At 43.6% G+C, this 72,089-nt stretch overlaps 1 protein-coding gene across 1 annotated transcript in view; it reads right to left on the bottom strand.

Annotated features, from left to right (window-relative positions):
* Positions 1-70,802: 70,802 nt before the first annotated feature.
* The window catches only part of MIS18A (MIS18 kinetochore protein A), an 8,643-nt gene continuing 7,356 nt past the window's right edge, over positions 70,803-72,089 (bottom strand). Inside the window, exon 5 of the mRNA XM_026855661.1 lies at positions 70,803-72,089. This exon is cut by the window's right edge and continues 4,459 nt beyond it. The gene's annotated coding sequence lies outside the window, so the exon portion shown is untranslated.

The raw sequence follows: 72,089 nt of genomic DNA, 5'->3' as shown, positions 1-72,089 counted from the left end.
TTCTTCTGGATACTCTGACCAGGAAAAATCCAAGGGGCTCTCCTCTGAGAGCAGCTGTGTGACTTCAGGGTGAAGGGCTTCTAGGCTGCCCCCCGTGACCTCCTGTTAGAGGCTCAGCTGCACAACAGCCGTGAAACGCCAAGAGGCTGTGTGAAGACATGTAAATGATCCTCGACCCACCGTATAACAGCTCTCCCTGACTATCTGCACAGCTCTTCCCAGTACTGGGGTTCCTCAGGTATGAATCAGTAAAGGCATGAGTCAGGCATAATTTTTTTCTGTCATTGTTTCCCATTAGAGATCGTGATGGAAACACAAGCGAACCTAAATTCTAGCACTTGTAGGAAAATAGCATTTGTGATTTCCTCTTGAAGAACAGAGTTTCCATGATGATGAGGAGCAGCCTGCAATTTCTTGATGAGCTGATGTAGTCTAGCGAGGACAGCAGGGTGGGAACACAGCAGGGATGCCTACATGGGAGGTTTTACTCTGAGTCATTATTCCCTCAGGCATATGGGCTGGATGTATATCCCACCAGGTGTTTCCTACAGTGCTTCCAAAGGCACAAACCCACTTACTAAGAGGAATACTGGGCCCCTCGCAGGCATGAAAACTGGGCTTTTACAATTTTTATTTCCTTTTCTTTATGTGTAAAACGGGGATACATTCTCATTTGTATCTGACTGTCACTGAGAAAATTTAGCTAGTCTTTCTACAATGCAACAGATATGCAAATTGCATTCGAGGTAGGTGCTAAGCATTTTAATGACTAGTCTCTCCTGTTTTTCCTACTTCTGAGAGCCTTGGCAATTTTCCTCAGTCTCACGTATTTCAGTGCAGGAGGACACAGCCCCAAAATAACAAGTACAGGAGCCATACAGCAGCTTTTTGGGTTTTATTCAAATTATGTAAAAGACCAAGACAGTTTAAAACCCCGGGGCATGTCTGTAAAATAGATCCTACTGGACTGCTGCATCCTCTGAATTGACGTAAGGCTGCCACTGACTAGCTAAGAAAAAGTCTGTGTTAGCCCCAGTCCAGAAAAACATGTGTTATAGACATGAATTTAAGGTTAGCATGTGCTTTACTGGATTGGGACTGTTTTCCCTTTCCATGGGAAAAAACAAAACAAAACAAAACAAAAACCCCAAAATGTGAACTCGTACTTTTTTAGGTATGCACACCCTGGGCAAGCAGCAATATTAGGTGCTGTGGAGCAGGGTAAAGCCAGCTAAGGAAAACCCTGCTGGCATCCTCACAGCAGTTACAGTGTAAGCCTTGCTGCTCTTAGACTTCATGTTATGCTTGAGCCTGGCTTGCAGGGGAGCCTGGAAGTTCTGCACATGATTAACTACTTCCAAAAAGTGGAGATACTAGATGGATGGGTAAAGGTAGCACTCTGAAACATCCCCTGTGCTACCCCTCTACAGGTGATTGTTCTGCAGAGAGCAGCTGCAAACAGATGTGGTGTCTTTGGTGATCCACACCCTCTCTTTCTCCCCTAAATTTCAGGGACTTGTCCCCATGAAGAGGGTGCTGGCAGCGAGGCTTAGGTAGGTAGTATTTTAACCAACGAATTTGATGAGATACAGGAGTCACTTCTCCCAGCAGTCCTCCTGACTCTTGAGCTTCCAGTTTCGTTGCACACCAGTGCACCCCACACTCCTCACGGCCCAGGGAGTGTGATGGGGAAGAGGCCATCTCTCAATCTGCAGCCAGGAAAATACCTTCTTGCAAGGTACTTTCTCCAGAAAGGCTTCTCCCCAGCAGCAGTGCTATGCTAGGACCCTTTGACCATGTCCCACAAGCCAGGCCCAGCCCCCGAGTTATCCTGTGAGCTGTCAGAGGGGACAGGAACAAATAGCCCTGAAAAGGGGCTAGATGCAGGGATGGGGTGTAGCAGAAGGGAGGTGGAATCAGCTGCTCTTAGACAGAATTGTTTAAAACCTGGCAGTTAAGCCAATCTGTGATAATAAAACTCCCACAGCTTCACTCCCAAATCATGACTGAGACAAACAATGTTTATTTTCAAACCATCATGGCAATCCAGATAAGGGCTTCATGCAACACACAGGGACAAATCTATATTTGGGACACTAGGAGGAGGTTAAACAGAAAATACAACTTCAAGCTTACACTACCATTTTCTGTTATTTTCTGCATATGGACAAAAAATGGTAGACCCAAACTGGTTCAGAATTGCTCAAGATTTGCACCAGTTGCTCAGTGTGGGGTCTGGACTATGCTGCAGACAAGTAGGAAGCACCTGAATGAGAGGACCTGAACTATTTGTCTTTGACTTGCAGCCAAGATTTTCCACAGGTGGCCCCTTTCCAAAAGCAGCACTAGGCTTTCTCTCTCAGCTACAGCCCTGGTGGAAGGCAGACTGCTAGACAAGGTCTCGCAGATATATCCCAGATAAATCTGTTTCACAGCCAAACTCTCTTCACAGGCCACCCTTCCCTTTGGCAGTTGTCTTCAAGCCCCTCCCCAACAGCAACCCTGGGCTCACTCTGAACCCTAAACCTAATCCTAACCTAACCTAAACAGTAATGGATGGCCGACCTTTGTAAAGGGTAACCAGACAAAATATATCTCACTGCCAAGCTCTCTCAGCCACCCACACTTCCCTTTCCACCCTAATGTCAAGTGCAGCTCCATGATTTCTCCCTCTCTCAGCCCTAAACCTAACACTGACAATTGATTTATGGGCAAGGAGCCCCAGGCATTGCCCAAATAAAAAATACCCTGCATCCAAGCTCCCTTGGCAGCCCACACTTCCCTTTCACAGATGCCTTCTCCATCCCAAGACAATAGCAACTGCAGCCATTTCCCTTTCTCAACCCAAACTCCAAATCTAACACTAATTGATGATCAACGTTTGGACAAAGTGCCCTAGACATTGCCCAAGTTGAAAAATAACTCACAGCCAAGTTCTCTTGGCACCACACTTCCTCTAGGCAGCCCCTTTCCATCCCCAAGTCAACTGCAACTCCAGGCTACCTTCCTTTCTCAAGCCTACCCCTACACCTACCTTTACTTGAGGAACAACCTTTGAACATGGCCCTCGAGATATCCCATGCAAAAACTATATCTCATAGCCAAGCTCTCTTACAGATAACTTTCTTGTAGCACGCAATAACTGTACTTCCATGCTACCTCCATCCCTCAACCTTAAGCCTAACTGTAACCATCCATGAAGGCTGACATTTGGACAGGTCACCCAGACATAGCCCAGACAAAAAATCTTGCAGCCAAGCTCTCTTTGCAGCCATCAGTTCCCTCAGGCAGCTCTTTTATATCCACATGAAAACTGAATGTCCAGGCCTTCTCCCTCTTTTGACCACAATGTTAATGGCCAACCTAATGGTAAAATGAACATTTACGCTCAGACAAGCTCATCTAGGTATTGCCCAAAGGAGAAATATCTCACAGTCAAACTCTATGAACAACCCATAACACCAATGGCCAGCCTCTTTCCATCCCAATTCCAGCTACAAGTCATTGATTTCTTCCTCTCTCAAATATAGTCCTAACTGGTGATCAAACTCTAGTCAAGGGCTTTGCTCAAGCTGAAAACTGTCTCACAGTCAGCCTTTTCTGTCAACCCAAATTTCCCTTACTGTCTGTGTGCTAATTGCACCTACAGTCTTTTTCTGTCAGCCTCTCTAATCCCAAAATGTTACCCTAACTCTAACACTAATTGATGGACAAGCTTTGTCCAAGGCCCTCCAGACAGAGCCTAGATGCCACACAGCCAAGCTCTCTTTGCAGTCCACAACCCACTTCGTTTCTCACCAACTGTACCTTCAGACTTTCTTTGTCTCTCCAGCTTTACTAAATAGTTTTTTCCCTGACCCCTCTTGTTTTCTCCTTGTGGCACACTGCAGTGATGGCTTTGGAAACTTTTACTCTTGATATTCATTTTTTTTCATAGATGCTGAGCACAGTCTCACATGAAGGTTGGACTCTCTGCTTGCCTTTCTGAACTCACAGGTAGGGTTTGACTGTCCATAACACTGAGGGTCTAGGCCCAGCCAATTCCTTCCTATCCTGCATTTCCAGTATTTTGACTGAAATGGTGTCAGTCACCAGCTGGCTACGCAGTCTCATGCTGCTGATTTTTCAAGGCAAAGCTATAGGTTCTATTTTAAGGTGAAACCACCGAACTGAAAGGATAGGACTAGTTTTTCCTCTATACAACTCTACGTGTGTAAAGCAACTCTGAAGCTGGTGTAGTCCACAAGTGTTGATTACCTTCCAAGCTTGTTGCTTATGTCTGCTATAAAAACAGAGACAGTGGATAAATATCTGCTGGGAAAACAGTATCAGAGGTAGGATTTTATAGAGCTCCTGAGGCACAGATGAAGCTCTTGGTGTGTGTCCTCCACATGCACATATCCGCTAACCAGGAGCACCAGGATTTGAGGATCCCAGCACTTTTCTTTGGGAAGATCCTACAAGGTGTGGTAAAGAGTTAAAAAGCCTGAAATGAAAATACTATTTGTTTAAATATTTGGAAGGAAACAAAGAGAACAGGATTTGAGGGGAAGGAAGAAGGCAAACCTGTCCCAGCTAAAGCCCTGTGAGAGAGCTACTTGTTGCTTTAATATATTATGTGGGTAGCTGGAATGCCTGGAAGACTTGTCAAGGACCAGTGAGGAATTTATGCTGTGCTGTGCAAATACTGATGATGAAGATGGTTTCTCTCCCAAAGATACTGCAGCCCCTAGTAAACAAATGCAAGACAGGGTAAAAATGAGTTAATTTTGGTTAGTGTGATAAACTGTCTTCTCCACATCCAGAAGCTGTGTCTATTTTTTTGCAGGCCCTGCAAAAAAGGAGCATTTATGTGGGGGTTAGGAGGAAAAGTCTAAATTAGTTTTACAGATGCTTAGAGGGAATTTCCCCTCAGGTACCATGGGGAAATCAGGCAGGGCTTGTTTGTTAATGCAATGCATGTAGCTCTCCTCACGGGCCCCTCAGAGGTGGGAGATGACCCACCAGAACTGAAGCAAGGCAGGAGGCTGGGTGAGGACCTCCGGGCACCTTGTGTGTGATGTGGTGAAGATGGGCAGCCAGAGGGTGGGCTAGATTGTTCCCTCATCTCCTCAGATCCCCACAGGGACTGTATAATATATGTCTGCTTTGCATCAAACAGCTGTCTGACAACAGCCTTCCTGAAAGCAAGGGGAAAAAAAGCAGAAAGCCCTTAAAATTCAGGCACTGGCTCTTGCTTTTGTCAATTGCTCTTGTCAAAGACCATTTGTCAGAGGCTCTGCAGGCTGTCACGTCACACGGCTCGGCACCCATGGCTCCTCCGTTGTCCCACAATAACCTTCACAGCAGATGAAAAACTGAGCCATTCTTCCTTCCCTTCTCCTTGGGTTATTTCTTTATCAACCAACATTCATTTATTAAAACAGAACTCACACCAAAAATTCCTATGATCAGATGAACATACTGGCTTCATAAATGATGATGCTTTAGGTCCAGATCCACCCTAGTATAAAAGAGTCCACAGCAATAATACAGTAACAAAGGATATGCTAGAAAAATCATTTCAGTGATTGCACGGATTGTAAAATACTGCCACTTGTTTCATTAATTTCAGTTAGCCTTGCATGGCCACACGCATGTCAGGCTGCCTTGAAAAAGAACTGAAAGGCATTATGGTCTCAGCTTTCCCAGCAAGTGATGCCCCCTGGCAAATGTTTCTGAATCCAAATGTCTTTTGTCACCAAAGCCTGAAAAATCCCTCCATGGTATCTCATGCCTGTATGTGCCCCTGGCCGATTCCTCCTATTTGTTTATTATTTCTGTTTCAGATCCTCATGTTTTTCTGAGTTTGATAGGTATAATACAGGCATAATGATATCTTCTGTTAATTTTGCACTTGACAGGAGCATGCACTATGGCTCTGTGTTGGTTATTTTTTTGTTATTTATGATGGTAACTTTTCCCTTGAAAGAAAAGGATGGTGATTCCAATGGCTTGTTATAATTAATTGGGGAGGGTTTTTTTAATCATCAGTGAAGGTGGGGGTTCTGATCCTACTTTTAGAGACCAAGTTCCTAATAATTTTCAGTTTTGTTTGTGGAGCAGCTCAGCGCAAATGGGATAATTAAACTGGATGGAGCCTTCCTGATTTGGCAACAGTGGATAATGTGAAATCTCAATGGAGAAACCTGAAATGTGCTACATGCCACATGCCATTATCTGGTTAAAATCACTGAGAGGCCTGTGTACAGCCTGAGGGCCAGACCCAGGGCTGATATAAATTACCTCAGCAGGGTCAGTGTGGCTGGCATTGAGTGAGAACATGGCTCAAGTGTCAGGTGGTCCTAGGATGACCCTCAGTCTGCAATGTGCTCACCTGTTGAGCCTACAGGGGGTCTGTTCTTCCCATTTGGCCCATGAGAACTGGTTTCTCTGTTCAAGCCTAAGGAATTTTTTGCTGTGAGGGGGTCCAGATATGTCTGGCTGAGCTTCTGTGAGCCAGACTAAATTGATTTACTGCCCCAGCCTACAGCCCTGTTTGCCTGCCAAACCCCTCAGAGCAAGGGCAGTGGACTGGTTCATGTGCCACCTCTTGGCCACTCAAAGATACAAGTTGCCATCAGACCCAGTGGCACACCACCTCCTCAGTTACCCCTGCAACAAGAGCAACAACTTCCAGCAACAGCCAGACCAAGAGCAACAAACTTTTAGATGGCCTCAGTGTGGATGACCGGGGTCTGGCTGGAGGCAGCTCTGTTTATCAATAGTTAATGCTGGTGAAGGTTTCTTTCCCAAAGCCTCCCCATGGAAGGGCCTCTGTGTTGTGCAAGGCATCACCTTCATGGCAAGCAGATGTTACACTGTTGCATGCAGAGGAAGAGTGTTATTTTGGACAGCACAGTATGGCAGCAAAACAGACAGAAGCCTCTTTAGCAGCTTAGAGGCGTTCCCCCTCTAAGCACCAGGTGTGGAAAAGCCATTCACTGTGCTCAGCACAGGGATTTTTATATAAAATGGGTGTTTCACCATATATAGCTATGTCATGACGATTGTAGGACATGTTGGTATTACACATCCCACTTGACATGCCCTATAAACGTGGGCTTGGTAATTTCAGGTTGTATTTAAATAAAAGTGACTATATTTTTCCTGCAAGCACAAGTCAGTTAAAAATATCCTGTGGTTACTGCTTGAAAATGCCTTAAAACCAACTATATTTGGTCACGAAGACAGGGCGATAGTGACAGTCACATTAAAATACTCATCTGCGGAGCATGCCCACACAGAGGCCAGTCTCCGCACCTCAACGGGAGCAGAACATGCTGTAAGGAAAGGTGGGCTGCCTTTCCCTGGCTATCACAGCTGCCCCATCTACCCCACGAGCTGCCCCTACTGCTTCCCAGGCTGCTGGTGAAAAGGCAGCTGCTGAAGCCTTCATGGAGGCATGCCCAACGCCACCAGAGACTAAGCACAGGGCAGAGGAATCTCTGCCTACAGGAGTCTAATCCTGTAGCACATGCTTGAGCTACGAGATGTACTGTCCATCATCACCCACAGGAACAGCCCAAGTGTCTCAGCCTCCCTGGGGATGCAGATGCCCCTTTGGAGGCCCAGGTTGCATGTTTGCAATCTGTCTTCCCTGGTATCCTCATCTTTGATTCACCTTGCTACAAAAAACAACTCATCCATAGCTGGGGCCCTGGGCGTACAGTCCTGGATGGCCCTGAGCAGCTGTGTTCTGGACCCTGTGCACCCCTCTGCCCAAGAGAGCCCTACTGCAGCCCCCAAGGCCTATCTCATGCTACCTTGCAGGTCATCTGTACCCAGTCCTGCTCCCTCAGTCCTGGCTCACTCACTGAGCTCCCTGGATGGACAAAAAAAGAACGATTTCACATTTTATTATGGTTTGTATGATACTGAAAACCCTGTTGGGAGAATTGCTTTCACCTTTTCAATTTTCCTTCCTTTCTGTTCACTCACTTGCAAACATGCTTCCACTTTTCCAACTTTGTCATTAAAGAGGATGGAAAAGTTACGCCCAGATGAGGGTATCTAACCCAGTGAATAAGCAAAGCTGGTTATTATCATCTGACTATCACTGGCACAGGACACTGTGTCACAGGATGGATAATACAGAGGAAGCTTTCAGTGCATCTAAAACCTACTCATCTCTCCAATGAATGGTACAGAAACTGCCAAAGTTGCCATTGACCTTTTCACTGTCGTCTTACCCACTTCTGACAGGACATGACTCTTGCTCCAAAACCATCCCATGCACTGCAGATACAAGAGCAATTCCACAAAGTCCTTGTTTCCTCAAGCCTAAATGTTACAGAAACTAGAGACAAACACACTCTGATTAGTTTTAGAAGCACAGTAAAATCTCCTTCCTTATTTAACAGCTGAAGCTACATTCTCATGCTATTCCTGTCCACTGTAATCCCCCATGACTAAAGGCCACTGAAATGACACAAGTCTTTCTAGAAACTATCAGGTAGGATTTGTCTTCCCCCAACCCCAGCCCCGTTAGGGCTGCCTCTCCACTGGGGCTGAAGGTTTAGCTTCCTCCAGCGAGGATGGCCTTGTAGGCACTCCTGCGTGCGCTGAAAGGCTCCTCTGGTTCAGATAAATACTGGGGCTTTGGGCCAGTGCATTTGTACTCTTGCTATGGGGGATTCCTCCTGCCAAATACTCCGCACATTAACATAAGTTATGTGCTGCAGCTCTATCTGGAAGTCCGTCAAGTCCTTTGCTTGGTTTCCAAAAATGAGAAGCAACATACTGTCCACCTGGCTGAGTCGTCGCAAACCTCGAGCTGTGGTAATTTGCAGGGAAGAAAGAGAGTTTGCGAGGCGGCTGGACCTCTTCCAGTGCCTTTTGGCAGCACGAGATACAGCCAAGGTGCAGCTGCAGCATATGGGCCTGGGACTGCACTGCACATTGTGCAGGGCCGGCCAGCTTTGCCGGGCAGCTCTCACGTGCGAAGCAGGGGAGCAAGGGTGAGCACTGGTGAGGGGCTCCCCTGTTCTTCCTACAGCAAGCTGGTAGCTCAGATTTGCCCATGGCTATTGCACAACTTCAAAGATAGCGTGTTGGTGTTGTCCTCAGAGAGCCCTAGAAATACACAGAGCAAACCTGATGAATTTGCAGCGTGGCTTTGTGCTCTCCTGTTTACCAAAAACACTTCAACACTTTATACCAAGATCCTGTCTGTAGCTCTGTGATTTTCTGTTGAGAAGTCCAGGTGAATTCCCAAGTGCCTTGCTCTCCCGAAGGCCAGAGGAAAGCTCCTGCTGACAGCTCACTGCCCTCCAGTTGCTCCGTGCCCACTGCAAGCAAAGACATTAAGCAGGCCCGGTGGGAAGCCACCGAGAGCAGCAGGAAGCTGAACATGGTCCTGATTAATATTATTTTCCTTATTACGCTCATAGCCAGTCTTGGTTAAAGCTTTCATTCACCAGCTAATTTTTAATGGCTGACATTAGGGTTATCCATAAAACTGACAACTAGCTGGTTAAAACCAAGAGCAGTTTCCCAACACTGGTGACATGCTCTGAGGGTCTCTTGTGATTACTGAGATCTACTGTGCAGAGAGTGTTTACTGCCATCTGAAGAAGTAGCTGCTTACTCTAAAAAGGAAAAGTCATGATTCTTTTGATTTAAATTCTTAAAACTATTATGAAGTCTTACACTCATAAACAACAAACATACAGCCCATAAATTGTATTTTCTCTCATGCAACCGCTGCACGACATACAGAGCCATGAACTTGAGTGCTCAAGAAAAGCGGAACGTGTTCCTGTTATCATCACGATCATCTTTGTGACAGAATGGGATTTGGTAACTCCTAAGCGTATTATAAATACAGCCAGCTGCGAGATCCAGACCCAGACCCAGAGCTGCTCCGTGGGGTGTGTGGATTTCCCTTCTGCTCACAGTAGGAAAGAGGGGCCAGCAGCAAGTCTGAATCCTGAATTTCCCTGGAGTCTGAATGCATTTGTATACACAGATGCAATCATGTTCTCACCTTAGCTGTACATAAACAAGAGCTGGACATGCATCTTGAATGTGTACTCCAGCTCTCCTCAGACACTCTCCTTTTCAGGCTGAGAACGTGAGCCCAGCTCCACAAAAAAGTGACTTCAAAAAGCAAGTGTCATGGGGCTGTAAGATCCTTCCTGGGGGGAGGTGTTGGATGAAGTGCCAAGGCAGAAGAGTCAGGGCAGAAGGGCAGTGCTGAGCTATCGCTGGTGTTTGGCGGCATCGTCGAGTGGGCTGGTGTTCCTTGCAGAGATCAAGGAGTGGAATAAAGGCCCAGTCCATAGGAGGAATGCAAGGGCAGAGGAGGGAGGAAGGCATCTGTGTGCCCTGAGGATTGGTACTGCACAGAGTCAGTACCCAGTCAGGTGGGCTGGGGTGAGTTACCGCTTGTGTAGCAGCTTTCAGGGGTGGAGGGAAGAGCAGCTCTCCAATGGATCTGGACCCTGCTTTGACTTAAGGAAGAAAAAGAGAGGAAACAGCAAAGCAGCAGCTACATCAAAACCGTATCAGAGCTCACAGCTTTTCCATCCGTCAGAGAGCTGAGGTGAGCGGTGGCCTCAGCTGGACATAACTCTCTTTTAACTGATTCCATTAGGAAATACAGATCATTCATTTTGTCTCTCTGTACCGACAGAAGAACTGCGGAGCTGCCTCAAGCCACAGCTCAAGGCATATCCTGTCATTGCTCTGCTGAAGATTGGATTAAGACCCTGCCAGGCTCTGAAACCTAGTCACGACTCTGTACAAGAAGGTATTTCACAGTGAAATTCATTTTGACAGATATGTATTTATTTGATACAGAGATATATATATATGCACACATACATGTATGTACACAGACATATTAAGGGGAGATGAAAATATGCCATGTCAGCTTCTTACAAAAAGACACATTAATTCAGATATGAAAGTCTCCTGGCTGTTTAAGCCAAGCCAAGATGCTAAATGAACAACCCACCCCAAACAAAGAACCTCTAGCAGCTCTTAAAAAATCACAGAAGTGGTCAAAGGCCCTCATTTCTTATTATTTCCACACACACGTTTGTAATTTCACTGGACCAATTGCTTTTGACTGATTGATTTCACTTCTTTGAGACACCACACATCTGGAATTATTCAGGACATTACTGTATATAATACTATGCTAGAATAATTGTTCCATTTAGCTTTATCCCTTATGCTTACAAAATCTTAGAGGAACTTAAAGTACTCTTAACATATGTATGTGCGTGTTGGCATGTTTGGTTTATGCATCTGAATGACAGCATAAAAATGCCATGAATGTAATGCGAAACCAAAGATTAACTCTATACACAGAAGTCAGGAGAATTCAGATTTAATATTCTCACAGCATTGTTAATATTCTTAAGGTATAGGTCTCCTTAGGATCCACACTTTGATATCCTCGTTTGCTCAGCCCAAAACTTCATGTCAGGATTGAGCTCACTGAAGTCAACAAAACTTTGTAGAGTTAGGGACTTACTGCAGATAACAGTACTACAGACTCACCCCATGATCACATGCTACATCCCATCCAGTTTGTCTGTCAAAGAGGTTAAGGAGAACAGTGTTGGTTTAATAGACAATGTTGTAAAACTCAGTTTATTTATAGAAAAACAGGAAGAGGAAAATATATGCAAGACCATCTCTCCTATGGTGAGTTAAGGTTAGTTTCTGCATAGTTAAAGCTGAATTGAAAGAAAGTAAATGCATGTTTGCACTTGCTATAGACTTTATGTGGCGAATGAGGATGATGTCAGGGTATTTGTTTGGTATGTGTAGTGTTGGAATTGTTTAGATTCCTCAGTTTGCTCTGAGTGGCTCTTTGGAGGATAGGGAAACCTGCCTGAGCTCCAGCCTTCATTATGGAGAGAGAAAAAACATAACTAGACAGACACTTTAAAAAATAGTGATCCTGAGATTGTCAGAAAAGCCAGCAGACAAGATGATAGAAAAGGCTGTCCGTAGAAAATTCACTGGTGTTTTCACCATGGCATTCATTGTTACTTTTGTTACTATTGCATTTGACTTCTAAAGGCCTGCCAGCTATCCCACCTCTGAAAACAGTTTAAATCAAAATGTTGTATTATTTGTAGTTGTACAGTAAGGAAGGACTATTTATGAAGTCTCTTAGGAGATGTTAATTGTTATAGTTCCTTCAGCATTAATGGGCAGCCACACTAAGTGAGGATGTGACAAAATGTTAAAGATTTAACTGTCCATTGCCAGTTGCATTTTGGATTCTTTGCTCTTCCAGAATTCACTCAGTCATTCTGAAAGTTAACGCATGTCTAAGGTAGAAAGGATTTCCTACAAGGCCAAGGCTCAAGTGGTAGCTCTACCATACTTCTGACTGGTGTGGTTTTGCTAACATTGCTGTTTTGTACAGCCATGTAATGCAGAAATTGTTTCTACCGTGCACGTAAGAGTCTGTGTAAAGTTGAGGCTGTTTTGAGATGCCACCAGGTTACCCCTGGCATGTCATCTGTGACAAAAAAGTGTGGCTGCTTTTGCCTTCTGCATTTTGAAATTTTCAAGGGCATGACATGTGCCAGAAATTTCTGTTATTTTGCCATCTGACCCAAATGCAGTTGGGAGAAACTTCCATAAAATTGTTCTCATCTTCTGTTTTCACAGAGTGATATTTGCTGGTTTTTGCAAGGTTTCTCTGGGGTAGTAAAGCCTTCTCAGTTTAGCTAAGGCCTGAGATGGCCGGGCACTGGCATTGTCTCCTTAGTATGACTGAAGTTATATTGATGAAAATGTATTTTATGGCTACCGAATAATCATCATTAAGGACTGACGTATTGGTGGTAAAAGATACCTTTATGCCATTTCCGCTACATCTGTGTTAGCAGTACATACGGTAGTACAAATAATACTACTATTATTTTGTCAAAAAGCACACTGCTTATCGAAACCTTATTACTAGAATGGAAGGCAAGCACCCCGCAGCCACCAGCCTCCTTAACAGCTGATGGGTGCTCCCACTGCAAATTGAGGAAGTACAGGAAAATTAATTATCCCTTCTTTCTTGCTTCTATTTTGAAAGGATTTGATTAACATTTAAATAAAAAGTTTAGCAGTTGCCCTGTGTTGTATATCATGAACATCTGCAGCCACCTCCTATTCAAGTTCGTTGACTGTTCAACCTTTTGCCTTTCTTTTTATAGTTCTCTTGGTAGCTTCCTTACCTCATTAGGCTTTTGAATTCTGGAATAAAAACCTGATGCTTGACTTCTCTGTCCTGTGTTTGTTTTTAAAGCCCCTTTTGAGGACATTAAATCAAGATCAGAGCCAATAACATTCTGCTTTAGGAGCACAGAGTGACTATTTAAGGTGTTCGGGACCTCCATATGATCATTTATCATAACATTATTCCAGTTCAAATGCTTAATTATAACATATTTTCAAATCCCTTTCCAGAAGCTCTATAAATACCTCAGGAACATCTAAAGACCAATTTAATTGCTGATAGCGAAAACCATCTTTTCACACAGACAGGCCTTTGCTTTCTCCTCCACTAAATGAGATTCTGTTTATGTCAGTGTTTTGCGACTAGGAGCCCTTAAGCGTTGGGTCCTTTCTTTGGTTGGTGTTTGCTGAGTGCTACCAGAGGCTGAATATCTTGCTTTGCAGATGCAACCATGTCTCTGTCTTGCTCTTCTAACGTGACAGACGAAGGTCCCCCGAGGCAGATGAATGTGGAGACTGAAGATTTCCCCCATCCAACCAATATTCCTCCACACGTGCTTGGCTCTCTTTGACTCACTGAGGGCAGAGCCTGGCTTCAGTCCCTCATTGCTTCTGACATGAGGTGCTGTACATGAAACGAGGGCAGAGCACATCGGAGGAAGACACACCTACCTGACAGTGTTGCTCTCAGTCACAGAAGGACAAAAGACTGATGGACAAGGATCCCACAGCTTTGAAGCTGGCAAAAGGAAATACTTTCCCATTAACATGCACAATGCCACAAGTATGACAGGTGAAAGTTTCATCATGAGTATAAAAGTGGTCAGGTGTAGAAAATAGCCACTGTTATGCTGGAAAAGATTTTCTGAAAGATTGCAAAACATTTAAGATTCACTGCCTTGGTCAACTGCTAGCCAGCGCAGCCAAGGGGACCAATCCTCTCTGGGTAGGTTATCCCCTGCTGTTGTTGCAGGGTATGTTTGGTTTTGTCCCAGTGCTTGTGGTGCTGCCCATCCCTAGCCCCGTGTATCTGGATGCACCAGCTTGCTGAGCTCAGGCTTGGGCAGTGACTGCTCCACCCCATCAACAGTGATTTCAAGATTTTTTTGTCAGAACATCAGTGCCTCAGGGAGACATTTTGGTGTTCAAAGCAGAGTGATTACAAAAATACTTTCCCTCTTGCTCTCCATCCTATACAAGTGCCACGAAAACCTCAAGCAAAAAATTGGAAAGATTTTTCCTTTTCCCAGCACGCTGCTCTGAGGAAGCCTGCATGCTTTGTGGCCACAGGACATTTGACCTGCTTTGGTCCCTTTCAGATAAGGTCATGAGGTGGCCAGGTCTCTACCTGCACCTGGCTGCTCCAGTGCTACTGAAAGCCTTCAGTGATTACAGAAAGACATTTTAACCCAACTTCACAGACACCAGTTTGGTTGGACTTACTTGCTTTCACTGTTTAAAGCATGGGAAAGCAATTAAAAACAGACGTTTACCACATTGGATAAGTGATATTTATAACACTCTGTGCTAGACTGGGGCAGAGTCATGTATATATATTGGCAAATAGTAAATTCATTGAAAAATGTGGCCTTGGTCTTCCTGGAATCATCAGGAGTTTTAGAACTCTCTGGGCTGGAAACACATGTATTTGGGGAAGAGATTCATAAAACTGGAGGATGGGAGGTGGCAGTCAACTCTCCTCAAGCAGGGGAAGGAAAAGAACTAAATTTACCCACATCCCAGTGAGTCCTTTCAGCCCTGAAATGGTTAGAAAAGGGGGACATTTTTTCTTGCAGTTTTTAATGCCCTAGTTTTCCTTTTTGTTTGCTTTTCTTCCACAAGTTCCGAAATCAGCATTTTGTTCAGGTTGAAGGGGTTATTTTGTGCAGAAATGAATGCTGCCTTTTGGTTTTCTTTTTTTTTTTTTTTTTTTTTTTTTTTTTTTTTCTCTCCCAGAAGAAATGAATTTAAGATCTTTTGTATCTTAGTTCACTCCAGAGGGATTTTGAGCTGATTTGCTTTGTTTGGCTGATGTACTGAAAAATCACTTTTATTTTCTTAGCCCTAAGCAGCATCCAGTAAGCTCTTCTGAAATGCTCTGTATCTAGTCCTGCCATTTAATGGTGAATTCGAAGAACTAAAAAGGGAAAAGAACATTTTTCTCTTTCTTTAATTGCAAATCCTCTGCCATTGACAGCTCTGCCTATTTGTAGCTGGTTCAGCTGTAGCTGCACCCCTTTGATAACCCCTAAAGATACCATTTAACATACCGTGCAATGTTTTCCTGCAAATGATAATATGGAATCCAAATCACCGCTACAATTCACCTATGCGTCTACCCTGAAATCTTTATCACATGACAGTAGCAAAGTAACAACAAACCAAAGTGGCATCAGTTATGGGAACAAACAAAAATTTCCACCATGCTTGAACATAAATGAAACACTGAGTCTTTTAAGGTGATATACATTAAGAATGAAACCATTTATGGAATAATTCCAAGGTTAGAGCCAAATGCTTGCCCCTTTGGTTAGTTAATCATAGTCCCAGAGATGGGAAACTCTGATTTGCAAGGGAAGTCAGGCAATGCAGAGCAAGTGACGGTGCTTATGAGAACCACAATGTTGTCTAGCTTGGCTCCATAATTTAAAATCTTTAAAATGTGTTTGTAACCTGGGGCAAAATTGGGTAGTGGGAAGCACATCTGGGACTCTGTGGCCTGGGAAGGCCCTTGCCATACCAATACGGTGATGCAGGACACAGCTCGACTCAGTGGGCATCAGATTTTGGCAATAGTTCAAAAGTGCTACAAAATCTATATACACTTACTCAACCCCTGCTGAAAACAAGAATAATAAATAAAAAATTTTAAAAATCCCTTCTTCTGCTGGGAAAATGTCAAGCTGACCTGTTTAAACTTTGGTGGCAGCTAAGAGAATGATATCAAAGCCTCACACCCACCTTACACCAGTTCCACAAACATTTTAAGGTAGGTTTCAAAGCTCAGTGTGTGGGCAGGTCCCACTGACGTCAACCTGCTTTATTTTGTAATTTTCAAGATTTTTTTACACACCTTTCTGAGAGTCTAATGCCAAGTTTTCTCCTAGCTGGATGACTTAGCAGGTGTGACACTTTCTCTTGGGCCTGATCTTGGTCTATTCTTTCTAGGAATTTGTTGTGATTTTTCTGCTCAACTGTGTTGCACCTGGCAGGTGGAACACGTCATCCCACAGATTTTAGAAAATGAGAGAGATGTTTGTGCTGAACTGCAGAATAAAGAGAAGAAATAACCTTTGCTAGAAAGCCAAAATATGAATGTGTTGGAGTCAAAGATGACACCGTCTCCAGGCCCTATTTCGACCGGCTCTTTTCCAAGACCACCCGCATTCAATTCTTGGTCTACATGATTGGCCAGCACCCAGCAAACTTGCTTTAAATCTCTTGCCCTTTTTGGCTCCCCTAACCTCTGCCTGACAAATAGCTTTAAAATTCCCATCAATAACTCTGCAGTTAACCATAACAGTGAAGGCAGGTTCCCTTTTTCACATGCATTAGTGGACCTGGAAAGAGCACAGGTAATAATTCAAGAATCATCCATTTTGGTGGTCCATGCCAACCTTGAAAGGAGGCCCTCAGTTTCACTGGTTTCCAGAAATGGCACTCAATAAGCAGCAGTTTTCCAAAAGACTCTACCTTGTTGTGCCTTGCAAAACCACACTGTTTGGTGAATGAAATCCTAGAAGGGACACTACAGCAAAGGCTGTGAGAGGAGCTGTGAGATGTCCTCCATCGCTGTAGCAGAACTTTTGTGTAGCTGGGAGTCCCCCCACACACCACAACCTAGAGCAGAGCCAGGCACAAGCTTCAGAGGGGACACAGTTACCAGGGTCCGGCTGATGCTACTACATGGTGGGGCAGGGTGAAACTGGGCAAGAGGCTGGATTTCAAATTTCTGCTGTCTTCATTAAAGTTCACAGTCTCATCTTTTGTGTTTTACTTCCTACTCAAAAAAATCTCTCTCTGTCTTTCTCTCCATCTTGGTGTCACCGCATCAGGATATGCTGGGGGACATTAGCATACTTCTCAGCATATTGTGGTGACTTTGGTATGTACAGTTGCCTGATTGCAATTAAAAGTAATTTCTATTTCTGCTTAAGCACATTCAATACATGACCAGATATATACAATCAAGATTCCAAATCCTGTGGTGACTTTCAAATAACTCTAAGTTATTTGACTGTGTGAGAGTTCCCAGGCCTGAGACCTGTATAGATAGGTGAACACTGAAAATACAAACACAGACTTAAAATACTGTCTAGAAGTTTTATTTCTGTTTTTGTATTACTTTAATGTAACTCTGTGTTCAGAGCACGTAAGACTTTGTAGGTTGTAAACCTCCTAAAGCTGCTGACTGAAGGAGGGATTTCTCATCGTCATGCTGTTGGCTATTTGTTAAAGGTTTTAAGTTGTAGACAGAAGAGAACTGGACCAAAAATATATAAAAAGAACTTTGGGGAAAAAAAACAACTTTTCTACTGGATATTCACTTATAGAAATAAGCATATCAAGTTCAGGGTAGAGTTACTGCGGAAAAGTTTCCCTGCCAGTCCAATCTCTCCTTCTTCAACTTTCTTTTCCATACTAGCGGTGACTAGGAGGAATTTGGTAAAGCTGAGTATTTTTGTCCAGCTGTGAGTTTAAGTCTGAAGGACATGACACATTGTCATCTCTTTAAAAATCAGGTGCATGTAACACCTATCTATGAGCTGGGAATTTATTTTTTGTTCAGCCTTGATAACAATTAATAGCACACTTAATGAAGCCTTTCTCATTAGTAGCATGAGGAAACCATAAAGACTCAGCTGGGTTCCAAATCACAGTTTTTATTGCGTAGGTATATAAACAAACACAGCTTAGCTCCATATGCTGCACCCAGCTCGGGTGCCTTCCACGGTGGAAAACCAGGAAATGTGGCAGGGAGGCTTGCAGGCTGCTGGAAGGAACACATACACACCCCGTATGGACCCCATACACCAGACTCTGTGACGCGGGGCTGTACGCAGGAGCTGCTGGGGATCGGCTGCCCCCGAGTGTATCCAGACTGGCTGTACCAGGACCATCTTGGTCCTGAAATTTCTGAAAGCTTTCAGTTGGATGGAGCCAGTTATCCAATGCTGTAGAGTTCAAGTTCAAATAAAGCAACATCTAAGGTCTCTTACAGGCTTAAACTGAGAAAGGGTTGATTTTTAAAAGGACAAATAGGACCAATTAAGAAGAGCAGCATTTTACATATGTATTCAAGTGGGTACAAATGTTCCAAATTTGAACAAAGAAGGAGAGGAGTAACAGTATAGCAAAATAATTTACAAAGAGAAGAAGAAAAAAGCAGAGAAGTTGTGATGGTGTTTTCACCGTGCAAGGACTATAAAGCTTTCATCTCCTTAAAGGTGTTTTCAAGTGGACCACCAGCAGAAACATCCAGGTGTCTTCTCTGATACATCTGCCATGCAGCCAGCACAGCCCCTGCCTGAGGAGGCCCTTGGTGGTGGGCAGAAGACATGGGCAGGGTGGTCCCACCAACAAAGTCAGAAGCACCACTGAAACATTTGCTTGCTGGGACATAGCAAGATGCTGAGAGTCACCTGGTCACCCCTGGTTTGGGGTGGGCACTGGTGCCTGACACCTTCTCCAGATGAGGGGTGGCAGATGGTGGGGTGAGGTCCTCTCTTGCTCCTGGCATTTTGATTTTCAAAACTTGCTAGATGCTCTCCAGGCTCTGTGAGACACTCTGCTCCTCCTCAAGGGCTTTCCCAAGCTGCTTTACTGGGTCTCCAGGTGTCCTTGGCCACCCTGCTGAAGGAAAGTGGTGCCCCCAAGCTTTCTGCTTCAGTTTTGTAATATTTTAACCAAAGCAGACCACTTTCTTGCAGGTGAACAGAACCAAACATGGAAAGGGTCTTTTGAGGAAAAGGAGCAAAATGATGAGCAGTATTAACTCTGCAGTCATCTTTTGCAATTATGAGGGGTTTTTATATTAAAAACCCCCAAACATCAGGTTTTGAGGTGCCTCCTGGAGAAACAGTATCCTTCTACATACTTGGCTAGAATTGGAGTAGAAAAAAATTCCCAATGCTTGTATTTTACCTGAGGTCAAGTTTCTACATAGAGGAATAGACCCATGTGAATGATATATATAGATAAACAGCCAGCGTTCCCAATGTATGGACCTATGAGTGCGGGAAATTAATGACAACTCAGAACCCTGTTCCTTTCCAATTTCCTCTGTTAATGCACATGAATCAGTTAGAGTGCACAATTAGGAGGAGGCCGCCTGTTTTCAATTAGGTCAGAGGAGAAGACCTGCCTCTTTTCTAAATGAATTGCAGATAAAGCTTGCCAGGAGTGGGCCTCCTTCTGTCCCAGCTGGCGTAAATCAGGGAAGGCAGCAGCAGCCTGCAGTATTACACCAGGGAAAGCAAGGTCCAGCCTGCCCAGGGGTCCCATCCTGCCTTGGAGGAGCAACTATGGGTTGGTCAGGACAGCTTTGTCCTCCTTTTTCCCACCATTCCTTGGTTTATAACAGTTAATACATCTGTGTTCCATTCCCTGCCTTCAGTCGGAAAGGGGCGGGGAGGAAGGTGGTCTCTCTTTCAAAACCCTTGTCAAGAAGATGGAGCTGCTGGAGTAATCTGAAGGGGAAGGGCGAGTTATTTTTGTTGACAGGATTTCAACAAGTAACAGTTCTGGATAATTACACTGTAATTGAATTGGCATGTTAATACAGACTTCGAGGGACTCTCTTTACTTCTTTATCCATTACAAAGGAATTTTGAAGTACAGGCTGTTTTGCTTTAAAACCAGAAACATAGCAAATAAAATAGAGCAATTCAATTAATTTGCTAAACTCCCTCAGGCACAGGCAATAACAGTTACCACTGAAAAACCAGATACTCCCCTATGAGGAGCATTCAGGGAAGCTTTAGGAAAACAGATGACCAGGGTAACTGGGCACTGAGCGCTCAGCATTAGCTGCAGTCCAGTTTCCCCTAGCAGTCACCAGAGAGATTTTTCTGTCTTTCTAATGACCTAAAATCTCATTTCACAATGATTTTTTCATCATCATTTTTAATAGAGAGAAAATTTTAATAAAGAGAAAACTTTGCATTTATAAAGGAAACAAAAATCACTATTTCAGATCTACATTAAGGGGAATTTATGAAAGTGCAGCCTTTCCCCTCCTCTTCCCCCATGCTTCAGAAGTTAGGCCAACCGGTGCTTCAAACTAATAGTGGGAGAAAAACTTTACTCTTGTCTAGCATGCTCAGAAGTTGTCCAGTCCTTGTTCTGCAGCATCTGGCATTGGTCACTTGGAGTCAGGCTACAAAGGATGAATCTGAACCTAAAGGAATGTGAAAAAAAAGCTTTCCTTGTATGAGGATGTATTAATATTGTTTCTACAAAACACAATCTCTATCGTGTTTGCTCTAGTGCAATAGAAGTTTCATCTAAGTGCCTCCATGGACAAGAACACTATGAATGTACTTTGATTCATCCAGTCACACAATGGCTAAATCATCTAAAGTATCCAAGACCAAGATTATGCTTTTCTCTAATAATAAATGTATTCTGTGAGACTTAAAAATATGACATCAAAAAGCTGCGCAGAATTCCAGCATCCTTCACAAGGTACTGTGATTTTAATGTGATACAACGTGCTGATCTAGCTTTTTCCTTAATTGCCTCCAGTGACCATCTCCCAAATGCTCTTACACGGTATGTGCTTCACTTGCTGAGCCAAATGCCGCCCAACATATCTCAAAGGAAAAGGTGCACATAGGAAAACCAATGCCATGAAAGAACATGATATTTCTTTCTTCATGAAGTACAGTGACATGTTTTCTCTGCAGAAAGACAATTGCTAAAGCTGTGACAGGGTCTCACTTTGGATACAGACATGCTGGGAGTGTGTCCCTGTGCTCACCCCAAAGTGCAAAAGTGTTGCAGTCCTGAGCCCTTTGGAGTGCATTGCATAGCTTTACTTCTTGACTACTGTGGGGCCACGACTTAATATGCTGACCTGACCTAACACCATGGTAAAAGGATGTATCACACTCCATGTGTTGCTCCACCTTTCAATACCGAACAGTCAATAATTAATCACATATGAACAGAGTCTCTGAAAATGATGGATGAAAGGGAATAAAGTTTGGGCCTTTTGTATGAATTCATGCATAATGATTAAACGTGGCTCCCATGCTGAGTACCAGTGCAAAGACTCTCTGAAAATGCATTCAAAGTGTATTTCAAGGGCCTCAGACGTGCACAAGCTTTTTGTGGCTCTTCCACATGGGGTTAGTTTCATGATCTCTGATTTTTCCCTAGAAAAATGGTGACTAGACATGTCCCTCAAAACACTGTGGCGTTGTTATTACAGTGGGACTTGTGGTGCAGTTTGATGTATGTATCCACTGATAGCAATGGAAAAACTTCCATTCAATTAAATGGGCTTGAAGCCAGGCCCACAGTGAAGCCTTGTCTGTAGCTGTTACTGTGATGGTGGATTCTATAACAACTGTATCATAAAACACTTTACAAAAGAGTCATGAACTCTGGAAAAAAGTAAGGCTTACATATTCTGTTTAAACAGAGGAAGTTGCTCAGTGACTTGGCAGTAAAGCATGACCCCCAGTTATGGGTAACTGAAGCCAACATCAGAGAAACCATATAAGCAGATAGTTAATATCAAGGCTCACATCTTTGCAGTCTGTTACTGATTCTGAGTATTTCTGAGCTGGACCTAGAGATAGATAAGTGGAAAATGAAAGTGATGTGTGATGAAGGTGACAGTCTCCTGCATGCAGAGAGCCTGGGCATAGCTTTTTGCCGGCTGTCGGGTCACTGTTTGAAATTGCATTTTCAGTGAAATCAATAGCTAAATTCCTCTTAACGTCAGTGGGGCCAGACTTTCCCATTTTGGACTAACAGAATGTCAGAGGGTGAAGTGAAATAACTATCACAGAAAGAAAGAATGCAAATATAAATAGAATTGGGACAAATCAACAGCAGACAAAAATTCTTTCTTAGTTGTACGGAAGATCAGGAAAAAAAAAAACCCACACTGTAAGGAATAAATTAATCCCCAGGTTTCTGGTTTTGGATGATAAATAAATGTCTGAATAAAAGGAGAGGAAATGAGAGGCAGGAACACATAACTATTTACTCAGAAAGGTCTGAATCTTTGCTAGGAGAAGGCTATAGTGTAAAAGAGTTTTCTTTTATTCTCAGGCCAAGGTTTAATGAAATGGAGGCTTTAGTGTCAATACAGCCTTAAATAGGTGCCTTTTCTGGTCTCTTATTTTCACTCCTGAGCAGCAGCACACTATACCCTTACTACATTGACACAACTATTTGTGGAGCCATGCTGTAAACAGGCTCAAATAACTGGCCAAGTTTTAAAATAAAAGCTCTGCAGGAGTGTTAAGAAGTTCTTGGAAAGGTGGTGGTGCCATCAGGGTTGGTACAGGCATGGTGACACCAAGATCTGTCATTGGATGTTCCCTGGTTTTGCCAGGGAAAGTAGTTCTCCTTCTCCCCATCCTCTTGACCAAAGAGGCAGGCTGGGCTTGTATAGTATGATCAGGCAACAGGTTTGGTACATTGCCCTGCATGAGCTGTAATCGGGCTCAGGACTGCCTATCATGGAATCCTGACTGCATGATTCATGTATCTTATTCTCCCTTTTCCCATCTATTAATCCTACTTTTTGCTGTGCTGTTTCTCCCTTTCTCCACCCCAGGCTTCTTCCAAATAAACATCTGACCCCTAATTACTTTTTCTTAATTTTTGCTACATCTGTACCAAATTTGATATTTCTGATACTGGTACCTAGGTAATATTGTCTTTATATGGTGTTCCTGGATATGATAAACTATACGCTGTTGTCCTTGCAATGTTCTATTACCCGAAAGACTCCCCAGTGCTTCCCTCCAGTTATCTGTGACTTCTGGCCACTGTTCACTTAACACCTTCTTAACCACCTGCAAAATCCAGCCACAGCTTACGGGCTATCTGTAACTTTTGTCAGCTTCTCACATTGTTATCTCTCAAGTCCAGCAGTTTCTCATGTCCCGTCCAGCAGTTTCCCACGTCCTGCTCAGTTAAGTTCAGGCCAGGGCTCAGCCTGTAGCCTTGTCACCTGCCAGCAGCTCTAAAAAAGAGGAAGGAAGGGGAAGAGAGTGAGATAATATTTCTCAGTCATTCACTTTAAACCTGGGAGACAGTACTGAGCTGAGTTCCCCTGAGATCTATCCTGGAGCCAGTGCTACTCACTACTTTCATTAATGGTTGATGAGGTAGATAAGACACCTAACAACTACGCAGTTAGTATGAACCTGTGTAGGGCTGTAAACCAACTCAAGAACTGGTACAGAATTTAGATTAATCTTGTCCAGCTGAGGTCCCAGTATGGAAAAACATTAGTTGTGATCCAGTAGAGACAAGCACACTGCTCTGCGTGTCCATAGGAACCATCCGCACAAATACAGGACAGGACAACTGCCTGCGGGCCAGTTTTGCAGAAAAAGGTTGGGTGGTTTAGCAATTACAGGATGAACTTGGATCAGTAACGATAAACTGCTGAGAAGAAAATGCCCAATCGTTAGAGGTACAGGCAGAAATGCCATTCATAAACCAAACAAAAATAATCCTTTCACTCTGTTGGGTCTAGTTGTGAAGATGTTGGTTGGTTTGCTCTGTCTAGTTTTAGGGACAGTTCTCCAGGAAGGGTGTGAGGAGGAGAATATTTCAGAGGAGAGTAATGAGAATCAGGTCTAAGAAACGAGACCTGTGAGGAAATGTTGAAGGAAATGAAAATGTTTAGGCTAAAGAAAAGAAAAATGAAGGGAAAGATGCCAACAACCTTCAACTACATAAAAGGTAGTTGCACAGAGGAAAGAATAAACTGCTCTTTCATGTGCTCAGGGCATAGTGGAAGAATTAATGGCCTCAAGGAAGATTTAGGTTAGTTGTGAGGAAAGTTTTCTAATGAGCTTTGGACAAAGCCCTAGCCCATCTTGCCTTGGGAAACAGGGGAAGCTCTAGCAGGGAAAGTTTTTGAGAACAAGCTGAAGTAACATCTGTCAGGAAGGGTTAAGTACAACTGATCTTGTATTTAAGCTGTGAGATTGACCTCCTGAGGTGTCTTCCAGCCCTATCCTCAGTAAGCCCATGAAATTTCCCACAGCAATACAAGAATTTGTTCAGTATAGTGTTAGCTCTTCTGATCCAAGGCATGAGCTGCACTCAGGGCGCTTTTGACTGTTTCTGTTAGGAGAAACTGATGGTGAAATTGGGGATCTGTGACAGAAACCTGATTGTTTACAGAAGATGGACAAAACCCCATTGCATCGAACCCAGTAGAAATCCTACAGCAGAAGCCAGCTTCTTTGTTTACAGTTTTCAGGCTCCTTTCAGCCAACTCTCAGATCAAAAATATCCCCAGAGGAATTTCTAGCTAGTGTATCCCCAGTGCTAAGTCAAACTGCATCTGGTGTTTTTTTACTGCCTTCTCTTTGAATTCTTTCCATCTTTCTGCTATTCCCCTTTTAAAGACACTTTCCTTTCTCCCTGCATCCCATCATCCCTTTGTATATATGTTTTCATTTCGGGAGGGGATGCGTGGTAACACACAGGTATTTCTTTCAATCTGTTCTTTCAGTAATAGGAAGTGAGGGAGGTTAGTTAAACATACATATTCAGTAAGATTTAATTCAAATCAAACCAATATTATGAATGACTAAAAACTTCCCACAGACTGTAAAATGGCAACATACGCAGGCAACAAAAATTATTTAGTGTTAGTCATGATTGTGAATGATGATTTAGGTGGAAAATTGTGAAGAAGACCTTAGCAGAGATAGATGAATGAAAAGTAAGATACTTAGTCTAATACTGGCAGATGCTGAGGTGTGCATGGAGTCTTGAATTTATGCAGGTGAACTGCTTAGACTGGAAAAAAAACCCCAAAAGTCAGCTGCAAAACAGTTAATGGCAGATGCTCTATTCCTGTTTAACAAGTTTTCAGGCTTTTTAGCCTAAAGAGCAGTGTCTCTTTTCTCACATTAATGGAGATGGTTATTTTAAAAATACCAAGTTGGGCAGAGAAGAGTAAAACGTATTTATTCTAAATGGAAAGGCAATTACCTCAGTGATGTTCCCCTGGGCATAAAAATCTACACGCACTACTCAGTGGAGCTACAGTAACCTGCTTTTGCAAGTCGTTTAGCACTGGAATTGAGTTGGTTTTAATTGCTTGCTGAATTACCTGGGTTTTAGCTCTCAGCCCTTCCAGCTGTAAATTGGTTACAAGCTGAAGTGGGAAATACAGACAAGCTGTGGGTTTCACAAGAAGCCTGTAAAGTGCTTTCCTCTTCATATAAGGAATTTCCAATCTGAACTGGAATTGTTCTCCCAATGGAAAGAAGAAATTACTGGGGATGCACCATTCAGACATCTAAACAGATTTCTCAGTGAGGTTCTCCCAGATGGAGGGAGAACAGCTTTTGAGTAGTTTTGACTTAGTTTCTACCTATTAAATATAATAGATTGCCTCAATGCTGTCTCCAGCTAATATGAAAGAACAGGTTCACACTGACAATTTTATTTGAAATCTTTTGGCATATGAAAAGATGGGATTAAATGGTTTTTTTTAAATGAGGGGGGTTTCTTGAGTTAACTGGGGATCTTGGTTTGGATGTTAAGAAATCCATTCTGACCCCTGATGTTAGTTTTTGGGAAAATAATATTTTCAGCAGCAACAGCAATGCAATCCTGGAGGCTGATCTGGAGAAGAAATGGTATCGCCACAAAACATCAGTGAGTTGAAAGCCTACTACTTGAGGCTGAACAAGACTTTACTGGTTTCTACAGTTCAGCCACTGAAATTCCCACCAAAGTCCAGGGCAAACAACCATGTACTAGCTACAGCAGGCTCTAGCCAGAGCAAGGGAAATCTCCTTTGCTGCACCTCCCACACTGCTTCTTGCTTGGGGGCCTCAAAGCCCCTTCCTCTGCTCTGGATCTGAGCATGCTTCAGTAGGAACAAGGCAAACCAGCTCCTCTCAATCCTCTATGAGCAGAAATAATGGTAACTGGATTTTTTGCCTCAGTCTGTAGCTCTTCCCATGCTCTTTTTTTTATGCCACAATGCCTGAATCTCAGAGAGTTCAAAGATCTCAACCTTCTATGCCCCTGAAAATATATTTCTGTGTCCTTTAAGCAGTCCCCCGTCCACTGTACTGTCCCTGTGCATTTGCACTGACACTGTTGGCATAGCAATGATGCACTTGTGTCATCTCCACAGGCATGTAATGATAGGCTTTTGTGTACTCTTGATGTGGAAATTTACTCTCTGCTCAGCCAGATGTATAGGTACACAAGGATGAAGAAGTAAAAAGGAATTAATGCATCATACACTGGAGGAATTGGACTGCTGCTTGACAACTGGAAGATTTATAACATTTCAAACACCATAGAAGCTGGACCCTCAAAAGCAACCCACACCCATGCTTCAGAGCCCTATAAAACAAAGCTGTGATGGCAATTAAAAGCAAAGCCAAGTCCTGCATTGAAGATACCACTTAATACTTTGCAAATGTGAATGCTTTGTTTTGTCATATATGCTTGCTAAATTCCAGCCTGATGCAATCTGAAGCAGCTGGGACCTTAGTCCTGTGGTGACCCTGGCCTTCCTAAAACCAGAGCTTTCAGCACCATGCTGTTCCTCGTCACCACAGGACTCTCTACCCTTTTCATCTGGCAACAAGGGCTGTGTAGCTGCCACCAGAGCATTCAACACCTCTGTGCCTCCCCATTTGCCACAGTCCTGCACCATGGAGGGAAGCTGGCTGGCTGACTCCCTGACCTGCGCTTTTTTACAGAATCACAGAATTGTCTAAGTTGGAAAAGACCTTGAAGATCATCCAGTCCAACCATTAACCTAATACTGACAGTTCCCAACTACACCAGATCCCTCAGCGCTATGTCGACCCGACTCTTAAACACCTCCAGGGATGGGGACTCCACCACCTCCCTGGGCAGCCCATTCCAAAGCCTAACAACCCCTTCTGGAAATAAATGCTTCCTAATATCTAGTCTAAACCTTCCCTGGTGCAACTTGAGGCCATTACCTCTTCTCCTATCTCTTATTACCTGATTAAAGAGGCTCATCTACAGGTCTCTGCACCCTCCTTTCAGGGAGCTGTAGAGGGCGATGAGGTCTCCCCTCAGCCTCCTCTTCTCCAGACTAAACACCCCCAGTTCCCTCAGCCGCTCCCCGTACGACCTGTGCTCCAGACCCTGCACCAGCTCCGTTGCCCTTCTCTGGACACGCTCGAGTCATTCAATGTCCTTTTTGTAGTGAGGGGCCCAAAACTGAACACAGGAATAGAGGGGCGCAGTGCTGAGTACAGGGGTCAGGTCCCTTCCCTGTCCCTGCTGGCCACGCTATTGCTGACACAAGCCAGGATGCCATTGGCCTTCTTGGCCACCTGGGCACACTGCTGGCTCCTGTTCAGCCAGCTGTCAATTAACACCCCCAGATCCCTCTCTGACTGGCAGCTCTCCAGCCACTCCTCCCCAAGCCTGTAGCGCTGCTGGGGGTTGTTGTGGCCCAAGGGCAGCCCCCAGCATTTGGCCTTATGGAAACTCATACATTTACCGTGGGAGAGACAAGAACATACTCTCATTCAAGTGCTAAAGCTCCATGCACTTGCTATCTCTGAGCCTTAGTGGTTGTTTACAGTGTATTTCTCCGAGTGCTTTGTACCTATTGTGGGTGACTAAATCCCATCCTGGGGAAGGTGATATCAGCTGTTCCCACATGCCACAGCTAGGAGCACACTGTGTATCCTGCTTCATGTTGCTTCATCCCAAAGTTGCTAGGATTCTGCTGCCTAGCAGGACACCGCCCATTTAAACCGGCCAAGAGATCTGGGATTCCACCTCGTTTGCTGCTCACAAGCCATGAGGCTTAGAAAGTGAGTCAGAGGAGACTAAGCATGTGCTTTCTGCTGGAGGAGCACAGATGCTTCAAAGAGAGCCTACACACCAAGGTCCAAAATAGGCTGTTACAGGGAGCATTGTGAAACAATAACACACTAAAGGTAGAACAACCATAATCAAGTGTTGAGCTGCATACAGTGGAGGGGCAGCCAAGAAAATCTCAGTCTCCAATGTGCTACTGCTTTTGCCAAGCTAGCTCCTATAGCACGTGCAGCATACAGACTCTCCAGGCACTGCTAGGCTGTGAGTTGCACTGAGCTGCCAACTCCCACGATGAAAACTCAAGGAGGAATAAGTCCAGTCAGCACATACATTACATTACACTTTTATTTTCATTTTCCCCTGCAAATTTTAACTGGCAATTTTTTTCCCAGTGTGATTCAAATACCAGTCTGAGGAGGTCATTCAGAGGAAAGGTTTGTTCTTTGCTTAGCTGGCTGGAAACCGGTGTTAATCTTCAGACACGACTGTGCTTTAAGACTGAGCCAACGCACAAAATGCAATGTTCAGATGTCCTACACAAAGCTGTGGCCTCCTCTTTCACAGTTCTGCAGTCAGTTGCCCACTGGAGTAAGGCAATGAGGTATTTTTTTCTGTGCTGACGTGGCCATCGCCAGCAGAGACAACACCCTCAGGTCACAAGTTCTGCTTTTCACCCTGGGGCTGATTGAAAGCTCATAGACATTGCTGGAAAGTCTCCCATTGACTCTAATGGTCTCTGGAGCGAACCTGCACACAGGGTAAATGACTCATGGTAGGATGCAGCTGCACATCAGGCAACATTCGGAGCAGGGATGAAATCCAGGCTCATATCCTCAGTTCAGCGAATCATTGCTACACATGCTTACAGGACAGAAAGGGTGTGTACGAAGTCAAGCAGGGGAAGATTTACTGAATAGGAGTGTCCGACTGTGTCCCATTAGCCACGTCTTTTACCACACATGTGCTCTCAACTGTGTGATGTGGTAGCAGCCATGTAACTCCTGAGTGCCCCCTGCTCTCTAGCCACACAACAGCTGCATCCAGCCCCCTGTGGAAGTCGTTTCAAGCCTGTTACAGCTGTGACCTTGCAGACTCTAGCTCAGCAAGCTGGCAGAGCCAGCAGCGCTATGAAGCTGCTTTTAATGCAGAAGGGGTCATTGAAAAATTCCTCTCTCCTTTCTAGTTATGTCTTCCTTACAGGAAACTTTTGACATGGCTTTGGTCCAGTGGATGTCTGAGGAAAGGAGAGTCTTTCCACATAAACCTGCTGTGAACTTCATGATATTTCTTAAAAAATTGACAAAGTCAAACATATCAATTGTCAGTTGGTTTAATGAAAGCAGGGAGAGGAAAGAGGTAGTTTTAGGCATGTGAAACCTCCTGTTCTTAAAAACAGAATGGAAACTTAAAACCAATCAGTGCTGCATACGGGTCCAATAGATCTCTGCAGGCAAAGGGAATGCAAGTAAAGAGGGTTATTTTAAGAACTCCGTAAGTAATCAAGTTCCCATTTAGATTGGGCTGATCATAAGCAAATGAATAGTTCCTTCAATTTCAGAGCACGCAGCCTTGGGAAGTCACGGTGCTGCAGTGGCTAGCCTTTAAAGTAGTTGCAGCCTCTCTGTGAGAGTTAATTCTAGGAGAAAGGGAATAAAATAGGAAGCACACCACTTTGTCGATGTGTGATGTGTGTCTTATCTGTAACAGAAAGCATTCTTCCACAAGGAGGAAAGAGGACTGATCTTCACTGGCACAGCAAGGCCTTTCTGCTGACACTCTGACAAAGGGTCTGAAGTAGATAAAAACCTTCTTCAAAATCCATCCAGATCATCCCTACCTGGTAATGTTTTCAGACACTTTTATGAGTAACAGGGACTATGGAGATCTCTTTGAAAGGAGACAATAAAGTCACTGCCTCCAAGAAAAATTACTCCTGAGGCCACTTAGGGTCTTAGAAATACTACTTTCGGTGCAGTAGGTATGAGTGGACTAGCAACAAAATTAATATGACTGTGACTGCAGTGCACCTATCTGGATTGGCAGCAAGGGATTTTTAGTGACAGAACAAGGGATTTGATGGAATGTGGACACCTGGAACAGGAAAGGCCAAATTCTGCTCTGATGTAAGTAGCACAGATCTTAGCCAGCCAAGACTCCATTTGTTTTATATACTCCCCAAAATGAAGCCATGGCTTCCTCTGGTGTGCGGTTATGTATCTCCAATGCAATATGAGCACAGGGATCTCCACTGGGTCTTACCAGAGCCCCAGAAGCACAGCTGCAAGGTCCCACACTGAGCTGGGTGGCTCCACACTAGCTCTCTAGCAACTGGGGAAGAAGTTGCATTTCACTCAGGCCCATCAGGGAAACTGGGCCTGTAAAAGTGAATCAGAGACCAAATGGCACTTTGTGGTCTGGCCTCTACCACCACAGCAAAGCCAGTGGATTCCTAAACTCGACAGAATTTAGATCTGACCTTGTTTTAGCCTCTCATTCAAGATAAGACAACTAATTCAATCTGCAAGTCTGACTAACTCGAGTCAGAGACTTTTGTACCCAGACAGACAGCATAATTTTGTAATAATTAAACTGAATTTCTGTTGAAGATGTATTCCTAGAGTAAATACAATTATTTAGACATGTAACAAGAATTCAGGATGAGCATAACAGAAATTAGTTATGTTGAGTGATCTTCCTGGATGGTTTTTAGCTGAACACAGATGACAAAGATGTCTAATCCAGGATTTACCTCAACATCTTCCCAAGGTGAGGACTGACATAAGGAATCTTCAAGTCTGGTCATTTGTGTTGAATACAGGGAAAAATGGACAGAAATACACAATCAGCAGACTGAAAGGAATTTGTGGGAAAGCTAAATTATCATAATTTTTATTGTAGTTTTGTCCTGCTGCTCTAAAAGTCAGATTAATTAGGTGATAGGTACTGGAAAGCCATTTTTTGTGGGTCTACATGTACATATAAGTATTGCTCTGCATGTACTAATGTACAAAATTTGCCCAGAACCTGCTTCTTCTCAGAATCAGCAACCCATTGCTCAGGGCTAAGTGCAATTTCTATTGAATAAAAGGATAATTACAGTTCATTAGTAGACTAGGCACTGTTCTCTTTCACTTTAGAGCACTGCTTTTTCTTCCTATTGAAGCAATGCAATATCATGTTAAAAAAAAAAAAAAAAAGTGCAGTATAACTCTGAATGCCAGTAAGGAGAAGAAAAACACTTTTAAGCCTAGAGAAATCCTCTTGTTCTTTAAACTTCGTGGGTAAAATCTTGGACTTACAGAAGCCAGAGGCAAGACTCCCACTCATTTTAGCGGGGCCAAGATTTCAATATGCTTTGTGTATTCTCAGTGTGTATAACTTGATCCCTTCTAAAGAGATTTATAGCAGGCAGGAGAAATTACAACACTATATAAATGTTGGTGTGTACATACAAAGTGAATTAGTAGACACAAAAGATTTTGGCACTTAAAGTTGAGTTTGAAAATGCAGCCCTTTATCAGCTTGAGCAAATGCATGCAGTAAATCCTAATAATTCCCGTTGAACTGCTTGCACATTTTTGAGAATGTGGTTTCTGTGTTTTATACTTGTTGCTTGTCTACAACCAGACTCTGCAATCAGCAGCAGTTCTGTCTGAGTAAGGACTTAAGACCACATCCCTATAACACATTACAGAATATTCTGTTCCCGAAGTATTATCTCCACAGACAGTAAGTATAAATGTTAAATCTGAAAACTTTCTGTAGGGAATTCAAGCGATTTTCCATACACAAAAATACTACCTATACATTGAAATGTGTGAGTTCTCATTTGCAGAGAATCACACATTAGGGTATAATGCAGAGTTTTAAAATATTATGCCATGAATTTTGCATGAAAAGGAAATGTGATCGAAGGAGTCAAACTGTGACTTTTTAAACAAACAGACCAGCATTAAATGAATACATCTGAGACTCTTCCTGGTAATAAAAGATGGAAATCATGTTGACTGCGCTACGTAGATGGACTCAAAATTAATTCTGAAAAAGATCTTTAAGCAACCTAAATTCACCGGCAGTTATGAAATTCAAAGTTGAGTATTGATCTGTAATGAAAACTCGTTTTTAAATTTCAGGGTTTCCTGTGAAATGGAAAGGCGAGTTGACTGGCAGGTTAGCGTAAAATTGGCTCAGGATGCGGTTTTGTAGCAGGTCAGATACAGGCCACCTTTGACTGTGGCACAGGCACAGCAGTGATCTGCTCCTGGCCTTTCGTCCATGAGTTCAGTGCCTGGAAAACAGCAATAGCCTCAGTAGAGACAATTCCGAGAACTGACATATTCTGCTTGACCCCCCAGCCCTTTTCTGCCTGCGCAGCGAGGCCAGCCGTGCATGACACGGTGCTGTGCCAGCCTGCCGGCTGCTCTGTCCCTGTGGGCAGCCAGGAAGGGGCTTCCCCAGGGACTGGGAGCCCAACACAGGGGATTGTTCTGGACCAGGCTCCAGACCCTGGCAGGGGAGACACAAACGCTTCATTAAACAAAAAAAAAAAATCAATTATGAATCCAGCTAGCTTAAGCCAACATTTTCATTTCAAATGGCTCCAAGGAAGCCTGGGAGCCATTTGAAGCCTACGTAATTGCCCGTTTCTGTTATTAGGTCTTTCAGGGACACAATGCAGTGTGTAACAATGCCCCCAGTCCACTGGCACACACCTTTAAAGTGACTGTGTGAGCTGTGTGCCCCTGTCTGGGTAGAAAGGAGCTCGTCACCACTCTGTGCAGCTGCATGGCCCCCAGTGCTATGAGGCTGCCTCTCCAGCCACTCTGGCTGGCAGTACTTTGACTCCAGCTCAGGGAGGTAGAAAATCTGCATCCAGGCAGCACACAACTAACCCACCCAGCAAGGCGCCTTCTTTCGTCGGCTTTGCCCCTGTGCTGCTTCTCCCTGCGCCTGCCCCCAAGACTGTGGGGCTGAGTGCCTGGCCATGGGGAAAGAAAGGGGCAGGCCTGTCCCCTTCCCTGAACACAGCTGGCAGGTAACCTCTGCTGTGACAGGCAATGGCAGACTGGGCATGGTGGCTTTGCTGGCCCCACATCCTTCGCCCTGAAGGAGGGAGTGCCCAGGAGTTTTTTCCCTGCTCCTCCCCACAGAGCGGGCATGCTTGCCCACCATGAGCTCGGAGCCAGCTGGGGTGGCAGCGGGGCCATGGGCACCCACATGGGGCTGATGAGCTGGCTTGGCTCTCAGCCTGCTTGGGGTGGACAGCCCCTGGGGAAGCTCTCACACCCCAGGGGTGAAACTGGGTTTTCCTGCAGACGAGGACAAAACAAGTCATCTTGGTTTCAAGGAAGCACGTTCGGCTCCAATGGAGCCAGCAGTGGTGGAAGGCAGGTGGGGAGGGAGCCGGGTCCAGGCACCACAGCGCAGCAGTGGAGGCCCCTTCAGGCCATCCCAGCTGCCATGACAGGGGAGGGCTGCAGCAGCAACCGCAGAGGTGGCAGCAAAAAGACCAAATCTGACGCCCTCTCCACAAAGGCATGCCAGTGGAGAAACCACTGACTACAGATGATGTCTCATCCCCCTCAAAGCAGCTGTGCAGACAACCAGGCTTCCCACTGCAGCCTGGCATTCTGCTGGCCCCAGCACCCAGGGTCCGTGGGGTGTCCTGTCCTCCTCAGGGGGGCACCTTCCCTGCAACAAACCCCAGCGCATGGGCCAAGCACAATAGCTCGATGGTGCTTGAGGCTTAACTCCCTCCCACCCCAAATTTCACTAAAACTGGGTTTTATGAGTCGCTGTGCTGCGGCACTTTATAAAGTGTAAATTGGAAGTGCAGAGGGCAGTGACTTTGTAGGCAAACAGAGCAGCCATTATGTGCTTAGCAGTTGTTCAGGGACCTGAACATTAGGGTGTGTTTTATGGAGGGAATAAATACAGGTCAGAAGGGTGAGGTTATCCTGTCCTCACTGAATTATGCACCACAGCTTCTTTAAATACTGTCTAGTCAGCAACCAGAGAGATCTCACTGAAGTAGACTCTCCAGCTCTTTCAGCCAGATTCCTTTTTAAAGGTAAAATATCCAGGCTGATAGTAAATGTATTAATCTGTAGTGCTGCCTATGCATTTATCTAAATGCCCATAAAATGTCAGGCTGTAAAATCAAAATGTTTTATTTAATTCCAAAATAGACTTGCATAGCTTTAGCTCTCCAACTTGGAGAAAGGAAAACATCGTGTGTATAAAATAGGCTATCTAAGATCCAAAGGCAGTACAGTGTCAGCCTCAGGCCTTTCCACAACTGTTGTGCTTGGGGCTACAATTAAACTTTTCAACTTCAAAAAGAAATATTTTTAAAATTAGAATAATCCTCCGAATTATTCTGACACCAGCTAGAATGTTTACTTTGTATAAATCAATAAGGAATATTTCTATACCACTGAAGAACTTTAAACAGGTTTTAAGGTGCTGCAAGATATTTGCTACCTACAGTTTTCAGGCCAAGGCAGCACAGGGAGTGTTTCAGTGACAGGCATAGGTACACGATGGAATTAGTCAGGGGAAAGATTTATTTTCTTCTGCTTGTAGGAAATGGATTTCCTAAGATCTTAGAGCTATTGAAACACAGTTCCTAACACTTTTAACAATCTAGGTCATACATTATGTGCATGATACTCCCTTGCATACTTTACAAAGGATTAAAATGATTAGTAGATATTATAAGAAGTTGCTGACATGAACAGTATGTGCTACAGATGGCTACAAATGCATCAGGATCTTGATTCTAAGTGGTGTCTACCTGCCTTTTTTTCTCAGCACAGTGAAATACTTTGAGAGTTGAGGAAGGTTTTCAGTCTAATTAACATTAAATGAACAAGAGAAAAGCTATCAGAGCAAATGGATAGACTTTTAATATACAAAATCAGTATGATTGGAAGGACTGTTCTGACACCACCATGTTCATGTTCCTGGGATGGGGCAGAAGGGCAGCTGCACATCCATACATACAGGCTCTCCACTAGCTCACCTTGCCAGGAATGCCTATTCACAGATGTTTAGGGAAGGCATACACAGAACAGTGTTGGTAAAATGTGCTCCTTTGCCAGCAAACCATCTCTGCTTCCAGGGATCGGGGGTTAGAGACAGTAAGAGGCACTTTAAATCATAAATGTAAAGAATTCAAGGGTCTGTCTTAAAGTTTGCTCTAACTACTTGCTTCCCAGATAAACCCTTCCATACTTTAAATCCCCTGATACTTTACTAATTTTCATTTGTTGAACTATTTCAGTTCAATCTGAGTTTAGAGCAACAATTTCTCTTTCGCACTCAACTCCCCACTTCTTGCCCTGCCCCATGATCAGAAGCAAACTGTGATATTGAGTTCACAGGGTGCTTTTTGGCTAGTTTTTATGTCTTGTTCACACAAAAATTAATGACAAACCTGTGCTGTGAGGGGTCTGACCCACCCTGGGTTATGTGTTCTTCACCTCAGTGCAGGCATGACTGTCTGCATAAGTGGGACATTTGCCCCCACATGACTGATCAATTCGAACAACCAAGAAAGGCTGATTGCAAAAACATTTTAAAACATTTGGCTTTTTCAAAGCAGACCTTCTTTCTGCTTTTGCCAAACAAGAGAAGAATTATATTCCTCTTTATATGACAATTTTAAAAGAAGTAGATTCAAAGCAAACAGTAAAATGAGCTTAGAGGAATTCCTGAGTCTATCACAGCATGATGTATGTAGCCTTCTAAAATATTTGCAATTTGTTAGAATCAACAAATTGCGTAAAGAATCAAACCATCCACCAGACAAATAATTTCAGGTTGACACAATATTGTGGTTTCCTTGGGGTCTATCTGCCCTTCACTGGCTTGACTTACACTCATCTTGCAAACTATCTGGAGTGAGGAGTATCTTCTTAGCTTCTGTTTTCAGCATCCTCAGCACAAATACACCCCAGGTAAGGCTGGTGGGTATTGTCATCACAGAAATAATTGCAAATATCAGATTTACAGTAGAGCCTCCATAGCCCTTCTTGAGGTTACACGGCAATGTTTTCCTTAACTCTGCAGCCTGATTTGCAAACCACACTTATTCTGGGGAGTTTCTGACAGAACCTTGGCTTTTAGCAAGGACTTAAGCCCATGAATTGTTGCTATTACACTGTATTGAAATGCCTTCTTGAACCAGGTTGGAATGAAGTCCACAAATATATGTTTTGCTGTAGGTGTTTTTTAAAGCCCACTTCCCTGGAAGAGGTGTTGCCTGTCTTACTCCTCTCCAGGCCCTAATTTTATGTGTTTATGATCCAGATTGTTTCTCTGAGGTGACAGAGTTCCTCTTCCAGAGTCTGCAGTGGACTCCCAGCCACCTCGTTAGTGCCCTCGGGGAGGACGTGTGACCCAGTGCAGAATGAACCAGGCTTCCTACCCTAGGCCTTGAATTACTGGAACGCCAAACACTGTACTTCGCATTTTTCATGAAAAACAGGCCTTTCCTCAAGATCTCTTATGCCAGCATCAGTGGTCAATCTGAAGCATCAACTGCATATGCTACTATTCTTGCTGGGATTATTACTAATATGCATTATAATAAGAAAGCTGTTTCCTATTCCTAATGAACAGAGAGGATTTAAACATCTCCCTTCTAGAGAAAACAGGTGATTCATCTCTCTTACTGGGAGGAAAGACTGACATATGCTGAACATGTTGTACCCTCTCTTGTGAAGTTATAAAGCTTCCTCTGTAGGCAAGGATCACTGAGAAGAAAATGCCTTCCTTTCCTCTCCCTTCCCCCGCTCCAGTGGAAACCATTTGATCCTTCTCTGCGCTATAAACAAAGCTGCCTGTGTGCAATTGAGAAGAGCTGTTCAAAGAAGTGAGATGTACAACTGAAGTCAACCACAGAAAGAATGGCTGAGGCTTGGCTAAATTTAATTAAAGTCATTCCCTTACATAGGCTGGGAACCCAGACAATCTAAAAACACTTTGGTCCTTTTTTCTGACTCTGATTTTAGGCATGTGCTCTGTGTTTATTTCTTTTTGGTGACAGAAGATGTTACCTTAGAAGTTGTTGGTTTTATTTTACCATGGGCTTTCCACAAATCGTTTTCTGAAAGCTGGGGTATACATTTTACAACAGCTGGGGAATAGCACATGTCCTATGCATTGGTAAAGTATGTTATAATCTGTAGCCATTTGCCTGTTGAAAAAATGCAGGTGCCATGTTGATGGTGGGATTTTTTTAGACTGCAAGATAGCTGAAGTTTAGAAATCCTTATCCTCATTTTTTCCAGCTTGTCACACAATTCTAATGCCATTGCTCAGCTTCTGCAAAATGGTCCTGAAAGTGTCCACACCCAAATTTTCTCTTTGAGCAGAAAGACTGGATTAACAAAAAGAATGCTGCTTTGCACCATACTGACGCTCTGTATGTACAACACTTCTGTCTCTGAGAGATGTGTGATCTGATCTTTCTGGCTGATTTTGAAGACAAGAAGAATTCCCCAGCTTCCTCTGAACAACTTTGTTTTGAGGCCTGATCGTAAAAATATATTGAAGATCATGAATCCAAAGGGTGCAAGCTGAAAAGTTTTCATTAAGTTGGTTGACTGTTGTTATTAGAAACAGAAGCAAAACGCAAATTTTTATAACAGTTTTTAGGTGGCTGATTACTCCTTTCAGTTTTATTAACTACCGAGAAAGAAAGAAATGATCTGCCAGTCACACTGACATACAAAAGAAACTTAATCAAAAAATGTTTTTTTTCCTAAACATGATCATGAAAACGCTGTATTTGTAACCAAAACTTCAAATGTCAACCAAAATGATGTGTCAGTTTCAATTACAAGTCTTATGGCTGATTGGAAGCAAGATTATATTTTCAATCTTTTAATCTTAAATTGTTGATTGAAATTAAATATCTAGACCAAACCAGCAAATTTTGCTTATTGTATGAGCAAGAGCTCATTTTTATGCATATAAAGGTAAGCATCTCATGGTATGGCTGCAATACCTACATTACAATCCAAGATGTTATGAAAGAAGAATGCAATTAAAATAAAATTTTTAAAAAATTAGCTAGTGAATGGAGAACAGTATGACATGAATCAGAAATAGCATGACTCATTATTTTCTCTTCTAGTCTGAAATTGAGACACTTGTTCTGAGTCTTGCAAAATTTTGATCTTCAGGGGACTTTCACAAAGCACTTAACATACTGCCATACCATTTTCCTAAAGCACCTTCAGTATTTCTCTAAGGGAATGGGGGCTTGCCTATGGGTGCTTGGCCTCTGCCTGTTGGGACTGTGCTCCCCACAAAGCTCTAGGAAAGATCTTTCTCACTCCAGCTGCTGCAGTCACCCTGGACACCCAGTGTTCCTCTCTTCTGACCTTGCAGGTCCATTTCCCAAATCCAGACACTACTGCACTGGTAAAGGAGCTCCTCCAAAACAGTTCCCTCCAGAGTTAGCTCTGCAGTCCTGGCATCTACCTCCTGCTTCCCTTCTCCCACCTTCTTCTCCCTGGCTGTTTTCTCAGCTTCTTTTGGGCCCACCAGCAGCTGGGGAAGAAATTGCCACTCTGAGAAACTCGTTTATCTATCTCCCTTTGGATAGTCTGCAAAGCTACACATGTGTGGGAGAGTCCTACTCTTATGTATGCACCCAGGCACTGCCAGTACCCCTGCACAGAGCTGCTGCATCACTAACAAGTTTCAAAGCTTGGAGAGACAGCAACTACCTGCAAAGTGGAGTCACATCCTTTCCAGGGATCTCCCTACCCAGGAAGTGGGGACACACAGTGGCTCAGGTCAGATTTTCTGGGCTGGCCACGAGGGCACCAGCAGGACAACCCTGGAGTCTCTGGGTGAAAGCTGCTCTGGGTGAAAGTGGCAGGGAACGCCAGGATGGCAGGCTGCTCGGCTAGTCACAGCTCCTTAGCTGCACCAGCAGCCCCAGTCTTGAGGTACTGCATTATATGGTCCTGCATTTGGCTCCTGCAGCACCTCCCACAAGTTAGGGGTTTCATCACACCTCCTTGCCCCACAGAGGGGTGGGGAGATCACAGACCTTCCAAAACAAGAGTTGCACCTATACTGCTCTACAGCTATTGCACATCCACCTGAGCTACCTGCAGCCAAGCTCCTCTGAGTACTAGAGAACCTGTCTGTGGCAGCAATGGGCCATGAAGGAGCTAAAAAGCAGATGAGCCTCACATGGACTAAGCCCCACATCTGGGGGTCTGCTGGAAGGGGGTTCTAGTTACAGTGCTAGCTCTGCCCCACGCAGCCCCGCAGTCTGCTCTGTCTGCAGGCCATACCCACCCCGCCGCGTAGTGCAGCCAGATGTCCCAGCAGCAGCCAGGGTCTTGGAGAGGGAAGAGCAGGTCCCTCACCCCTCTCCCATCACAATTCGCAGATGTTGTACTTGGAAAGCTCCTTCTCCCACCAGTGTGGGCCTCCCACATGTTCAGCTCATAAAACTCCCTTTCCACTCTCCCATCACCTTCAACTGCTGTGGTCACGTGCTTCGAGGAGGCATCACAGCTTTCCCAGGTGATGCAAGTGATGGTGAAATAAGTGCAGTAAAAACTTGATTAAAAAGAGCTACCTCCTGTCAAAACGGGTCCTGAATGAAGACCAGACTGCAGAGGGGTTTATATGAGAAAAGAAAAATACTAGATTTTACTTTTTCTGCCACGATAATATATGAATAACCACACTTATACTAAGCATATAAGCACACATGTGGAAAGACTTGCAGTAAAGTATGATTAAGACCCTCAGCATTCCAAAGCAGAGCAATGGCAAGCAGATGTTTCATAGGGCCATTTGGTACTCCAATATCATGGCAGCAGGCAGTTGCATGGTCATTGAGACTCTTAAAAACCCCTTTGTGGTTCCACCCTATATATCTGCAAGTTTTGTCCCATTCACAATGCCCTTGAATGTGAAAGAGATCATGAAGTGGAGAGATGTACTTTGACTTGTTCAATTCTGCATATTAGGTCAATATTATAGTCCAGAAACACCCACAGGCATAGCTTCTGGGAAGGGCAGTCTCTGCATGAACTGAAATAAATTACTTAAAGTGACAGCTTGACAAAAGAGTCATGGAAAATATGTTAAGTTACTTTCCATAGTGGTGGGTGCTCAAGTACTGAAAGCGGAGAAATCTGAACCAAATACACCAAAACCAGCTGCTGTCAAAACCATACAGTAATAGAGTGCATGTAAGAAGAATAGGTATGTTGCTCAGGGTCTATGTTTTTGGCATTTGAGCTGAACTTTGAGTGGTCGCATGCCAGATGAGGTACAGAAATTTACACCAGTCTGTAAAGTCACACCTTTTGCTCCCAACCCGTTTTCCTTCAAAGTCCCTGGCCAGTGCTATTGGGGGAGCTCCACCTTCCAGATTGCATGGGCTACCCCAGCATGGGCCAGCTGTACATGGACATGTTGGGAATGCTGTGCCCCAGCAAACTTCCCTGCAAAGCCCTCACTGTCCTCACTGCTTGGAAGGGCAGCCTGTCACCTGCAACGCAACTCCCAGGTCACTGCAGGGCCAGAGCAAAACCCTCGGATGTCTGACAGACAGAGCACCCAGGTGTACAGACCCCCTATCTTTTTTTCCCACTTTTTTTTTTTTTTTTTGACTTTCTTTGTGAGGAGAGAAAGCAAACACTAAAATCTTAAAACAATAAGATTTTGCACCTCTAGGGGCAGAATCTCTCTTTTCAGCAGGCGTGTAATCTCTTTCCAGACAGATGTTATGAGTAGAAAATATTTCCCTTTTGGGTGTTCATTTTTACTCCCTCTCTGTGGCACAGTAAAAAAATGACTGCAATAACCTTCTGCCTCTGCTTTCGCTGGTCCCTGGTAAAGGGTGTGCAGCTGGCTGAGATTCTGACTAGTTAATCACAGAAAGTGAGACTTTAACCTTTAGATATCTGAGAAGGGGCCACCCGTAACAGATATAAGGCTTGAATTTATGGTCATGTTACAATTGAGAGCTTATGGTAATTTTTTCCACCATTTTTGTGTGTTACTGACATGTTGAAATCATGCTACATTAAAACTGTCAAAAGATTTGCAGAAAATTGACTGGAAAAGGAAAAACAATTGATTTTTTAAAGTATAAATAACTTAAGAAAACAAATCAGAAGATTCCAATAACAGCTGAAACCTTGGGTCAAAGGAACTTTAAAACATCAAGATAAATGTCAAGTACTCTGACCTGAAAGTTAGAACACTTAGAGCAGGTGACCATTTTTTTCCCAAGCAATAAAATCACAGAAAAATGTAGTTCTAGGTTAACCAAAGCTATTCACAACTTCAGGTCAAAGTATAATACATTGTTTCAGTTTTTTAAAAATAGGAGAAAAAAACGTTCAGAGAATTTAAAATGTTTCAGTTTCTGTTATCACAACAGCATTTTCAGCTTCTCATTTCACAATGACATTTTCATTTCAAACTGACCTTAAAAAAGGGTTTTTTTTAAAAAAAAGATAAAACATTTGGATCATCCTCAGGCAATTCCCTCCTTTGTCTTCCCTTTCTTTTCTTCTAAGGATCCAAATCAACCCCCCCTGAACTATTATTTCTTTAGCTGCATGGTTTTTAAAGGAGAAAGAAATCTTCCAAGAATTGGAAATCTTTTGCATACCAGCCAATTCCTATTTTTTTCCTCAGTTACAGAAGTGACCAATATAGTAACAGATCCCTTTGGACTGTGAACAGATCTAGTAAATGCCAAACCCATTTACTCCAGAATATATTCAGCAAATGCCGAGGATGCTCTCATTAATATTCCACAAAGGTTTTAGGATCAACAATAGCATGCATAATAGTATTTAATGACAGCAGGGCTTATTATCAGAATGATTTGGCCTCATCTGGCCTCTTTTGGCAAAATAATGTGCATAATAAGGTATGTTAATGTTAGGCTCTTTGGCAGGTCTTAGAAGATGAGACAGTACAGCTGGCAGGATGAAATGGGAGCAGCTGGAAGAGGAAGACTTGCTTTCTACATATTAAAACATTTGACATTTGGTATCTGAAGGGAACACTGTTTGTTTAGAGCTAATAAATAACTCACCAATGATGACAACCTGTAATGACAGCTTTTATTATGGTCTGGTTAATCCTCGAATTCAGCTTTGTCCTATTAGACCATCTGTCGTCAAATTTTTTTTAATTATTTTTTTTGCTTTGTTAAGTATCATGCACTTGAAAATTTGTAGCCACACAAATACGGAATGTATGTCTTGGAGTCATTGCTTGCACAGGGAGGAGAACTAGCAGCAAGGCTCAGAGGAAAAGATGCAGAAATGAATGCATGGAACATCGGGGTGGACAAGCAGAGATTTTGCCACAGAACATCTAGTGTCCCCCTCTCAAGATGATGATTGAGAGATGCTGGCTTATGTGCAGGTCCAGTTGAATGAACTTTTCTTCATGCATTCCCATTTCTAGGCATGGGAAAAGGCCACTTTTTTTCCCCCATTGAATGAACGTGGCCTGCTTCTGCCAGATTAATTACAAGCCTCTCTCTCTCCAAACATTAAACACATCAGCACCAACGATTTCTTCAAAGCCTAAGGTGATAACCAGGCAAGACCGAACATATTGCTTGCAGACACATGTGGTCGCCATGGATGTGGTATTACTCTGTGTATCACAGTCCCCATGATGTCTGATGTCACTCATTTTTGGTAAATTGTTAGATTTGGTATAATAACTCTGCCTGAAAGACAATAATATTCACAGATAACCTGTCATGATGCCAAATGTCTGGGAAATCCAGACATAATGCCACAGTTCATGTTTGAATAGACTACAACACATGCACAGTCTATTGCATGCATCGTGGAAGTGATAGACTGGTTGAAAAAGTGCCGTAAAGCTGATTTCCAGGTAAAACAGCACCAACGAGAAATGACTGCAACTCTCAGCAGAACACGGACTAAAGAAAAGAAAGAGCAATAAGAACATTATGAGAAGAGGAAAGTGGTCTGGAAGTGATGACACCTATAGCATGTCAGGAGGTGTTTGTCAGCTTGTTAGGAGTTAAGATAAAGGCTTGCTTGGCAGTGTGACGAGTTAGGTGCACTCTTCTCTCAGAAACTTAACTTGCCAGGTTAGGAAGGAGGAAAAGTAGTAGAGGGGAGTTTGAAAAGGAAGTCAGTTGTGCACAAGTCTAGAAGTTGCCGATTTCATAAAACAGCCTATTTCACAGAACAGGTGTAAACACTGCAGAAGTTAAAAAAAACAAAACAAAACAAAACAAAACTTAAAGTCTCACTTAAAACAACAGTGTGCGGAAAAGATTGCTTTGCCCAGAACCGTGCAGACAATGATCTCTGCATTCAAAACCTTGGCTCCATCATGGTGACAGGACTATCCTGTTTCCTTTATTTTCTGGGTCCATATTTTCTTTTCTCACTGAAAAAGGCCACACGATGAATGCTCTTTTTGAGCTCCACGAGGATATTGCTGAGGTGCAGCCATCCTGGAAACTGCAGCTGCAACACTAGTTGTGCTGGAAGTGGATGCTGTCCATATTCTCAGGACACTGTGATGGGCTTAAAGGTGGCAGTTGGCTGGCTTTCAGGGACCTTGTGACAGGCCAGAGGCATCCAAAGCCTGAAGAGCATGTCCCACAGCACATCTTCATAATGCTCTGGTGCCTCAGACAGCTTAGCAGAGCTCTCAAGTTTTCCTGGCTCATGCTTCTGAACTATGTAGTTTGCACTTTAAATTTCTACTAGATCTCTGCTTTGGGAACTGGTGCTCTGCTTCCACCTTTAGATTTTCCAGACCTTGAGTAAAGCACTCGACTTCTTTGTCCAGCAGGGTTCCTACCTGTAAAACATGAGTAACAACCTTCCCCATCCCAGACAAGTTCTTGTGCGGTTAACTTCCCTTGCATTAGTAGAGCGCCTACCTGCAGAGCATTTAGCACATAGGATGTACTATAGAATCAAATGTTTTAGGCCAAAAACCAGGGATTTATAACACTGTAGATAGTATATACTTTAAAAATATTCTTTATCTTCCTTTAGGGAAGAAATTAAAAACTTCCAAATGAATGGTTTAGCCTTCATCTGTGTGGGTTTCCTTTTGTTGTTTAATGAGTAAGATCCCAGGGAAGAAGAGTGCCCTTTTCAAATAGTGTTTCATGTACCAGCATGTTTTTTCACCTGTTAATTGATTTCCATCACATTACTCACATTTTGAGGTACACATCACAACAGCCTTCTCTGAATATTAAGTGCTAGGTATAAAAACAGGTCTGTCTACTGATCGTGCACTTAATCATATCTAATAATGCTTAAATATAACCATGGAGAGTAATTAGAATCAAGAGTGAACATCTTACTACTGATTTCACAGTATTTTTTTCTGTGAAGTTTCCTTTGAGATACTGAATGAAATGAATCAAGCAGAATATTTTAACACAGTGCTGCTTTATGAGTAGCATAGAATGACCAGCAATTCTAAACCTATTCAGAAACAGGCTCTAATTAGGCCACTTACATTAGTCAGGCAAAATCAATGTTTACATAAAAAAGCCTTCGAGTGAACGCAGCAGAGTGAAAAATATTATCCTTTTCCCACCAGGGCAGATTAGATGGGGATGCCTGTCAGGTTATCTATTGTATGCATTTCCATCAGGGCTGAGAAGTTGCAGAGCCAGCCCAGCTCGGTGGCATCTGACCCATCTCAGTGCTGTTCAGCCCAAGAAGAGACAGGCTGTGAAGAAATAGATCCTTCACAGGAAGGCACTTACATCACCTAGTGCACGGTTCCCTGATAGCACGCAATAGTCATCACACTAGGACAGCAAACAAATGATTCCTGTGCTATATCTCTCTATTCTGAGCAGGCTGATGACTCTCCTGGGGAGCCGGGCTCAGAGGCAATCTGGATCTGCTTCAATATACAAGGAAAAGGCACGCTGAAACAGTCTGGTTGTTTGTCTTTTGCTGCGTCCTGTCTCCAGTGACAGTCCCGCAGGGCTTCCCCAGCCACATGGAATCAGGAGAGCTCCCAGACTCTGAGTATGGGGTGGGGGAGAAGGTGACAAAGATCTGGAGATAACCTCTCCATCACATATTTCCGAGTCAGAGTGATAGGGGAATTGTCCTAGTATGCAGAAAGGACCCTGAACACGGCCTCCAGCACTGCATGCTGGGGAGGTTTGATCTCTGGGAAACACCATTATTCCAGCCTCTAGGACCAGCTCAGTAATTCCTTTAAATTCAGGAAAATTTCCCTTTCCATGTACAAGAGGAGTCCACTGTCTCCCACCTCTGTTCTGACTTGGTAAGCTCACAGGGACAAGAGGCCAGCACTGTGGTGAAGGCATTAGCCCGTGTCCAGTGCACTCAGGGACATTGGGCAATGACCTGAATCTTTTCTACTTTGGGTACCTCTTTGCAAACCAGGCATGAGACCTTCTTGTGTATGAAGATGGTTTAAATTCAATAAAACTTGTGAGGACCTTAGTCAGCAGAGTTATAGATGCTGAGACACACGCTTCAAAATGTGTCAACCCAGAGGTCGGAGGTATTCCTGATGTTATGCCCATGTTTTTGTAGTCTGCTTTAAACCAATTACCCCAGCTTCCACAAGAGTGTAGAAACGGCATCACTGCACATCTTGCCTATAGCACTGGGCAATTTCCCAGCTGTCCAAGCCACACCACGCTCCATAGTGTCACGGCCACCCGCTTACCAGCTCCCACACTTGCGACTTAAAGCTCATTTGAATCTGTCTTTCTAGGCAGTTGTTGCACCTCTGCCTGGCATGTGGCCTTACCCTCCCAGATGGTGTTACCCTGGGATGCCGGGCTTCTAGCCCAGCACTGGTGGCTTCAGCAACACACAGTTTGCTGGTGCTGTCTGAGGTAGCTTTCTTGGCTCTAAACTACCTCTTTATAAAGTGCTGATAAATTATGTGGCAAATGCTAAGAGAAATTCAGGACACCAAAGCTTTTTTTCACACTACTCATGGCATGATCATTACAGAAACATACATAGAAAAAAGCCTCATACCAGATAGTCTTGGCTTTTTTACACTAGATGAGCCACAGATGTCCTGTACAGGGTAAGTTATAAAATACATGTAAACATTTGTCACTGTGTGGGTTTTTCTTAATGTCTCACTCCTGTCTTTCAGTGGGACTTTGATTTGACTTCTTTAGAAAAAGCAATGAAAAACCTTAATTAAAATTTTGCTGCTCCCTGGACATCTGTTCTTGAGTGTTATATAAAATATTACACATCGTTATAAATATACATTCATATTTTATTTTAAACACATTAGTAATTGGGATTTTATAGGGCCATAGTGATTTATTAGGCATAGGATTGCATCAAGAGGCATATATGCACACACACATGCACACACTTCTGTATAGATGTCAACATATATGTGTGCATGTATAAAATTTTGTCATGTCAACAAAATTCTGGGAAAGCTTTCTGGCAAAGAAGCAGCCAGCTTCCATATTTACAGTGTGTGCTTTGCTTCTGACGTTCATGTTAGACTCACCATTGCTCTCGCCACTGCAAAAATGACTCAAATGTCCTATAAATAAAGGGTATTCAGGGACAGTAATAACCCGCAGCATTTTTCATCCTTTTTGATGCTCCATAAATGGATAGCTGCTACAAGACATGCTATTTAATGAAAAGCAGCTCCTAAGGAAGCAATTGTAAACTCTAGCTAGTCAAGACCATCAATGGAGAACTTTACAATCAATGCTCCAATACTTAGAAAAGATGCAAAGACAACTGTTTATTCACCCACTCTGGATGATCCAATAGATGGGATTATTTCCTTTTCACAAACTTTTGAAAGAACTTGCAATAAGTTTAAAAATAAATACTTGTCTTTAGTTATGAACCTAGTTACCATCACAACCCTGATGCGTTTCTAGAATAAGCCTAAAGAGTCTTTGACTTTCTGAAGCTTCTCTATGATCACCAGACATCATATGAAGAATACATTGCTAATTAATAGCAAGTCTTTCTTGGAAATTGCTCCCATTGTGGTTCACTCCCATTTAATCATCAGCTAGAAAGTCTGGAAGCAGAGGCCCTTGAGCATGCTGTCCCAGAAGTGTTACTGCATTTCCAAGGTTGAGTGGAGTCCTGCTTTCAGCAGCAAAGGACAGAACATGTGACAGTTTCTCTTTCAACAAACCTGAGCACTCTGGACCAAAAGCTGAAGGTGATGAATAGACCAGAACAGTGCTAGCCGAAGAAAAATCTCAGTATTCTTTCCAATGTCACATCAGACTATGTGGGACAAGTGTAGCAAGTCATCTGCTACATGGATTCTGTCAGATTAGTTGCTTGTTGGACTTGGGACTTTCCCTGAACTCCCATCCCTCTTTAATTTCATCCTTTTTCCCTTCTGCATGATCTTCAGAGCTGTCTATCACACTGGCCTCTCCCAACCTGTGCAGATGCACAGAGCTTTCCAGGTCAACAATACGAGCTCAAAATGGAAACTGTCTGATGTTGCCGACTCACTGAATAAAGAACATTTTGTCCGAAACAAGCAGCTTCAGTGAGCTTATTATCCAGCCCAGAGCACAGGACACAGGAAAGAACCTGGATTAGCACATTGCCCTGGAGCTGGCATACTTGTGATCTTGCAGCCTGGAAACCCACAACAACTAACAGAAAAATCTTGACATCTTCAGTGCTGCCTGGACCATGGCTGCAGGCATTTGCACCTCTGGCAGTTCAGGAGAGCTGGGATTCTTCTGAGCTCTCTGAGAAACCCTGATGCCTGAAATTTTTCATTGCCTCTCATAGAACTGTGAACTGCTGGGCAGACTTTGTTTGGGACTGTTGTTTTGAAATTAAACTTCCTTGGAATTCCACAGAGACATTGTGGGAAATTGCTAATAGTTCTGAATTTGATGAAAAAATCCATAGCTCAGACATCCTGCTTTCTAGCCAGTTTAAGCATCTGTGATGACCAAAAATAGTAATTACACTTGCTGCTTAGGACCAGAAAAGACTTCTCCTTTCCAGTTCTTATAACCCACTAACCAAAAAAAACAACAAAGGGCCAAGTTTAAGATTTCAGTTTGAAATTTAGCTTGGAACATGCAATACAAGCCCTAGATCACTGGATTGTGTCCACCGCGCTGTCCTTGACTGCACACATAATATATGAAGCTCATTGACATTACACTTGACTGTTGCACAGTTAATGCAGTTTATGTCCAGTTCTGAATTACCTAAAGCTGCAGTTTCCAGAGCAGGGATTCACAGCCTACAAAGTCCTATCGAGTTGCCCATAGTCTTGGGCATGAGCCCTGGGGCAGCCTTTAGTAGGAGTTTGACATGGATGCATGAAAGTCCATAAGATGTGTTGGCAGATGGTCTGTGGGCCACACTGGGCTATTGCACATGTGTCTAGTGCTGGATTTATCTACAGCATAATGAAGCTTCACAAAATGTTTGCTCTTCCCCTTTAGTGGTCAACAGTGGGAAATCACATGTACCTGCTGAGTTACTGCCTCTAGGTAACGTGCAGTATCAATAGAGGCTCTTCATTTCATGTTATATATTGTTTCACAATTGCATATTAATTTTTTCCTGTCCAAACTTTCGTAAGTCAGAGACAAGAAAAGGGTCAGAAGAGGAAAAATCTGCCCCCCACAAAGGTACCTTAAGGAATTTCAGTGTAGTTTGTAAAGTTCCCCAGCCATGTGAAAGAGATTTCAATGATTCCTTATAGCTAAATATCTTACCCGGGTTTTGCAGTTTCTCAACATTATATCTGTACTCAGTGGAATTTCAAAGCCTCCAAGTTATTAACATAGCTTTTAGGAAGACATGGGGCTGAGGCCGCAGGGCTGACATCTGTTTCAGGGCACCCATGCTTATCATGTCACTTGTTTAATTTGTGTTACACAACCAGTGAGGAAAATCCATCCTAGTAATACCTTATCTTGGCAAACAGGTGTCTCTGAACATGATATCATTCACAAGAAAGTTATTACAGTTTGCATCAGATATAGGAGATGCCTTGTTCCATGAAAAGGGATTAAAATGTGAGTGAGCCTCCCTGCTTCAAGCCTGGGAAATGGCTGCTGGAACCAGTGAAACTGCCTCAGCTGGTTTGCTGCATGCAGTTTAACAGTCTGAACGGCACTTTATCCAAGGGGTGTGCAGTGACTCTTGACAGAGCAATCGAAATCTCAGACCAAGTATTAGTTCTGGTGAATTGATGTGGGATCTCCTGACTGCCTGGCATAACCTTGGATTTCCCTGTCCTTCTCCAGAGCTTGACAGAAGCTCAAGCTGCCTGTCATGGTTATGAAAGGCAACTTGCACACCCCACACGTAATGATTCTGGGTATTGTAGTCACCTTCTTTCTTGGCTGCTTCCCCAGTCTCTGAGCTTGCTCCCACTGAGACTGTCCAAAACGCAGCTGCCTTCCTGGTGTGCTTGGTCTTGCCTGCCCTTGGCCTTTTTCTTTTCCAGCTCCCAATCTTGCCTTGCTAACAGCAGCAAGACTGGGGAGGAACCCTCACCCCCGTGATGACTTGCTCTGCTCCCAGGAACCACTTTAGACTGTATGGTGTTATAATTTGAATCTGTGCTCAAGCCTTTGGGAGCATCACTTGACATGGGCCTTCTCCTTTCTCACCATGGAAATGGCACTTGTGCTCAGTGACAGACTGGGAGCACTGGAGTCACTGCCACTCTGTCACCTGGACACCCCTCCAATGTGTGGCACCACCAGCCTTAGGTTTGGGTACAGCTGGCCACCCTCATGGGCTTGATGCAACCAAAACCCAGCCAATGCACGATGAGGATGTAACTGTCCACTCGTTTTCTCACTCGAGGCATCAAGGAGCCATCCCTCAGCCCTAAAGCAGAGCAAAGCAGCCACCAGCCAGCAGAAAGAGCCACAGGAACCTGGTTGTACCCTGGCAGTGGGAGAGGCGGTGAGGATGTGCGCACCCGCCCCCTGGGGAAGAACACAGATCGCTTCATGCAGAAGTGGACTCGGCAAGCTTGACCTACATTTTGGATGGCTCTGGTGCAGCAGACTGGAAACTCGGTGGCAGCTCCAGATAAATTAAAAATGGGGCAGGCTTTTGTTGAATTATGGAAATGATTAGTGTGAAACATGAGTCTGTGTCTTACTTAATCACATTAATTGAATGTTCCCACATCATGTTTTGTATTCAACATGCTGCTGGATATTGTATGGAAAGTAGAGAGGGGAGCCAAATGTTCTCCCTAGCAGGGAGAGAAAGATTGAGATTTTTTTTGTGAAAAAAATCATAAAGAATATATGAAATCATAAGAATATATGTGGAGTGAGTTTGTACATTGGATGTTTCCACTAAAATGAGAAGCAGGTAAATAGTGAAAAGTGCCAATATTTTCATTTTCAGTGTTAGGTTCCAGAATTAACTGCCAGATACATTGAAATGCATGATTTAGGCCCAGGAATCAGGCTTATTATAGGGCTGTTTGCAGATTCAGACAAGCCTCATTGACAGATTGTTTTAGTGGGTTTCTTTGAGCCACATTTCAAGATTTTCTTTCCAACTGTATTAGCTAAAAATTAGAGCTGGTTAAAAACTGTCATTTTGCACATTCCATGCAAATTCTCTAAATCTTCTTACTCCCCTTCAGTTTTGTAAGCCTTAGAAGGTAATTTTGCAAGAAGGATATTTGTGATGCTAGGGTTGCTATAGTCATTTCAACTGGAATAGCCAGTAGCTGTTTGGGTCGTCTGGGTATTTTAAGTGCACCAGTTTCCTTATGAATATGCTCATCAAGCTTGCAAGTAGGCAGTTGTTTTAAATCTTCCATCAAGCTCTACACAGACAAATATGTACACACTTGTAAGGGAGAAATAATTTTTCCTGACGAGCACAATAACTAGCTACTTCAACACAAGCTCTTTGTTGTCTGACTGAAAGGTCGAGTCAACAAGTTCAAGCCAGTATGACTGCTCCAGTCAATCCACAGTGCTCCACTGAATGATTTCCTAAATTAACCCATAATTATTTTAAATTGATGTATCGGAAAGGCAGTTCTATTCTAATGTCCTTAACGAGTTGTAAGGCTGATAACTTGAATGTCAATTTTCGGGCTGCTACCACAGGAAAATGCTGAACCATAAGCATCACACTCCATTTTTATGAACTAATGAGGGCTGCTAAGCACACAGACAACATGTCTGCAGCACAGGGATTGTTAGCTGGACATCCAAAATGACAAGGACAGAAAAGCTGAAACCAATTTTCTGGAAGGGACTTGGGTGCCCAAGTTTTGGCTGTGGTTAACTATATCAAGTTGGGCAGGTGGCTACCTGTGAAGGTGACTATGCAGTGAAGTCAGAGGGGTGCAGGTGTGGGCCCATCTATGCCTGCTCCAGAACAGGTCCTGGGTAGGTCACTGCACCCTTTGCCCCTGGGAGGCACAGCGGGAACACAGCCTGTAGGGACACTGCAAAGCACCCTGCTGCATAACCAACAAATGCCTTTGAACTTCAGCCTCTGACTGGGGAAAGCAGACTCTGGAGCAGAGTGTGTTGAACTCCAGTGCTAGCTCTCAGAGAGGAATCAAAACTCTTTCCCCATTGCTGCTCTCTCTGCAGACTCTCCCTTTTACTGCTTTTTAGAGTGATTGTGATTTATTTTTCTTTAAGGGGCTCTCTGTTACCCCTCCTTCAGCCCATCTCCTGGCTCATGAGCTGCTATTCTCATCACACTGTGTAAAAAGTTCCAACACGGCAAGATGCTTTAAGCATCAGTACCATGTAACTAAGGTCAAAAAGCCAGATACTGTGTAGCAATGGGGTGATATTGCTAGAGTGTTCACTGTTGTGCCAGGACAGGATACCATCCCCCAAAACCAGGTGCATTGACCCTACTAGAGGCATCAGGACAGATCTCAGCTGTTCAACCAAACAAAATGCTGAAGACAGACATGGATACTGGCCGGACTAGAGAGTTTGCAACTGGCACAAAGCTAGGAGGGAGCACTGGCTGTCATTCCAGTTGCTTTTGGTACGAGGACTACGCTGACAAAAGAGTCGGGTTGACATAGCACTGAGGGATATACTGTAGTTGGGAACTGTCAGTGTGAGGTTAATGGTTGGACTGGATGATCTTGAAGGTCTTTTCCAACCTAGATGATTCTGTGATTCTGTGAAAAAGGGGTGTTTCCAGGATGCAAGTGACATCTAAGCTAAGCCTGTATGTATGGTTACGACACTATAGCACAGCTATACCTTCTAATCTACTTCGGGACCAATGCTGACAAGTCTCCCAAAAAAGGGTGACCATTGCCCGTAGCTAAGAAATTGCCATTCTCTCTTGACAAGCACCAGCAGAAAGAGGAAATGCATTCTGCAGGAGCAAGTGGCAGCCTGTTAGATTTTTCCATCTTCAAGACCATGCTTAGCTTTCTCCTTGCCTGTTCAGGATGGCAGTCTAATAAGTCTGTATTTGAAAACAAATAATATAGACATTACTGGCAATGTTTATGTGTACACAGGAGAAATGCATTGCCATTTCCTCTGGAATTGTTTGAATTGAAATGTTACTATTTTTAGAGACATTTCAAGGGAGATCATATTTTATAATAGTTTCCCATCTTGGAAATTACAATCCATTTCCAAGTCATTCATGAGGAAGTCAATAGATCATCTGCAAAAATGTATCCATGACTTGTGTGTTTCACTTCCTGGATTGCTTGCTCATTTTCTTCAAAAAGTGCAAAACACAGTCATGCCCTGCTCTTATCACTTGCCAGATGCCAGATGAGCACTCCTTGCTATGCTGGTTTATCTTCCCTAAATGTTGTGTTTGGTCATAAAATGTTCTTCAGAGGAGGTAACTGATGATGGACAGCTAGATCCTCCCCTGCTGGACACGTGATCATCAGGTTACCCACAACAAGTTGTGTGAAATGATTAAGCCTCTCCCAGCAGCTGTGTTGTCACTGAAAATCCTTCTCATGTCATGTAGGATTTGGCATGTTTTATGTATGAAAAAGTCAATGTTATGTTATGAAACTTAAGTGTACAGCATGAGTTTTATAAGCCAGTCTTTATGCATGATTTTCAGATCCTTTTCAGCTTTCATCTCCCCTCCTGGATACACCCCACACCCACACACCACACACACACACCCCCCACCCAAAAGGGTAGATCAAGGCTAAAGGACAGAGCCTGTGTGGGAAGGACTTCAGAGACTGAATCAGACTGGTTTGCCAGAGACACTTCCTAAGCTACATAGGGCAGAATCTGACCAAAGGGGGGAGACCATTAAGCTGACGTGCTGAGAGATAAGTGCCCAGCAACAAGATGGAGACCTCCTCCCCAACTCGGAAGAGTCTTCCCCAAAACAGGGTCACAAGACATTTTCTCACAAGAAATTCAGTTAGAATTCAACAAGAGCAAATTGCTCCTTCTTTGGACACAACTAGCTCCATCCTGTGTCCGTGATGCCATCCCAGATTCCCAGCCAGAAGGACGTTATCTCTCAGTGTTGATCTTGTTTACAACACCTCAGGCTTTAAATAAAGGGGAAGGTATGAACACAGACCTCAAGGAGCATCTTGGAAAGGAAAGAGCAGAAGAGCTTCAAGTGCTGAGTGGCCTGAAGTCTGCAATCTCAAAAGGCACCCAGCTGTTCCCAGGGGAAGTTTTCTCTCTTTAAAAAAAGTGACGTTTTCTACTTCTTTCTCCCCTCAGTTATTCCCAGAGAAAAGCCTCCTGTGCAGCTCTGAGTGGAGGTGGAGACCAGCCAGTCCAACACAAAGATTTCAAAAGGACAGGACGCTGACAGCCTGAAAGGAAAAACAAAACCCGTGGGACATTTCCTTCTCACCCATGAAAAGGTATTTGGAACTCACAGAGTCTCTTTTCTCTCCTCTTTGTCTGCAGCTGAGGAGGGGCTGGGGATCAGCCTGTGAGCTCCTTTACTGGGGAAGGCAACTCTAATTGCTTTTCCAGATGGATTGCTGGGCAGTATCCCCTGCTCCCCCAGGCACTCTGTGAATGAGGAGCTTTTATGGAGGCCTTCAGGGCTCTTTTGTTTACATGCCCTGGGCACAGAGGCACTTAGAGAAGGGCCAAGAGCGTCTACACAGTCCTGCTAGGTCTCTAACACAAACGTAAAAAATTTCAGGTGCCCTTGCAAAGTCAGTGTCATTCCTGTTTAGATATAACTGCAGATGGGTAAATTCTTGGCTTAAATTCCTGGACAGGGCTTACAGACTACAGCGGTCCTTATGGTCAGGTCATGGATTTTGGGCAAAAGTACAGCATTTTCTTTGAGAAAGAGCTTTAATATTCAAATGAATTATAATACAGTGTGACAGGAAGATGTGCTGTAGAAGAGAAGGGGAAGAAGGCTTTTACCAGCAGACAGCAGTTTCCTCTGCTGCTGTGCCTGGTATGGAGGACACACAGAGAGGTTTCCCTCAGAAAGCCATAAATGAAGTACTGCTGTGCGGGCCTGTTGAGGATTGTCTCCAAAAAGAAATAGAATATTTTCCTTATGGTGAACCACAAGAGAATGTTACTACATCCTGCTCCTTGCATGGTGTATAAATAGAAGGAGGAAAGGAATGACTAGTTAACTGTTTGACCTCAGTCTGGGGAAAAAAAATTCCCAAGAAACCTCAGGAACTCACCCCATTAAGCATACAGGAAAATGTCACAGATCTGGCACCTTAATTATATGCTAATGACATCCTACCAGGAAGAAAAGCTTCAGATGTCTGAAAGAAAAATATATGACTGAAAAGGGTTGTGTATGCTCACAGACCGTTTTCTGACAACTATTCCTTCTTACTTTTTGTGGGGTTTTTTTTTAGCATTTGAAAAACAAAACAAAACAAAAAAGCAGACTGAAGAGCTAGGTGAACCTTTGACATTTGTATTTGATTTTCAGCCCCTGGGCATGAACTGAGAACTAAACAAATCCTGCTGCAGAGAGGTTTGTCAAATGTGCAGACTTTCAATGACCCTTCAGTCCATAATATTTTTCTGATTCACTTTTAGTTAAGATTGCAAATGGTCTTTACACATCACCTTCTGTTGAATCTGTCTGCAAAATACTTACTATTTTTCTATAAATTTGTTTCACATGCTAAAAAAAAAAATCTCAGCTAGTATAAATATGTAGTAAAGTTAATGAAGGTATACCCAGATATGCAATCCAAGTATCTAGTATGATTTTTGTTGACTTACTGGTTTGTTCAAATTATTATTTCCCAAGGACTTTGCATTATACCTGAATGCTTAGAGAACCCTTTACTGATAGCAGGAGCTAATGATGACATCTATTTGGACAGCTTTTCTGACTTATATTTACATCCGTTCACATGTGGCGCATTTATTGGCACTGAAATTATGCTGCATTTGGTTGTTGAATATTCTTCTGCAAAGCTGTTGGCTGAGGATCTTGGTTCACACGCTATTTCAAGCCTCCATTTGACTGGTGCTGAAAACCAGGCCTGAACCTGCTGACAAGGAAGCCCATAACTCATCTGCTGGACCCCAAAGAGGTGTGAGGCAGCCTGATGTGCCCAAGTCTTCCCTTCAAGAAATTTTTGCAAGCTGGAGCTCCACAGGGCTCTGAGTTGGAGCTAGGACAGGGTTCTTACCTCATGGAGCTCACTGTGGGAACAGAGGGGTCTTGGCTCTTGTTTCAAGGTCTGCAAAATGGTACTGTGCAGACATCAAATGTAAGTGAAGTCAAAGCTGTTTACATACATAATAATTGCAAAAGTGAAAAGAAAGGAGTATCTTCAATCAATGTCTGGAAATGGAAAAAAGGAAAAAAAGAAAAAAGATCAGCTCAGGAAGGACAACTGAACATTCATGGGCAAAAAAAAATTAAGAAAAGCCTCCATCATTCTAAAAGCAAACAAAAAAATAATGGTAGAAAACTTGCCTTTGCACCAAGTGGAAAAAAACACCTGAGCCCAGAATGGCAGCTCCAATCCTAGCTAGCATGGAGTTCACACAACAAAGGCTGGGCCTGGCTGCGTGGGGAAACTAACAAAAATGGTGATGGCAGAACAGATATCATTGTAAAAGAATTAGCACTTTTCCAGAGAGAAGTCACTATTCTGGAATAAAATAATTTCTATTCAGTAAGAGTTCCCACCCAAAGCAGTTATTTCAGGATAGCCTGTGTGGGCAACCTAATGTAACACTTGCTATTCCAGTTATTTTCTCCAAATGGTCAAGTTTTTACTTACAAGACTAGTCTTGCTGACTTCCCAAGAACATCTCATACATGGAAATGCTACAGACTTGAGATCACTACCTTGCTTGTGACAAAATCATGGAATTATTTGGCTTTTGATCACATGGCTATTTTTGCCTTTCATTAATATGGAGTCTACAATCCTCAGTAAAGGTTATGTGATAATCCCTTTAGATTTTATTTAACATTTGGGAAATAGCCCCGATACTTGTACAATAAACAGGGGTTTGTTTTCTCCTGGAGGATGTAAACTTGGTTTACTAGATTCAATTTATTAATTGAATGAAAAAAAAAGTGTTCTGTTTAAATTACACTAAAAATGTTAGCCTCGTGTGTGTCAGAAGGAGTAGCAGTCATGGAATAAAACAGCATGGTTTTCAAGACACACAGAAAGGAGGCAGCTGAAGCTAACAAGATGTTTTCTTTATTGCTGAAAGATGTGCTGTTTACTTCAGTATAACCAGGCCACATGGGCTAGCCAAAAGTGAAACCCCAACAAAGCTATTTGAGGTGTGTTAGCTTTACTTTGAGATAGTCTTGCCAAGATTAGCCTCATTCTTCTGCCACTGGGGTTAACTTTAGTGGTTTTGCTTAAGCATAAAACAGGATTGGATTCCTCTTTGGTACCTCTCAGGGCTGTTAGCCTTTGTCTGGCAAAAAAGATTCCCCTTTTGTATCTTCCCATTTTTTAGTAATGAAACTATTCCAGTCTGGAAGCACATTACAGCAATACCTGAGCAGAGCTTCACAGCTTGGCAGGAGCAACCTCAGCAGTTCCTCTCTGCCTAAGGGGGTAGGTCCCAGACCTCTTCTACCACCTTCATCCTCCCTTGCTGCTCCAGGCATTTGCTGTGGTTGCTGCACTCAGGTACCCCTCCCACTCAGCTGAGCTGAGCTGGTGAGGCAGTCATCAGATTCAAATTCACCAGTACAGCAGAAGACAGCAAAGCAGCAAGGTGTTTTTTTCTCCAAGTTCATGACCCAGTTAAGTGACTCACTCATCTGCCAGAGTAAGTGCAAAGGAGAGGAAGGATGGCATGGTGAGGAGCAGATGGAGAAGGAAGCCAGGACAAGGAAAAGAAACTCTTTGCGTGGCTGAGCTGGGCTGATCCCATAGCTTGGAGTCCCTGCAACACTCAGGAGTGGCGCATTCCAGCATGGCTCTTAGATATGCCATCCTCTGCTCTGTGTCACTTCTCACTACCCCTGCTCTACCTCTGTTCCTTCTGTTAGGGGTGGGATACAAATGTCTTTTGCAGCACTTATGTGGAGCCAGGCACTTTCATATCTAGAGGTCTATTCCACTCCTAATTTATAGCTAAGTAGATCAAGGACAGGTAAAATAGATAGACAGGTGTTTTTGTGGTGACGACACATGGTGCTAGTGATGCTGTTGGGTCAACCAAGCATACCAAAGGTTAAGCTGGCAATTAGACATTTGCTCTGTGAAATTCATGATCAGTCATGCATTACCTTTTTAGGTGCCTTTTTAGAAGAAAAATTGCCATGTCATATTAACACCTGACTGACCTCGTAGCAAGTTTCTCTGCCTGGGCAAGCTTTGGGACAGCTTCTTCCTGCCACCTCCATCCCAGATGAGGGGATGTGGCCCTCACTCCTTATAGGCATTATTCAATGTTCTTTTTGCCAATTAATAGGGAAGGTACTGTACATATAGAGCTATCCGACCACTAGCCTGGCTGTCTCCAGCTGGGGCTAACCTGACTGCTTCCCAGAGCTGAGAGCAATCACTGAGCATATGTGAATACAATCTACATTAATACTAAGAGAGAAAATGTGCCTGCATGTGCCTGTGAGTGCATGGGGAAGCGTATGTATGTTTATGGATGTGTATGGCTGTGATGCAAGTGTGTCTACACACAAGTGTTCACAGGCGTGTGTCTGCAAAATGCAGAGTGAGAGAAGCAGACTGTATGCTTGAAGCAGCTGGAGTCCATGTGAGTGTAAACAAACAACAGGAGCTCCTATTCAATCAAGACAGATAAATGGGGTCAGAGTTCTCCCAAAGTCTGAGCTGAGCACTTCAGCTCACACAGCAGCACTAAATGTACTGCTCTTCCCTTGCCTCTGCTTGATGGGGCTGCTAACTCTTTCCAGATGAATATTGTTTATTTAGCTTATTGATTAAACCAGTTGCTGCAGCTAACAGGAAGCTCACATTTTCCGGAAAGACAGATATGAAACTTTAAAATTGGTGACCATTTCCCTCCACCCCCTCTTTCAAGTGGGTATAACTGCTCTTTGTGAAGAAGGCCAGCTTGCATTACACATGGCTGTGCAGCTACAGAACCACGAGTCTGGAGAGGAAATGAAAGCAAGTTCTGCTTGAGGGAAATTTCTAGACCTTGGGTGTCTGTTTCTTTTTTTCTTTTAGCATAAAATTACTAATTTCCTTTAGTATGAAAACTGAGATGGCATCGGAAAATACAGTCACTAAATCAGCTTGATTTATAAAAATCTTTAGACTACCTTGCCACACCGATAAGTGACATGATGTGCTAGACAAAAGGCTTCGGGTTTGAATGGAGGAGAATGAGGAATTTCTTTTTGGCCGTTGCAGCACTGCCTGCATTGGGAATACCACTGTTGGTGACCATAAGAAGATTCCTGGAGTCTGACTTCCCAGAGGGTTCGTCACTGGAGCACCTGGTGAGCACTTGAGAGCTAAGGTCCTGTCCCTTTGTGGCGTAAAGTTGTCTTCTTCTATCCCCGCTTCCCAAGCGGGGAACAAAGAGTGATTTGGACAAGGAAACACAGCAACCTGGCAATGCACCTGGAATTAGGCCTCAGCTGACCTCGTTGTGTGGTGCCTGAGGCACAAAGCCAGTTTGCCTCACTGCTAGCCACGCCTGTGGCCTTCACTCTTTTTGGTGGGAGGTGTTATGGTTTCTTTCTTTAAGGAAGTTGTTGACACACCTGTGCTCCTGGATTGGTCAAGCCTGATGCAAAACTGCATTGCTCCTGTTTTTACTGAAATCAAAGGCCACTCTCTGCCTTAGCTGTCACTCAGGGGGACATGGCACAGCTGCCTCCTGGTCTGGTCTACCTTGCAGCTGCACCCATCCAAACCACAATCTCATTCCTGGTGGGTCAAGGATTGTGTAGTGACTCCAGCAAAGTAAACTGCAAAGTTTTCCTTGATTTTACAATGAGAAGTCAGAGGCTTAACTCAGTCTGCCGCTCCCTTCTACTTCAAACATCTTAAAGCATCCCTCTGACATGTGGAAACAAGGTCTTTGGTTCCCAACCTTCAAATGCCTTCACTTGCCTTTGCAACACAGTTGAAAACCTCTGGAGGACAAAGGGACAAAAATAAGAGTATTATTATCAGACTGCTGTGTCTGAATAACAGCTCTGGAGCCCTAAAGCTGCATAAGTACCTCACTTCAAGGAGAAGCTGGGTAGAATCTAAACAAAACCACCAAGAATGTGGTTTCTTATTATGCCCCATCCACAAGATAAAAAACCACATCCAGCCGAGGTAATCAGTTAGACATTAGGACACCCACCACAAACCCAAACATATAGTATAAAAGCTACAGGATTCCTTATGGAGTGATGTCCCTGATCCCCACGCCCTTTGTTGATGCTGCAGTAACTCCAGCTGTTCTGTGTCCCCCATCACACCCATACCAGATGAGACCTGTCATGTGCTAAAGTTCCTCTGAGGGTATACGAGTCCAGAATGTATAATGATTTAATTCTGCCCACTTTTCCCTCAGTAGGACAGTGTATATCGCTTTCTCACCGCACTGCTGAATTTCAAAAAGCTTGTAGCCCAGAGTTACCTTGGAGACTCTTACTCCTTTTTGAAACTTAGCTGAAATGTCCGTCAAAAGTTACTCCAGGGAGAGACAAATCAACAGGCAGACAGGCAAGCCCATCTCCATATGTAAAAAAGAAATCACACTTGAGGACTGGCACAGTGCATGTGAAACGTGTTCACATGCCGGCTTGTAGGAGACTCAGAGCTGTGTGACGAGGCAGGGCTACCGGCTTTCCTGCATACCACTCTGATGCTTGGTGAGGGAGCTCCTCATGAAAACCATTCCTTGCTTATTACACTTCCAGAGGGAGGCACTGGGGTTACTGCAGACAAATGTTGAGCAGCCTGGAAGGAAATTGCCTTCTTGTTCCCTCCTGATAGGGAGCTAACCTCAGGGAGCATCCAACTGAAAGCTATACGTTTTGAACATGCTCCCTTCTGCTAAGAAAATATCCAAGGGAGGACATCTTTCCTGCAGCTTGGAGAAATTCCAGCAGCCTGATAAAACATGATGGCTGTGATACACAAAAAATCCCAGAGGAAAAGATAACTCACAGTGATCTCCCTGCTGACTGACACGAGGCAGTGAGCATTGCATGTTTCCTCAGGCTCCTGAGCTTTACTATATTTCTTCTCCAAGAATTCTTACCACACAAAGCAGAGACAGCAAACAACTGTTTTGCTGTGAGATGCCAATTGATCCGTAATACATCTAACTGAAACTCTGATTGTCCTCATTTCTTTTTCTCCAGGAAGGAAGGAAGAGAGTTAAGGCTGTGCTAGAAACCAGTGTGCATGAAATGATTGAATTAGTGAATATTTTCAAAGTTCACTTCAGCAAAAGACTCAGTGTTTGATCTTCCTTCCCCTGCCACCACTGGCAATATTCCCACTAGTTTCAAGGGAAGCAGGAGGAAAGCTTCAGAGCTGACACCTCAACCAGCACTGATCAGAATGAGAAAACAGAAATGAGCCTGCATGGAAAGCAAGACTTACCCATCTAGGTTAAAGTGAGCAAAAGTCACAGGTTAACCTAAAGACAGTAAAGCAGAGAGAAGTAAATTAATGCACTGTAATATTCAATGCTGTTAAAAATCAGATAAGTTTTATTCAAGTTTCACACAGGATATTTGAAAATTTGGGCACTTTGCAGATTGTCCTTCTTCTGCAATGTGCTCGTGTCTAGGCGCACACATGCAGGCAGCCAAGCACACCAACAAATACAGATAAGATTTCCCTCTATTTAGTACTTCCACACGTTGCAACTTTTTCAAGTCCCTTCCTCAGCATAACAGTCTGAAAGGCACAGAACAGCTTAAAAGCCAACCCTCAGCCACGCCAGCTGGGGGTGCTTCCCCATCACCATTGTCTCTGTTAGACAGCTCTTATCAGAAGAAAGTGTGAGTGACGAGGACAATTGAACAGGGTTGGGTTTTCCCTTATCTTTTTACATGGAGGCTTTGCCAAGCCCTTTTGAAAGAAACAAGCCAAAACAGTAGCACAGTAGTGCAAGAAGAAACCAGGTTTACACATAATTCTTGAACCCTCCTGTGAACCCTAACACAAGCTATGCATGGTTTCGGATGAAATCTGCCTCACAAATCTCCCTCTTATTTTTTCCTTTTCCTTTTTTTCAAGTCATGAAGGAAGAGAGCTGGCAGTGGTATCAAATCTGCCCTCAGTTCCTTCTGTGTGTCCTTTCCACCCAGCCAGAAGACTCCTCAAGGGTAAATGGAGTCCAGATGGGTATACTCCCATCTTGTGCTTTGTGACGGAAGTATGACTTCATTTAGAAATGGGAGATGGATGAAGAAATGAGGGAATGAAAGACAAGCTCTTCTCTACCCCTACAGGAAAATGCCCTCTTTGAAAACCACTTTTCCAGTATAGCGTCCTGAGGCTTGGAAGCACAACAGGTTTTGCTTACGTTATTCAATTATCTTCCAGTTAAAATAATGGGGAAATATTCTTGCTTCTTTAATGGAGCCAGGCCCTTGGCTAGCTGGTGCAAACCAGCACAGCTCTTCTATGGGCAGACTTATTCCCCTGAAACTGCAGTTCCCAAGGACTGGGGTGCATTACAGAGGCAGCAGGTAAGAGGCACACTTACTAAAGGACACAGTGTTAATGCAAATGAAGGCAGATGGCATCTCCACTGCAGGGAACACAAACCTCTGAAGAGCTTCTGAACATCCTGTGAGTTTTAATGACCCATTCATTGCTTTAGTGATTTTGCCCTTCAGTCACAATTCAATAGCTTTAAACATGCAGGAAGCCTACTGTCTATAAGGGAGAGTATTTCTCAAGTCTTTACTAAATAATAATGATTTAAGTTGGCTTTCTTTCTTTTTTCTGTGGTGAATATGATTTTTGCAAGACAGAAATCCAGGAGGAAGATGATGGACTTCACCAGAACCTATGTAGAATTTGAAGCACTTATGTGACTCCTGTGTGAAAGTACTTTATTTTCAGGCAGTAACTCTACCCAAGCATGTATTTTGATCAGTATCAATGTCATCATCTGTGGTCAGGTAGCCTTAATATGTCCCAGAAAGGCTCAAGGTTTCATTCTCCTGAAGGTTGGTGACAGCCAGTTAGATTTGTAGCAAATGAAAGGGAGGTAACAGAGAGGAAGGATGGTGAGAAGCATGGGTGATTGTATGGGAAAGCATAGGCACAAACTTGTGAAAAGACTTTCCAAACAATACAGTGTTTTAAAACCAACACACAAACCCAGTAGCCACCTCATCCCCACAGCGGGATTTTGTTATTTGTACAATGAACTCCCATACAAACTCCCTTGAGGAAGGGAGCATGAGAAGAAACACACACAAAGCTGTGGTATGACCTCCTTAACCAGTACAGGGCATGGCAGCCTGTTATCAGTTTCCAGAGATCAGATGCTTCTCAGAAAATTGCACCCAACTTCAGTTCTCCTCCCTCCAGATACAACAGCCAGCTGTGGGGTCCAGGCTCCCAAACTATGTGAAGCCATTTACTGACAGGCTTACCATGGTATTGTCTCTGTTTTCAAAGATAACATCCACTTCTTCCAAGCAGAGCAGAAAAACAAAACAAAACAAAACAATCTTCAAGAAGGATGTGATCATTCCCCAAAAAATACCGTCATGTGTCATGAGGGCAGACAGCTAATTCTCTTAAGGGTAAAACAGGCAGCAATTTAAGAGTTACTAGGGCTCCTACTGCAAATATTCTGAAGTATACTTTAGAAACAAAGGAGGAAGCAGAAACTAGGTGATGTCTTTTGGATTAGCAGTGAATAAAATCTCACCAGCAGGAAAAGCATTATGGACAACCAAGGCAGTGCTAGCTCCATACCAGTTCACAGTGAGATGCTGAAGCTGAGGCGCACTGGTCCCATTGGAACCAGCAGATTCAGTATCTTCTGCCCTGTGTGGTGGCAGCTACTTGCTTAGCTGGATGACCAAGATTTAAAAAAAAATCTGGGAAAGAGTATGTTTTTTCTGGAATTCAAGCTATTTGTTTTTTGTTTTGTTTTGTTTTTTCTGAGCTATCTGGATTAGATAACAACCCAATCTCTGTCTTGTTACTGCTGCTCTCTGTCCTGTCAGGGTGCTATCTTTCTGCGTTTCCTGATCAAATTTACAAGCACTATGTTGTTTAATAAACTTTTTTAATGGTATTTCCTCCTGACAGCGTGGAAATGGATCTGCCTCATGTGAATGATAGACCCATATAGCCTTGAATTATCTGGGGCCCTGTGGGCCCATTCCTTTCTGACTCAAAGGCTTGATGTAGCTTTCTGTTAGAAGCTGTGTTTTACCCCTGTAGGCGCCAGATTTGACAACAGCACATGCCAAGGGGTTTCTTTAGCCTGGGCCAGTAACTCTCTGCAAGGGCAGAGTAATCTAAAGGCCATCACTGCTGGGTGTTGCAAACCTTGCTGCTTCTCTGCAACTGTGCCAGCTCTCTGCCCTCCAGCAGATGCCTACCCATTGCCACCAGGGAAGCACCGGGATGGCTCTGTGCACTGTGGCAGACTGCATCCTGCGGGAAGGCAGCTCCTGCATACACCATTACCACAGCTGGTCCTGGCAGGAGACTGGGTTTCTTTGCATCAGAGACATGATTGAGGAAAGACTAACTGGAAACACCCACAACTCCACCACCACATCCAAGTGTTTCCCAGTGGGTGTGCATGAGGTTTCGACTAGTGCACCACCAAAGCACATAGTTCACATCAGGCTAGAAGGCAGCAAAGGACTGCTGTGATGGTAGTGAAGTGGGTGAAGAGTTGGGCCCCCGTTAAGTAGTGCGAGGCTGAAGCACATCCAGCATCCTAAACACAGCGTGGACTTACACCAGTGACAGAGGCAATCCCCAGATAGGAGTGACACTGGTGACAAGGCCTGAGGAGGCCACAGCTCTTGGTAGCCAGGATGTCTCTGCTCAGCAGGTCACTGAGGGCCCACAAAACACCTGGACAGCAGAGGGGAGACCTGGTCCATACCTAACACCCCAGCTGTGGGAAGAGGGAGGCATGATAGGAGGCAAGCTCTGTAACATCTCCCTGCCTTTACCCTGACACAACAGGATTATCTTTTGACACCAGGCTTGTGACAGGCCAATGACTGTGACTGTTTACCCCCAAAGTTAATATTTAAAAAAAAAATAATAATCTCTTAAATGCCAAGGAGTCATGCTTGGCCATGAGCTGGACTATATTTAAAAAATTTGTCGAAGCTGACTTTTTATGCAGATTGTTTGTACTGTATTATCTGCTTCTGTGTTGATGTGATGTGCAGCAATGAGGTTCCATGCCCATGGTTTTTCCTGCACATGTCCTAGGATCAGATAAGCTTGACCATTTCAAAAGAACCATATATGACTTGGCCCAACCCCATTTCAGTGAATATTACTGATCTGACCATGTAAACGTAAAGCAGTAAAATATAGTTTTCAGTGGAAATTAATAACAGTAGGTAAAAAAATCGATTCAAGAAAAAAATCTGACAGGTTTTTGGAAAGGAACACAAACACAGTGTGCAAGTTTTTATACCTCAGCCACTGCCGCAGTAGTCAGGGCAGAGAACAAAAATGATAGTTTGGAAAAAATCTGTTTCTACAGAATGATTCATTCCATATTGAATTTTACAGTTTCAGTGATGATTTCCCATGCATGTTACTGCATTGGGTTGCACCATCCATCTTGGTTTAAGGGAGATCATTGCTGTGCCCAATATTGAGTCATTAAGTGCCACCAGTAATTCAGTCATCCTGCTCTGATCTGAATCCAGAGTTTCACACCTGGAGACTATAGATACAGCAGAGACCCTGGTGGTACCAGAGAAGGCTCACTGAAGTGAGGAGGACTGTGGGCCCTCTGAAGCACACTCCCTCCTCCAAGTGCCTGTTATTTTTGCACATGACTTTGGCTCTCTGCTGCCCTGGCTTTTCCCAACTCCTACATGCTCAGAAGAGCTTTTGAGAAGTCTCTGGTGAGCAAAACACAAGTACGAGGGGTACAGAGTAGCCAGAGGGAGGAACTGCGAGCTGCAATGCTGCATGGTGGGAAGTCTGCTTCTGCATTCAGAGGCACTCAAGTGATTGGTGGTCTTGGTCCTTTTCAGATGGGACTGACATCCCAGGGAGGAGGTGCCAGCATGGACATCAGTGCCATAGCACTATGTGTGATGGACACTGGTTTGTTACAATCTCTGGCTGGGGCTCGGAGTCAAACTTTGGGCTGGTGAGTGTCCCCATATGGAATGATGTGACAGGCAGCACAGCCAAGGCTGCAACCATATGACACTGCCTACTCTTTGGTTTTGAATTCTGCAGCAACATGTAAGCGCATGGACAGAAAAGGCAGGCAGCCTGGGGAAGAACACAACAGCAGCTCCCTGATGGGGCAGGGACTGAACAAATGAACTCACCATCACTACCACTGCTGGAGTCTGGTTTGAAGGGAGAGAAGAGCCTCCACAGACTTTTCTGTAGGTACAAGTTCTGCATGTAATTCCCCCACAGGGAACTTTGCAGCCACACAAGCCTCTCTGTGTTGAGAGCTCCTCTAGCTAAAGCTCAGGTACTGCGGGCCAGGTGCAGGGTGGTGACAGGAGCACATGCCACTGAGGGATGAAAACTCCTAGGAGGTGGCTCTTCCTCTGCTTGCCTTGTGGTAGTAGGTGCCGCTCAGCCTCTGGCACATGGGATGTCACAATGAGAGAGACCTGGCAGCACCGTGTCCATGGGGTATGGGCATGGTGTGGGCAGAGCATAGGCAGTGGGTGAATCAGCTACAAAGGCTGCGAGAACTGGCAGACTCGTGCCACGTGCATTCACATGATTTTCTTCTGGCTGACCCACTAATGTTAATGCAGGAACTTCAAAGTGGTTAGTGAAGACTCTCCATTGCCAAATAGCCACCTAGATTTTTTTTTTTTTTTTGACTCAGGACAGCTAATAAAGACAATCTGCAGTTTAAACCTGACTGGCCAATGTTTTGCCAAGGAAAAGTACCCTCAAGAGAATCTGATCCCACCATATTCCAGTGGGTTATTCAGTATGGCATATTTCTGCTGAGTAAAGCCTTTGGGACTAACTAGCACTGCAGTCCAAAACCCATCCAAATATGGAAAATGGTTTGCAAGTTGTGTCCCTAAGCCCTGGCTCCTGCTACCCAGCTTTCACCATGCCTAAGGGGCTGGGTTAGTACTCCAGCAAGAGGGCTAACAAGACACGGGCTAGATAAAATAAGCAGCCTGAAATTTAACAGCAGCCTTATGAATGCGGACTTCGCAGCTAAGCCAGCCCAGACTTTTGTACTTACAGGGGTCAGGGAGGAGATGCTGTAAGAAAAGACTTCCAATAGCAGCAACCAGGAAGTTTTTGTGTGTTTGCAAACTGCTTCCAAGCCACGTTAATTCCTGCTCAAATATGAAACACTTAACCCTCCTTTTTCATTAGCTGCTTTCAGAAATGTCCTGCTGTCTTGATATAATGCAGAGGTTAGCTTATACAAGGCTTAAAGAACAGCCATCAAAAAGCAGCAGTAGTTTCAGAGAACCATAGGTTTTCAGGGGGTTCACCTTAAATCCAGTGTTCTTCTCTGGATGTGTGCTACTCACAGCTCAAAAGAGGATGCAAAATTTGGTGATTTGGAAAAAAAATGCAGAAAAAATTGAAGTGTGAACAATGCAGAGCCTATTGTTACTCACACAGGAATCGCTGCATGAAGTCACTCTGTTCCAGGATATTTTTAAATATGTATTCAGTGGGTAGATGTTTTGTTTCTTTTAGGAATTATTTGGGCTTTGCCAGCAGCGTTAATTAGCTCATGTTGAACGGTGTGCAGTTTGCCATTCAAAATTTAGGCTGTTGGCTTCTTTTCCAGAGTATCATAGTGCCACTGAAAACTAGATTATGGTCTACTTATGAAATCCTTAAATATGCAAGTTTTCATGTTTTCAACCTTATCTTATTTTGCTTTGTAAAGATAAGCTAAATTATTTTAGTTTCTGTCAAATAATGGACATTTGCTCCTCAACATGGATTAAATGAATGCTTGCTGCATTTTTTTTCTTCTATAACATCTATCAGAAACAAAAGACAGATGTGAGCCTCAATGTACTCTCAAGATGAAGAAAGCCTGTCTTGTTCAGGGTTTTTTCATGGAAAGCATCACAGGAATAATAGTACATCATCCCCAAGTGTCACGTGGTTGCTCGGTTGCTCGGCTCTCACACCAAGGAACCCCCAGGGAAGTACAGATGAGAGTCCTATGGACTCCTTTGTGGCTCCATAAGAATAGTTTTGAGCCTAAAGAGTATTTATTCAACAAACCCACACCTCCTACCTCCAAGCAACAAAGCAGGGCAGCTGGCAGTTTCCAGCTAGGCTGCAAATTCATCTTGAAGAACAAATACGTGAAGAAAGGCAAAACCCACGCAGCACTACATAGTGAAAAACCCAAGTCCTGAGTGAGCAGAATGAGCTGGAGAGGAAAATCCTAATTGTCACTGTTAAGCAGCAGTGAAATCTCTTATGGAGATGTGCCCTCTCCCGGCCTGTCCAGGAAAGCCTGGATGGACCACAGGTGCCAGGGATAGAGGCGCTGCGAGCAGGCTTGGGAGCCTCTGTCACCCTGCTGTAATATTAGCAAGCAAAGAAATGGGATGCGTATCGATCTCTCAGTTATATATTAGCAGGTCATTTGGGGCAAGATCTAAGTAAGTAGAGAGGCTGCCCGAAGTTCAGCTCCCAGGCGGACATTGAAGCACTGGTTTTACACAAGTGCCAGAGCACCTGAGACTAAAGCTGGCTTCAGCTCCTGAGGTTGCATTTGGACAGTTGCCAGCAGCTGGAAAGTCACACCTCCTATTTGGATGCTTGAAGGTGGCTATCTGAACCCAGTTTCCATCTCTGTTGGGTTGGGGTTTTTGTTGTTGTTGTTATAGCTGCTCATTTGCGGTTTTAAACTGGGGCCTGGGAGGGAAAGCTTTACTGGGAAGGGGCCCAGGGAAGGCTGCCCATACACCAGTCCTGCCAGATGGAACAAGCTCTGGCTGCAAGCCCCACACCTCTGGGGGCTGCTCCAAACCATGCCACCCACACAGCTACGGCCCCCCCAAACCCACAGCCAGCTGGGAACAGTGCCTATCTCACACAGTGTCAGCCATGAAGTGTCCTTTATTTGAGCCCATCAGTGCGTAGCAGTTGCCTTACTGATTCTGTTAAAAATCATACACTTCCAATATGATTTGAGCCTAGCTTGCAGTCCAAAGCACTGACCTTTCTTTTGTTGCTAGACTGAAGGTCCCTGCATTAACAGATCTCTGTTCCTCAGGGATGAACTGACAGACCACACTAAAATTTCCACTCCCTAGATAAGCTAAACAGTTTGAATATTTTAAATTCTTAATGAAATAAAGCATATTTTGCTATCCTTAAGACATTCTGCTGCCCTCTTCAGTATCACCCTGCTCAAACCATGGATATGCAGCAGGAACATGGGTCTTCCAGGAGCGGCCTGCTCTCTGCCCAGCGCAGGAGCAGCCTTCCTGTCCTACCTCCACTAGGGTTAGTGCCCTCTATTTAATTCTTCTATCTGAAACACTAAGAAACACATCTAGACCTGTTCCTCTCATAGCAAATTCTTATTGGAGAAGAAAACTGCATAGAAAATAATTTTGAAATGTTTGAAGTGGCTCTACTAACAGAGTGGATTCATGAGAAGTTGTGCAATAACAATGTATTTTTGGTAGTCTAGCATAGCTAAAAAGTCAGACAAGTCAAATGCATTCCTGGGTTTTAATTCATTATCATTTGAAATGTCTATTAGCCATGCTGAGAGATTTGGGAAGAGCTTTCTCTGTTTACAAAAAATTCAGAACAAACCTTTTCTCTCATTCTGGTATAAGCACTAGCCCTCAGGGGTTAGGGGGGAAATGTAGCTTTCACACCAGCAGAGAGTGAAAACAAGAGGATCTTTCCTAATTTATGTCCCCAGCGCTTTTGTCCTAGCAGAAAACACAAAGCCTTGTACTATAAAATTACATAGGTTTGGTCTCCTGGGTGACTTGGCTGAACTTGGAGTTCTTGTTAATTTAAAATAAAACACAATTGTGTTTCTGTGCTCATTTTCAAGCTGACAATGCTCCGCTTCCCTTACCCCACGGTAGGAAGCCATAGGAGACACATGGAAAGAATTGTGGCGATGGCGTCACGCTACTTGACATTGTAGCAACGGACCTTACTTCTATTGCAGCCCCATAGCACAGTCAATACAGTGCCATCATTGCTATTAGCAGGCCACAGCCCTTGTATTATCCTGGCAATAAAAGGCTTTAGAAATGTGGTTGGGGCTTGTCTGGCCTTGAACTTCCTTTAGCTTGGTCATAGCTGCATCAGCCCATTGCCAACAGACAGTTGACTACAGTCTAATTTGTCTTGGCTGTAATGGCAGAGCTGCCTAGCAGTTTAATGTTCGTTTTCAGCTTTAGTTTTGTTTAATTATTACCCCAAAGCATTATGCCATATATGTTCATGGATTTTGCTACCCTGCTAGCATTATATTACTGAATTTGTACACCAATCAGAAAGATGTTGTTAGCAGTCAGCCACTTGGAAATGTGCACAAATGACATCAAGCTGTCCTAATTAAACCCCACTACCAACATCAGTACATCACCTGGTGAAGAACCTGGGCACTGAGATATCTGCACCATCCCATCTGAGGGGAAAAAAGACCCTCCATTCTGACCACAGGTACAAAGGTGAACATCACAAACAAGAGAAGAGGGGGAGATGGTTTGAAGACTACAAAAGTTTTAATTCTATTATTAATGGAAATTAGCAATAATTGGAAAACTTGGACGGTAAGTGCTGATATCGTAACTAGATTAACAATAGCTGCTTGCTACTATTTTGACTACATAGCTAAAGCAATTAATACATTACAATTTTTTGCTCCATAAGAGCAGCTAAGTTCCCATTACCACTTCCTGTAGATCATAAAGATATTAAGGAAAAAAAAAATCTACCAGTATTTAAGTTCCTTTTGCCATTTTCTTCCTGTTATTTTTTTTCACTGAGAATTTTCGTTGGCTTTCTCTTTTCAGTTAGGGAATATATTTTCTGCAGTCCTTCCCTGCCCTGAAGACTTGTGAGAAGGGTTTTCAAAGGATCTGTTGCCTTGTTCAGATAGAAGACTTGACATGCATCTGCACTACAATGCCTGCTCTGTTTTTTCCCCACCATATAAATATACTTTTCTGAGGATGAAAGTTATTTTATTCCAGAAACAATCTGCTGTGTCAGTTTACTCTCCTGTAGCTGTATCGGTCAGTTTGCTTGTGTACACAAGGCCTCAAGGAATCTGATGTTCAGATCTCTCTGGAACTGAACAGATTCAGGTGCTTGGCTCCTTTAGGAATCACACATCTATTTTCTTCATGCTTACTCCCACAGAATCATGCTTTCCTGTCAGGATATTATGTGCCAGTTTTCTTCACTTCCTGTTCCTTCTGCTCTGGCACACTTTCTCTAGTTTAGGCTCCTCTTCAGCTTTTGTCTATCCTGCCAGTTGAAAGGGAAGGGAAAGAGGCATTGATGGTTTTTCAGCTAGTGGATTCTCAAGAACTAAATGGGATAAACTACAGGGCACTAGCGGACACAAGGGTTTCCTGCCAAATGGTTGATTTCACTTTACACATCTACCTCAGGTCTCTCAATGATGAGGCCACCTTTAGTCAGGTAAGAAACCTTTCCTTGCCTGCAGAGGACACAAGTACCCTAACCTTCTGATCTAGAAACCTCAGTCAAGGGGTGTTTTCCTTTCTCATGAGCCTTCATAGTACAGCCATAAGAGTGTTTCCACCTTTACCTCAGTCCTCTCCACCCCCAATTCCCTTCCTCCAGGTGAAATCTGTCCCACCTTGAATAGTAGTTTTATTTTACACTCTCTCTTCTTTCTATTCATTGTGTCTTTTCAGCCATCTTGCTTGCTTGGTGTCCTTCCAGGAAGCCCCAGATATATCCACGATGCTTTAAGATTAACAGCAGCAACTACAATTTTCAGCCCACTGCTACCTGCTGGACCTTTGCTCTAGCACGCCTTGCCATGTAGTGCACACTTAACTGCTCCCTATACCTTCTTCAGACCTTTTTTTAAGAGCAGAAATAACAGACAAGAACATTAATTTTTGCTCCTTTCCTACTCAGTACTTCTACTGTTATTACCAGAACAAAAAGTTGAA

The sequence above is a fragment of the Athene cunicularia genome, assembly GCF_003259725.1.
Source record: "Athene cunicularia isolate RWA chromosome 1 unlocalized genomic scaffold, athCun1 chr1_part1, whole genome shotgun sequence".
Classification (NCBI taxonomy): domain Eukaryota; kingdom Metazoa; phylum Chordata; class Aves; order Strigiformes; family Strigidae; genus Athene; species Athene cunicularia.
The sequence above is the reverse complement of the archived record's forward strand: the minus strand, read 5'-3'. Positions and strand labels throughout refer to the sequence as shown.